This window comes from Alligator mississippiensis, chromosome 2 (genome assembly GCF_030867095.1).
Source record: "Alligator mississippiensis isolate rAllMis1 chromosome 2, rAllMis1, whole genome shotgun sequence".
In the NCBI taxonomy this organism is placed as follows: Eukaryota; Metazoa; Chordata; order Crocodylia; family Alligatoridae; genus Alligator; species Alligator mississippiensis.
This window is the reverse complement of record NC_081825.1, coordinates 74,940,879-75,012,967: the sequence shown is the minus strand read 5'-3', so window position 1 is coordinate 75,012,967 and position 72,089 is coordinate 74,940,879.

The following is a 72,089-nucleotide window of genomic DNA, read 5'->3' as shown; positions in this document are numbered from 1 at the left end:
GAAATCTACAGTCCATATTCAATGCACTTGTATAATTCATTTAGACCCTAAAGCACCTCCGAAGGACCATACAGAAAACTAGTCTGAGTAGGAACCTGCCAAATAGGAAATAATAGGAACAGCTTTGTTTCTGGATTCCATCCCCTCCACTGAAGCCTATATTATTGAAAAAGGGTAACAGAGAGACACCTCCACCCGAGGAGGATCCACAGCCCAGAATCATCTCCTGAGAGTAGGTGACAATAACTATTCTTTCAAAAAACACTGTTTTCCTTCTAAAATAACAACAGTGTCTCTTACATAATAGCAATTGATTAGACTGTTCATAAGGAAGTGAAAGACTTCCTTATGACTTCAACCAAACCCACATCTTCCACTTCCTACTTCCCCTGATCACTAAAGAAAAGATAAAGTAGAGAGGAGTTGAGTACTCTCTGGGCTTCCCTGCTTTTGGTAAGTGGTCTTGCCCTATAGTCGATTCCTGTTCTCACAAGTTTGTGGAACACTCCTTGCTCATGGTAGTTCAAAGCCCAAAGATCTGTATTTGTACTCAAACACAGACTCCTTGCAAAAATATATATTATTTGTGCGCTAAACTGCAAGACCATTATGTAATTTTAATAGACCAAACCACCACATAAAATGTTTGAAATGCAATATGATAAATCATCCTCCACCCACATATCATTGAATTGCATCAATAAAACTATCTCACTTAATTCAAACAAAAAAGATAGGCTTTGAAGTCTCTAAAGGACAGAAAAAAGGAGGATAAAAATGTTTCTTTTTTTATTTGGATCATAAGTTTTAGCAATAAATTCTATAAGGAAACATCTTTAAAACAGCAAACTATTTTCATACCCAGTCTGTATGTACTGTGTAGGATGCTCTGATCTTAAATGACTGTATAGATTTTTTTCTTCCCCATGATCCACATTTTTGAAGCAAGGTCTTCATTTAAGGTCAAGCAAAATCTTGAACATGTTAATCAAAGCGAATACTTATTGTCATATCCCAATTCTGACATTTAAGAGAAACTCTTCATGCAAATTAGATATGTGACTAAATTACTAGAAAGGAATATCAAATACTGAACACAGAAACATAATGAACCCCACTATATTGACGGAAGTCCTTCATGTGCCTCCTCTCAAGTGCAAATTAGACTTAGATTTGTATACTTTGAAGTTTAGCAACCCTTGGATGTATGCTGCTTAGTGCATACTGATGCCTATACTAAATCAAAATTATAAAAGTATCACATTTAAATACACTTCCTGCTGTTGTGTTCCCTGTGCTTATAGACTCACCATTGAAGTGCTGATAAGTTAAACAAAGTAGTCTGATAACCATTATGATTGTCTTTCAAAACCATAAAGATCATTTCATGATGATTTCCTTTTTAATATTTGACTTTATTACTTTCCTCTGATCCATTTTATGCAGCCCAACTTCTTCTTTACTTCACAGACCACCTTTATTTGTATTATCTAAAGTTAATCCATCAAAAAAGAAGTGCTTGCCTTCTGCAAAATAGAATAATTACTGAAAATGTAAAGATATATTTATATTGACTAAAAAAAATGGCATATTGGAGAGACAAAATATATATTACCATATATTAAAAGGCTTGCTCATTTTAAGTAGTCCAGAAACTAAGAAGGCACTTCAAAATATATAAGCTCTAATTTGGTTCCTACAGCCATAATATGTCTGTGTAAATCCAAGCAGTTCCCTGGAGTGGCTCCTGATTTACAGTGATATAACTAGAGTCAAAAACAGATCCACAGCTGATTTGTACATACTACATTATGAGTTATAGATAAAGCATATTATCAGTTGAGATTTACCCTTTGAAGCAAGTTTCACAGACATTCATTCTTCAAGATATTTAATTGTTTTGTACAAAGTGGAATGTTTTATTTATTTATTTGTTAGATTTTTTTTTCAAAAGGAGTGATTGTGAGAACTTTACCCCTATAAACTAATATGTAGGTCACTCACTTTTGAAGTTACAGGCCAGCTCAAAAAAGTGGGGCGATTTGAACTTGGATCTCTTTCCTTCCAAAGAGTACTCTAACTATTAGGAATCAAGTATTTATAGCATTGGAAGGAAACTCAAGGACTTTCTCTCCAGCCCCTTCACAGATGTAAGCTTTTCTGTTTTCTAAGAAAAAGAGTTAAGGTATGTACCAACATAGAATTACAACATATATGGGGGTTGGGGTTGGAAGCCCAAGGATAGAGGGGAGTGACTTAGACATGGGAAGAGTCCATTAGGTGAATCTGGTGTAACTATTTTGGCTAGGATTCAGCTGCATCAAAGTAAAGCTCTTCCACCCCTTCTAGATCAGAATGCATATTTTGTCTTAATACTTTATATTCCTGTTTGCTGCTAAAGTTGTTCTCTAGTTCAATTGTTGCATAGACATTTACAAATTCTGCTAATACATTTTTGGGATTTCATATTGAATACCTCTGAGTGGTGCTGAGGAGATTGAAATAAGATTTCTTTATCTGAACTTTTAGATAAACTTTATCACGGATCCTAAATTTTTCTTATCTTTCTAATCCTTAGAAGAATTGTTCGTCATTGCCTATCTGAACCAGCTTCTTTTCTGAAGTCTGATATGGTGTCATGCTGAAAGCCCTTTACTGAATGCTCTCTCATATCACTCTTGCCAGTGGTAGCTGACTTTAAAAAAGTGGTTAATCCATCTCAGACCCATAGATAGGCACACAAAAGTGGGGAATTATGAGGAGATTAAAAAAACAGGATATGTTGGGAAATTCCCCTCAAAAAATTCTGAAATGACAGATGTAAATTCCCACTTGTTAAGGACACTAAAATATTTCAGGGAACACACATATATAGATAGAGAGATATACAGTAAAAGATCTGTTATCCAGCATCCCTGGGAATGGGGGATGACGGATAACAAAATATGCTGGTTAATTGAGTGGCCCTGGCCACTGCTTCTCCCTCCACATCTGGGGCATCCCTCCACCCCTCCCATGGCATCGCCGCCACTCCTGCTGCATTGCTGCCTGTCCTGCGGGCCCTGTGGGCCCCACACAGCCCTACACAGCCTGTTATGCTCCCGGGCCATGGGGGCTCGGCAGCACAGGCTGCTTTGCCCCAGGCTGTGGGGGCTCAGAGAAACTGGAATTGCCATGGTGGGCACTTCTGGTTTCACTTTATCTTACAAGCTGGAGTGCTTGTTAGGGGAGCATGCTGGCTTGTAAGATGCCGGATAGCGCAGCTTTTACTGTTAGATAGATATAGATGTGCATGTGTATACATACAAACATCCATATGTGTATGTGTAATCACTTGATATGTGTATTATTATATACATACATACACACACAAACACCCAAACACATCAATATCTATACAAGCACACATGCATATACAAACCAATTTCATGTTTTGATACACACACACAGACACACACACACACACACACACATCTATCTATCTATTGATCTAGATCTAGATCAATAAAGCAATCCCACAGTATTTTCCATGGTGTCTTCCATGGTCCAGGAGCAGGTTCTGGAAGGGGAATGTGGGGATATCCAGTAACACCACTCATCCCAGCCCTGCCCAGTACTCCACACAGCTGCTTCTTGTCGGGAGTGCAGGGAAGGGCAAGGGAGCATGGACGTAGTATCCTATGCAGCTCCTCCCTGCAGACCCCAGCTGGAGCAGGGAAGGAGCAGTCCCAGGGCTTCCCCCACCCTGGGTTAGCTAGGGACAGCAGTAGCAGCAGGAGGGTCACCCTGCCTTATCTAATTCCCATTGTATACCCTGGTGTTACACTCTAGCCTGGGGCTACAACTATGCTTCAGGTACTGCAAAGTCACCAGAATGTGACCTGCATTGTGGAGCCCCACCTGGAACAGCCCCTGGTAGCAGGGATCTTAACACCTCTCCTGTAGAACCTGGTCTACTGTGAAGCCAGAGATGCAAGGGTCATGGATCCAGAATACAAATAAGAGGGAGAGGCAAAAGAAGACTATATGCCTCTAATTATTCAATATAAAAAAGTGTTTTGAACTTTACTTTTAAAATGCTAAAAAAAAAATTACTTTTAAAAGAACTTTATGGAAAGACACTTAATGATAATGCGAGTGTTTAAGTCTACTACTATAAGTTAGTTCAGCAAAGGAATCTTTCCCTTAGACAAAGCATAACAATGAGAATTTAGTTATTCATCCACATCAATGAGCATTTCAAAGTGAGATGTAGAGCAAGATGACACTCAGTTTGTATTTTGTAGAAAACTGGCATTTCAAACTGTTTTATTTCCATTTGTAATGGAAGTGAGAACTTTTGAAATGCAAAAATAATGGCTCTTCAAAATTTTCATTTTAGAACATTGAAATGTTATTTCACTATTCTTAATTCTTATATTTTTTCCTTATTTTGTGTCATATATTGATGCATTCATAATCTATACTACTACTATTGAGATGTCATTCTATGGCATAAAATCATAGTTGAAATATTACATTATTTTAATTTTGTTTAATAAGGGAATCATTTAAAACTATATGAGAATATTTTATTCTGTACTAAGTAGCAGGTGTTGTTAATGTTAGTAAAATATTTTTATTATAATTTCAACAATTCTGACCTGGTATTAATTAATATATATTAACATCTAGGTATAATTCCTACATTTAGTATGAAAATAAGAAACACAGAATACAATGCAATTTGAAATGCATAGTCAGAATTCAACAATTATATTCTGAAATTTTAAAAGTTTTTTTCTGAAATGACTTTTTCCTTTTGAAAAATAAATTTCTACAAGAATATTTTCTTGTGTTTTCACTTAAATGAAAACAGCACTTATTCATGAAACAGAGTCTTTAAACAATAATTTCCACCTACCTCCAGAGAGAACTATTTAGTCATTGATTCTGCAATCACAAGAGAACGTTGTTTTACACACAAGGTACTATACATTAGTTAGCTGATACAATATTATGACTAACAGATGGGCCACATGAAACAGTGCCAACAACATTTCAGCAGTTTTTAATCAATACATTCACCTTTCCAAAGTCATGAGTATCCAAGGATAATGTTACTACCTTTTGTACCTTTATGTCTTCAAATCCCTCATAGTTACCAAATTATATCTAAAGTTTTAGGTGATGCTATTCAAGAGATTGGTTTTCACTTATTCTCTGTATTGGTCAGTGACCTCACTTCATGACATTAAAATTTTGCTAGCTTATTATAACTCATTTTGAACAAGCAGAAACCCTTGTAACCATGCAATTTGCAGTTGTTAAGAACAGAGCTTTCCTCTTTCATCTAAATCAAAGATTTTGGTATAGATTTCAAGGTACAGCAATAGCTAATTAGCGTGGATGTGAGCCTGAATTGATTGGAAAGCTTTGATAGATGTCTGTGCTCACTTTATTGGCAACTGAAGAAATCCCCAACCCTTTTGGAAACATAAACATACTTTTACTGAGTCTCATGATGAAATCCAGAGGGTCAAGGACAACTATGATCATGTGAGAATAAGATGCACTAATAGCAAAGATTATTACTCACTAATCTTAAAAGGGCTTTCCTCACTAATTTAAGATTAGTGAGGAATTAAAGGCCACCTCACTAATCTTAAAAAGGCTCACTCAAGAAGGACACTCCTCCAGAGAGATAGATCACACGTTTGAAAGAGCCATGCAGATACCACGTGAAGAATCACTGCAGTACAGAAGAAACGCCCCCACGAATCATACATATCACCCCCTGCCCCCTTCAAATCCATGTGGAAAATCCTCAAACAATTGCAACCCATACTAGAAGGAGACCCCGTTCTTAAAGATATCTTCCTGGAACCACCCATCCTAGCCTTCAAACAAGCACCAAACCTTGCTAACCTCATCACCAGAAGCAAACTACCTACAACCCAGAACACAAAGAATGGTTCCAGACCATGCCATGACAAGAAATATAAAACCTGCCAACACATCTCCACCGCCCCCACGATTACTACACCCCACAACAGAGCCATCAGCATTCCTGGATCTTACAGCTGCACATCCAGAAATGTAATCAATCTCATCCAATGCACCAAATGCCCTGATGGACAATACATAGAAGAGACCAAACAACAATTGCGCACCAGAATAAATGCACACTGGAAATCTATTAAACATAAGAATATTAAATTACCTGTGGGAGCACATTTCTCACAAGAAAACCACTCTCTCTCCAATCTCTCAGTTCTAATCCTCAAAGGGAATTTACAAAACATTTTTCACAGATGAGCCTATGAACTTCATTTTATCAACCTGGATACAAAAAATCATGGACTAAATATAGACATTAGATTTATGACACATTATAACCTGCCTGACATCTGACTCCCCAGGTACCTCTCCACTATTTACCTGCTACATTTATCCCCCTTCCTGTGTGCAAATTGTCTTCTTTCAAGTCAATGGAATCATTCATGAAGCAAGGGTTAAATCCAATAAGGAACTTAGGCACTTACAAGTTAGGTGTTGCTTATGCATTTTACCCATGACCATTACATGTAGGAATGATGCTTCAAAAACAGAGACAAGGCCTCCCCTGTCCCAAGGAGCACTTGACTACAGAATCATGTTACTTTTTTTATTTCTGTTTCTCTGTCATCATGAATCTTGCATTCTTTGCTGCAACATTTTAGCAAGAAGGATGGATATAGATTCCCTTACCACAGTCTTGCCATTATCCTGGTGGTTAGGAAAGTCATCTAGTAAGTTTAAGAAACCTCAGGTGGAGGAGGACATTGAACATAGAATTTCCACTTCCTGGTTGAGTTGTCTATCCACTAAGCTGTTGTATAATCAGCTATCACCATTATCTTCTCATTTGGCTATGGTTTAGAACAAAGTACACACTAGCATTTTCTAGGGAGGTTGTTCCTGTTGGTATATGTTAAGTGTGTTCTGACAATACCTAGCAATTCAGGCTCTTCACAAGCTAAATGGAGAAACACCTAGATCTTGATCTTGCTTAGACATGATTGAAGACTCAAACTACCCATGACAAGACAATTATTGGAATATACAAAGACCCAAGTCAAACAAAGAGGTACCTGGTGAATTTAAGATACCTCCGGGGTTAGATCTTAAATTCTAAATATAGGTGTATTTGAGGCTCCTAAGACCTGTCTGAAAAAGGATTCTTGAGCAAATCCTAAATCCTTTTTCAACTATTAAAGAAGTGTTATTCAATTTGGTTGAATAATCATACAAATCAGAAAAAAATAGTTAGTAATTAAAGTATTAGACAATTACTGAGAATTCAAAAACTTCTTTACTTATGGATGTCGTTTTATTCCTGTAACATTAATAAGAATTTCAGACCCATTAATAAGAATATAGAAGAGAATATCGTAGTCTGTCCTTTTTTCATAGATTGCAGCTATATGTGTCTCTTAAAGATGAAGAATGTGAGTATACTGAAGACTTATAGACTGTGCAATACAAAAGGTAATTTTAATTAATGATTCAGATATTCATGATAAAAAGAATATAGTAAGACAGATGAGGAAGATGTATCAATTATTTTATGACTATTTTCCTTAATTGGAAATAATACATTGAGGTTTAGAAAAGATGTACCTCATTAGCTGTTGTACATTAAATAATGGTTCCTAGTAGAATTGTCTAAGAGAACTTACAACATAATGCTTATTTTTAAAGTTTGAAGACAGATAGTACTAAAAAATATAAGGTACAAAATTTGCAAATGAAGTCCACAACAGCTTTTCAGAAATACGTCATCCTGAAATTAGCCCTTGCTTGAGGCAGAATTTGATTGTGTAGGGAATTATACTAACATTTATGTGGAAATGTGCATATGCATTTTGTGTATGTATTTATAACAGGGTGACTGACATTGGTCCCTGTTACGAAGAGAATATGAAGTACTTACCTATTAGGAGCTCCTGGAGCATGGCACAAAGAGATGACATCATCAGATGATGTCTGCCTTGTTGGTAAGGACCAGAAGAGGACAGGAGCCAGAAAAACCTAAAAACAACCAGCAGCAAGTTTAGCTCCCCAGGAAGGGGACAGAGAGAGAGCAACCAGCTATGTGGAGGTGCAGATGCTGACACTGAATTACCTTACTGGGCTTGGAACAGACCCAAAGAGAGTACGATCACTTGTGGAATACCGTTGAGCCTTAGAAAAAGGCTGACCATCAGGAAAAGATAGAGGGGACTGGGAGACTGTGATGCTTTACCTAAAAGGCACACTATACAACAAAACTGAAAGAGAGAAAGAAAGAAAGAAGGAATTTACCTGGAAGTTCAGGGGACTAGGTAACAGTCCTTGAACTCACATGGTGGTAAAACAAATATTAATTAGTGGCTGAACAAACCCACTGAAGATAAATGCTGGGTGAAGGATCCAGACCATTGCCAGAAAATCAGAAATAAAGATCCAGACCAATTGGGCATGGCCAGGATATAAGGGAAGGTACAGCCCTGCAACAATAGTCCAGCAAGATACCTGTCATTGTATCCATGTCGGTGACCTTTTGTTTGTGATCTATTTATTTTTCTCCCATAAAGGTGTGGCAGAAAAGTAGGGCTGTGAAAAATTGCACTGGGTATTTCATTTGACACCATTTTGACTTGTTTCAAGTTCAAAACAGTGAAAATGAAACTAAGCAAAAGGCTTTGAAACAGCCCTGAAACAAAACAAGGGTAGTCAAAATGAGTTTTGAAGCTAGGCTTGCTTGCAGGAAAACAGAAAGAAAGGAGAGGGAGGGGGAAGAGAATGGAAGGATTGCTCTGATATTAACATGTGTAGCTGGCCAGTGACTGTGATACTTCTCTGAGGTCCCTTCCAATCCCAGTGCTCTGGGGAGGGATGGAAAAACAGCATAAAAAGCATCATTGTTTGAACTGAGCTTTTTGCCTTGGGGTCAGTTACTGAGCTGTGTCTTCCAGCAGCTCAGCAGTGTCAGAGAAAGGCTATTTCCTAGCAAGTAGGATTCAATACCTTTTGCTTTCTAAACCCTATTTTATTATTATATTAATTCATTCCTTTCAATTTATTCCTCCCCCAAAGTCCTCTTTTTTGTTTTTGTTAGTCTATTTTGATTCTTTTTCCCCCAGAAAAGAAAGCTGTACTTTCTTTCATAGTGTGCATTCTATTCACAGTGCAGGGAAGCATATATTGAATATATATATTGAATATATACAATATAGAATTTATTTAGGAACACATACTACCTACATTAATATATTTTATTTATTACATAAATACACATACATACAATTATCTACCTATATAATATGAATCAGATTACATTGCAGAAGAACACACAGATTTTCCAGCACACCAAGGCAAACACACTATGAAATACACCATGAAGCATGCTGGAAAGGCATCTGGCAAGCCTTCAGGGAACGGCAGAAGAGAGGTTAAAGAGAGAGCAGTAAGTTCCCCCTCCCCCACCCCACAAACCGAGATGCAGCCTCTTTCCTATAATTAACAGGCATGAGGTTCCTGTTCTACTGGCAGCAAGGAGAAGGGAGGGGGGAGCTATTGCCTGAGTCTGCATCCCCTCCAAGAGCACCAGCCATAACCCCCTCCCTCCAGCACCATGGCAACAAGCAGCACCAGCATGACAGTCTCCTCCACCCCCATTTCACTTCCCATGGTGAGCCTTCCAGTGTCAGAGGAAGAGCTGGATCTGGATCTGGATCTGAGTGCCATAACAAGGGAAATTCTGGGGAAGGAGGGGGAATCATATGAGTTTCTGCTCCAAACATCTCAAGTTTCTCCTACAGCCAGGTCTCCTTCCCCAGAAAGCACTTCAGAGGAGGCTGAGGTAGAGGTTGTGGAGGCAAGTGACTCAGCTGAGTCTATGTTGCTGTGCCTCTACTGGCTGAGGAGGAGGGAAAGGCAGCATCCGCACATGTACCCACGCACCAGAAGCTTAGTGGGTAGTGTGGTCTGGGATCATTTTGAGCTGGCAGATGAACCTACAGCAAGCATCTCCCCAATGGTCTGGATGATCTCGCTCACCTTTGCAATGTGTTCCCCTTTCTGTCCGCCTTTCCCCCACTGTTCCAGGGTGGCCTGCCTCTGCTTCAACCTACAACCCTAGCACTTGTCTCCAGTTAGCTGACTGGAAGAAGGCAGTTCCCTGGGTGCATCTAAGTCCCAGGAATGGCTGAGGCTGGCTGAAAGAGTTCTCTGGCACCTGCTGGAGAAGAAGCTCCTTCAGGAAAGGAAAGAAAGGCTCTGTGACAGTTTGGCTGCCTGACATGCTAGTGCTGCTGTGCTGCTTACTTACCTATGGTTATTTAAAGTGGTAGATTGGGATGAGGCTGTAGGGAAGGAGGAGACCTCACTGGGAAACACTACCATGTCATGTAGAGGGCCCAGCACCAGTGAGGGTGCACCTTAACACACACACACACACACACACACACACAGTCACATGTGATGAGTTTCGCTTGTCAGCAGCTCGAGGTGAAGTTTCCCAGAAACCCCTGCATATATCTCCTTGAAACTTGATAGGTTTTGTGTCCTTACTAGGGGCTACCAATTCTGCTGCTTTCATTTGAGTCAGGCAAGAAATGACAAAGTTATAAGCATTTTCATGACTCCCCATTATAGCCTATGGGCAAAACGTTGAAACTGGTTGTAACAGCAAAACAGTTTTGATGAAACAAAATGGAACAGTGCTTTAAAACAAAATTAAGCATCAAAATGAAACTCTGTCCCTTTGAAATGGTGAAATGGAAGTTGAAACCAAACAGTGTTGCTTTGCACAGCCCTACAAAAGAAACTCTGAAGGAGAGGCAGCAACCCTCATACAAAGTCAGAGGGGAGGAGAACCCTAGAGAGAAAAGATCTACAAGCACCCTGTAACAGTATTACAGAAGGGGGTTTCATATGGTATCGAGCATAAGCAAACCAGAAAACTTTTCTGTTGAAGCAGAAACTAAAATACCCTGAGCAAATATTTTTTTATTGCTTTGTCTGCTGGTATATACAATCCAATCTAAAAAGGTTAAATTCTTTAATCATCATCTCTCAAAATCTATTTTCAATATGATTTTATTGATGGTGTGTGTGTGTGTGTGTGTGTGTGTGTGTATTTTTTCCAGAATATCCATAGATATTCTAGACCAGGGGCAAGAAATTATTTTGGCTGGAGGGCCACTTAATGAGTTTTGGTGAGCTGTCAAGAGCTGCAAGTGTAGCCCTGCCACTTGATGGGTGCCCCACCTCCTGGTTTCTATCTTGGGACCAGAAGTCCCACCTCTAATCCCTGACCTTTGCTACAGGAAGTCTCTCCCCTTTCTCCGCAAGTACTCATTTTGGATGGGAAGGGTGCTGCTATCTTGAAACCAGAAAAAAACAAATCATATACTAAAAAAATCTAACATCTACTATAACTTATTTTAATTTTATTTTAAAAAAAAAATTTTCTCCTGATTAATGTGTGGTTGCACAGTGTATCTAGAGGTGATTACATAATAGCTCAAAATACAATCTTATTCCTGTATATTGTGTGTGGACAGGGGATAAAGGGGCATATGTGGGAGATGTAGTTGGGGAGTGTGTGTATCTGGTGGGGTGCGGTATGGTGGGTGGAGTGTGTGGGGAAGTGTGGGGGTGTAGTGGAGGTGTGGGTGTGGGACGTGTGGGGTTATGGTGGGGGGGTTGGACTTGGGGGGTGAGAGTGTGGGGGGCTGTGGTATGGTGTATGTAGGATTATGGTAGGGGAGTGGGGGTGAGTGTATGTGGGGGGCTGTGGGACATTGTGGGTGTGTTTGGGGTATGGTGGAGGGTGGGGGGTGAGGAAAGGTGTGGGTATGTGTGTTGGGGGGGTGGTCCTCAGAGTCCCTGTAGTGTGCCAGTCCCTGAAGCTGCATGTGGTGGCAGTGTACAGGGTTCTCCCCACCCAGCCCCATAATGCACAGCTCCCCATGCTCCCTCTCCAGTCCCTCACTACAGGTGGTGGTAGCATATGAGGCCAGCCTCACCTGGCCCCAGAATATGCAGCTCCCACCCAAGTCCCTGGATACACATAGTGGTAGTGTGTTGGGCTAGCCCCACCTGGCCCAATAGTCCTCTCATCCAAGTCCCTGGCCACATGTCATGGCAGTGAGCAGGGCCAGCCCCACTGAGCCCCATAGCTACAGTTCCTGCACTCCCATTTGAGTCCCCAGCTATATGTGGTGGCAGTGTGCAGGGCCACCTGAAAATGGCCACTGATGCATGGCTCCCCATGCTCCCAGCCCCTTTTCTCTCAGCCAGAAACCCTGGCCTTGGCCCATTGGGCCCTTACCTGAATTCCCACTCTCACAATCAGGGAGGCTGGAAACTGCCATGGGGTGGCCAGGAAAAGCCTCTTCCAGGAATAGTTTTCTTGTCTCTTGCTCCCCCTGGCTCAGAGCGGATCAGACCAGGTTGGGGCAGGGAGGCTGCTTAGTAACCAGAGCTGCACCTCCTACAGGGATGCATTGGTTTGCAGGGGGAAGCAGGGGCCAGGGTTTACAGAAGGCTTATGGAGAGGCCCTGCAGGCTGGATGGAATTGCCTGGCAGACCACATTCAGCCTGCAAGCTGTATTTTGTCTGTCCCTTTTCTAGCTGTTAATATTTGACTTGTCTACAGATGTATATGGTCCTTCTTGTCATGACTACAAAGTTCTTATGAGCGCATCTTTGTAACCTCAATAAGAGGTGAAGAAATATCATCTGTATTTTATAACTGAGGAAATAAGACAGAAAGAATATAGACACACGTACAATTGGAGCCATTTTAGAAGTGGAGTGTTTCCACTTTTAAAAAGGGAGTGTGCTTTAACCCTGGATGAAGTAGTGTTAACGTTGGCAATTTTACATTTGATTTGTTCCTGGCTTCTCCACACAAAACAATAAGAATGTAACAGCCATTTCCCTTTTGAAACACTCCGCTTTTGAAATTTGAAAATCAATTCTTACCTGAAGATCTTCATTTCAGTTCATATATACCATATGTCATTAATTTACTTACATTTGGACTGCTTTTCACCTGTCTGTTTTCTGTAGACAAGACAACTCAGATCCAGAAAAGTACTTTGATGCCTAACTTGAAAGTTGGGTGAAATTTAGGTGTCCAAGCCCAAGAGTATGATCCTTAAAGTTCTACCAAATTTCTTTAGCTTTTGAAGTTTTTTAAAATTCTCAAAGAAGCCTCATGTTCTGTTTCTGAATATTAAAAGACATTCTGCCAACTTGGCAGAACTGACTAGTAACATTTCTCTCACATATGGACACGTTGGGCACTTTTACACATGCTCCAATGTGTTCTGATTAAACCGATTACTCTAGTCTGCTGGAGCATTCTAATCAGAATGTCCCAGCATGCTATAGCATAACATGTATTCATTGTCCCACATTTCAAAATGGCAGTGGGGGGACTTTAACCAAAGTTCGTTTAATGAGCTGTAGTTATAGCGCCTCTACCACGATTTTGAAATGTGGGATGCTGAATATATGAGACACTGTGGGCATTTTAAATAGAGCAACACATGAGAGCCACTCCATTTAAATGCTGCCCCCACCCCTGTCACCACCCCAAAGCTATGTGTAGGTACCCACTGAGTTAATAGGATACAGGGACTTAAGTGTCAATTGCCCAGAGGTAACTGTCTATATTCTGTTCTCTCCCTGAGGTACACTTAAGTTAGCTAGTAGTATATGTTTCTTTGGGCACATCTACACATGCCCCATTAATTCGCATTAACTTAGGTTATGGGGCAGTAACTGAAAATTATTGCACAGTATGGGCGTGCATCTGCACATTTGTTATACAAATTGCCAATTGCTCAAATCACAAGCGAGACCATATAAGGGGGGGGGGGGGGGGATAAGGCAAGATGCCACATTTATTGATTACAAAAAACAAAACCATAAAAAGACTTCACAGAGACAAACACAAAGACAAACACACTCATCATTCACATTCACACAGTCAAACGCACACAGACAAACACACTCTATGGACATGTAGTTACCAGCTTGCTTGCTCAATGTTGACACTGGGTGGCCAGCCCAGGCTCATTGAGGATGATGGGAGCAGGGGTGAACAGATGCACCTGTGCTCCCTGATGTTGCAGAGTGTGAATCACTATCTCAGCATTATTGGATCCTACTTTTATAGAGATTTCAAGTCTCTGCCCAAACTCCAGGTACTTTTCCATCCACACATCTCTATCCAGATGTTATTGTTCATCATTCTTTTCATTATCTCAGTTTGAGGTTGCTCCTGTCATAAAAATCAGTCTTCCAGCCTTGAAAGTTGTTTAGTAGGGCTGTGCAAAGCTTCGGGTGGTGATTCAATTTGGAGGAGATTCGGCCCAATTTGGTGGCCGAATCTCCAAATCTGAATAGAATCAAGGGACCCATTTAAAGGTCCAAATCGATTCAAAGCTCTCCAAACGTTCAGAAAAGATTCAGAAAGCGTTGATTATTTGGCCAGTCCCTGGTGACTGCAGCAGGGAGCTGCAGCTGAACTCAGAGCTGGTAAGTACTAGGGGTGGGGGAGGGGAGGCTGAGGGAGCGGGGGAAGGGACTATAGGGCTTTGGTCCCAAATCAGTCCACAAACAGTGTTACTGAGCTGTAATGCCTGCACATGTAGACACCAGTGTAAAAGCCACTTACTGCACAGTATATACACATGTAGACATGCCCTTTGAGGGCTATCTTTCCCTCTTTTAGCTTTTACTTACTGAAGGGTAAGAATGAGCAATGTTCATTTACCTGGGAGCAGCTGATATATGGTATATCTCTCTCCCTTTTAACTACTTTGTTTGCCCATAACCTAACTGTTTGAGATCCAAGAACTAAGTCTTCTACCTAAGTCTCTTAGTGGGCTTGATCTAGTAGCTATCTTCAGAGGACATCTACCACATGCCAACAAATGTGAGATTTATAAAAAACATATCCAATTCATCTGAAGGAATAGGTGTTCTCTTGGGATGTGAGAAACCTGAGTTCTGGGCTCTTCTCAGTTTATGGCCATTCAAAACCCCATTTTGCAAGTCTCAGAAGTTACTTAGTTGAGTGAGGGTGCTTGTCACGCATCAAGTTGAAGTTCTGCTACTGTACAAAAAAAAAAGCTGTGGGGCCAGAAAGTTAAGCATCACTCTTATAGAATAACAGAATCAGAGATGCAGAACCCTTCAAAAGCAAGAGCTCATGTAGCTCTCATTCACTTAAACTATAAGGTGTATCTACCCTGCCTTCTGCCAGGTTAGTTTTAATTATTTTTATTAGTACCTCTTCTTTATCTTTAAAATATTAACTTTTAAACCTCAAAAATCATTTTTAATTCCTCCCAGGTGAAAATTATAGTTTGTTAAACTACAATCTCTGAAAACAATTTTCCCAGGAAAGTGTTACTTTTAGTCAGATGAAACTCTTTGCTGTCTCTGTTTTACCAAAGAATATAACAAAAACATATTAAATCATTGGGATTGAGATAGGCAGATTTGGCATCCGCTTTGCATTTATTTGATCTCTGCGATATAATATGAATTTGAACTTTTCTAAGAATGCATTATTTTTATCTGAATATGTATTTATTAGTAGGTCAGTCATAGATAAGGTGTGTTTATAATAGTTACTGTATGCATATTGGGCATAAGGTCAGGAAGGAATATACAGCACAGAAACAACATATTTACTACTATGTGACATTCTAAGGTTTTTCAGTGACATAAAAATACCAGTTATTCAGATATAAGACTAAATAATTTGACTAAGAAGTAAAGGTAGCAGGGTAAATAAGTGGTATTTAACAGAGAACATTTCAATCCCCTGTTGTGTTTTTTTCCTCAGACAGTCAGTCTCTCTTCAATAGCAAAGTTTTTTCTACCCTGTGATCTGTTTTGTGGTTTCCTCAGCACCCTTTTCTGTTCTATGTGTACTTCACATATTTTAAACCTTTCCTTCTCTAATATATGCCATGTGCTAGCATTCATTTTTAGCAATGTCAACTTTTTACCCCTAGAATTGATTCCAGGAAAGGGAGTAGTACACACATTCAGTCTGTAATTGCCCCCTCTCCTGTTCCTTGCACCTTCCTGAGGCTGGAGTGATCATGGTCTGGAGAAAGCACAAGCTGTTTGTGTGGGACTGGAGTATTGGGGTAAAGCCCTACCCTCTGTCCACTTTTTATACCAGGCACTGGGAGCTGAGTGGACAGAACAACACAAAAAAGCCTCCTGTCCCCTTCTCATACCAGCGTGGAAGGAGCTGGCAGGGAGTGGCTGTGGGAGTGGTCTCTTACAGAGACCCTGGTCTCTGTAAGGCATGGGAGCTGCTCCTTGCAGCTCCACTCCTGGTCCCCAGGAGAAGGTATGATACAGGGAAGTGTGCAGTCTTCATTCTGGGAGATACTCCCAGGAGTGCCTTCTAACTAGTTGGACTCAGGGTTATTTTTCTCCCAGAATGGAAGGTTCTCAGCTATTACGGCAATGAGGGCCACATACTACTTATTTTTTTCTACAAATTTCCCACCTCATTTAATGCATAGAACAAAACTCAAAAACTTGTCAGCTTTTTTTTTTTTCTTTTGGTTCTGAGCATTCTTGCACACCCTAAATGTTATCCACCAATTTGTGCTAGAAAAAAGTGGCACTGCTTTTCATCAGAATGGCTTGGATAACAGCTTCCATTTCATTAGGAATGAATATTTTTTAAATTTTCCATGAAACAATGTTTTAAATTAATTGGGAATAATGAAATCGAAAACATCATCTTGTCTTTAGACTCCTATTTAAAATGAATAGTGACTGGTTGTGGGTTTTTTTTTTCCAACCAAGGCAATCTCTTAAATATATTTATCACAGGATATGTATAATGAGCACATAGTGTAAGTCAGCCTAATTACAAACATATTATTGGTGGTTATTCAAATTTGTGGGTTCTTAATTGCCACTGTTGCGCTTTACTTTCAACCATTTACGTCAATAAGCCAGATTTACTAGTTTCCTTTTGTCACTTTGCTATGCCCAGTTGTCTATTTGCTCAGTTCTGTTAGGTAGTGGTTGCTATAGACCCAGTGCTAGGCAATGCTTCCTCCTTGTCAAAGAGCCAGAGCTGTGTAGGCTGGCCATGCTCTGTTCTTGGACTGCTATTCACACTGCCACCCACCCACCTGTAGAAAATGAGTAGCTACCAGTAATTTTTGCAGGGAATTTAAAGGCTTAAACCTGTACCCCTCACTGACAGATCTAAAAATGTCAAGTCAAAGATCCTTGCAAAGCAGAAGTCAGACAAGGAGGGGGGGCAAAAAAAAAGTAATGGGAAGCTATGTGAATCCCAGTAACCATGTATAAAAGTATTTTTGTAATTGGCCATTCTGCATAGAAGCTGATATGCTACCCCAATATTAACGAATGCTGATTTCTTATCTGTTACACCATGCCTAAGTAAGGGTAGCGACAAGCTTCTGTACCTATTGTTAGAAATACAATAGGTTATTAAAATGAAGGCATTATAACTTTAAAAATCCATAATAGGACTAACTGTCACTTGCATGCATAATAATTTTATCTTGATTGTACTGTAGCATATAAACACAGACTTCCTTCTGGGAATAGTACAGGTATTCATAATCAGAGATAAGTATAACATTGTATTATACTCTCACTTTGACAACCCTATAGCTAAGTGTCTTTCAATGTCTTTTATTTTAAACATTGATTTTTCAAAAAATAATTATAATTCTCACCAGGCTAAAACATGACATTAAAGTTCTCAATACATTTGGGGGTGGGCGGTGTAAGAATAATATAATTTTTTTAAACTTTCAGTAAGATAGATATTTAAGCACTTTAAGATGATTTTACTTATATTCTTGGGGATTTTTTTTTAACAGTGTGGCAGACTCTTGGATATGGTGCAATATGGATTGCTTTGACTTTTAAAAAATAATAATGTTAAGAATAATGCTCCATAGTAATATAATTACTGGAGAAGTTATTCCATATTTTATTCACCAACATTTTAAGAATAATTCACAAATATTTAGCAATTTTTAATTCAAATTTAGTGAAACTTGCTTGCATCATAAATCATGTCCAAATGAATATAGCCCATATAAATAATATAGGAACTAGTATGGTACATACAAAATTCATAGTTTTCTTTCTGGTGAAGTTATAATCCAGATTTGTCAGTGGTTGTATGTAATTTCTCTCCTTGAACAATTAGTCCCAATGCTGTGAAAGATTTCACACAAATAACTTCAGGCATTTAAGTGAACCAAATAATTTCAAAAGGATTACTCATATAAGTACAGTTTCCCAGTGTCAAAAAAGATAAATACAAACAAAAACTGATGAAGATAAGAATGAGTAAGTTGAGCAGAAGAATTGCAGAACCTATCATACAAAAGGAGACCAAAAGAACTTGGCTTGTTTAACCTAGCAAAACAAAGTCTAAGAGAGGATGTGATTACTCTCCATACATCTATCAGTAGAGAAGGAGAAGAGCTACTTAAAATAAAGGACAGGGTTAACACAAAAACAAATGCATAAAAAGTGACCATGAATAAATTCAGATTGAAAAATTGAAAAGAGTATCTACCCATAAGAGAAGTAGGACTCTGGAACAACCTTACTATAGGAGCAGTGGGGAAAAGAAACACACACACTAAATCCCAAACAGCTATTTGGAGACTGATGAATTTGTAAACAGGTTTATGTGCCTTGGTTGCTTTGGGATAAAACTTCAATGACCCAAGAAGTCCCTTTACTTCCTGTCTTACAGTCTTAATATGCTTAAACCTTTGCAAAGCCTCTCAAACAGATTTAGGTTAATAAAACATTAAGCTAAATATCACTCGAAAATACAAATGAATAGGAAAGAAAAATCAAGTACTATAATGGGAAAATATATATTTAAAAATAACACAAGCATCATAAACTTAGTTCTTATGGTTTCAAACTACAACTTTCTAAATTTTTAAAATATTTTCATTTTTTTATCAAAAGTAATGGTATCCTTAAGGATTTGTCCTGAAGTTTTAGAGCTATTAGCTTTTTCTTATTTACAAATACAAGTCATCTGATAGTAGCATGCATTAATATGAAGCAGTGATTGTATTTAGTTGTCTCTAATAAGAATGGCAGATAGGAAATATGTGTTCTGAGGGCCAAGAAAATGTAAATGAATTCTATTATGCAGAGGATAGAAAACCTGAGCTATCAAATAAATTCTCATAATTTCACCAATAAGGATTGTCGATTAACAATAAGATTCATTAATTTGATATGCTAACATGGAAATCTTTGATGGTCAATTAAGCAGTATCTTTGCTTAATATTTTCTGGACATTTTGAACTGTTGCATCTCATTTGATAGAAGTATAAATACTGTTTATTCTACTATATTTTAATCACTGACTGGATCTTATTAGTTGGTTCTGGAAAGGGTTAAATGGCACAGTGGTAAATATCTCCATACACCTCCATAGTTGCCAGTGTTGAAAGTATAAAAGGCCTCTCTGTACCATGTTTTATAAATGTGATCTTTTCATAGAATCATAGAGAAGTAGGGCTAGAAGGGACCTCCACAGGTCATCCAGTCCAGCCCTCTGCCTAAGGCAGGGTCATACCAATTTAAACCATTATACACAAATCCATAATCTAAACTCCTTGTAAAACATTTGTCAACCCTGACATAACACAAGACAAAACACCCTAACCTGACACACATAAAGCAGGGAGACCATGGGAGCCAACACCCTGCTTCTATAAAATGTTGTTAATATATGCTCAAGAGATCTAAGGAAGAGGGCCATGTTCCCTGCTACAGAGGAAAGCAAAAACCTCCACGGTCTGTACCAATATGACCATGGGTAAAATTATTTTCTGCCTCCAAATATGGTGATCGGTCTCACCCTGAGTGGAGGGGCAAGACACTCTAACCAGGAACCTCTGCTTTTAAGTCCTGGCAGGAGCATTGGTATACCCAAGTCAAAATCCCCAACCTTGTTCCAGAAAATTCATAAAAAGATGCTTTTTATAATGGGCAACTTCTTTCAGTGTGTTGAGATGAAAGTTGAAAATGTGTTGTTATTAATGCTTAGAACTTTTTATCATGTATCTTGTATATTAATGGCAGCATAATTTGGAAATGCTAATTTTCACTGATAATACCATACCACCCACCAAAGATATAGAAAAGCAGTGGGAAGGAGCAAGGTTGAGAAACAGAGAGTGATGCATAGAGTTGAGGATTAAACAATGAAAACATGTGAAATCATAAAATTACAAGATATTTTTATTACCTGCATTGACTGTAGGCATAGCTGAAAAAAAGTGATATTTCAGGAAGGATGTAAATACATGGGTGATTTGCTTGTTATTAATAAACATTCAGGGAAATATGTCATTTGCAACTCAGACATCATGACCTATACCCATCATCTAAATGTTTTATCTATACAAATAAAATAGAATTATATATTTATGCAAGAATAGTCATTCAAGTACAGTACATTAAAGCTCCTTCCATATTTCAAATAATTACATGCACCAGGCAAAGATAATGTCATTCTTTATCACTTTCCCTCTCAATATTAAAGTAACATTCAACTTATCTGGCAACATTGGTTGAGATGCTATACTGGAAATATACTGATACATTAAGTAACATACACTTAATATACATATTTTTTTCACTGTAATCACTTCAGTTTCTTTTTTTTGTTGTTGTTGCAAAGTTTTACTTTTTGGCCACATACTTCTAAACTGAAGGATTTTGTGTCACCAGTAATGTCTATATGAGTTCTATGATCTCTCACTATCACTACTGTGCATGCCACCTCAGTGGGCATTTGAAGGCCACAAAGCTAGAAGGGTCTTCTTAACTAAGGAATGAATCCTTAAATAAAGGACTTCCTTGGTGTTACAAGGGTAGCAGATTGTTCAGACACCTGACCCCATACAGAGGTTGAGAAGAAATAGAGCTACTAGACATTTCCACTAAAATGATGCAGCATCAAGTAGCATAAACTAAAATACCCCCAGCCTTTAACCGTTTTCAGGAATCAAAAGGAACAAATACAAGTTCAACCCATAAAAACTTGTAGTAATGGATCTAAAAGTGAGTGACATGCGCTGAGTCCCACGGGTCATTGTTTTAAACAACAATTCTCTCCATCTCTCTACTATTTTAAGATCTACAAATGTGCAATAAGCAATATAGTAGCAATTGTTAACTTACTTGGCAGTCTTTCAAGTGCAATTATACCTAAAAGCTGGCCTTTAATCTTACTAAGATGCTGCTTAAAATACCTGAATTATTTCCTCCTCCTCTTTTTTCATGCACTATCTTCACCCATTTTAAACAGTGTGAATCCGACAGTGCTATACATAAAAAATTGCTTGCTGCAATGTTCATTTCATCAATACTTCCAACATTCAGAATGTTACAAGATGGATGTTCTGTATGTAAAAGTGAAAGTGCCAGCTTTGTTTGGGACAAGAATAATAAAATCACAGAAATTAAGACCAGAAAATATGCAGTAGGTCATCACATCTAGCTACCACTTTGGTATACTGATGGTGTCTACATTGCCATCTATTATTCGTTCTTGTAGGTGAGTTAAATGAATCTAGTGATGACTCTACTTAAAGGTCCATTTGGAAGACTTTCCTGTTTTTGCTTCCACTAGAGGGCAGGGAAGACAATTAATATGAAGCCTGGAAAAGCTTGGAAACATACTTGTAATTGTTTTTGGAGAGATGGACAGGGGCATGTTATCCCAGGCCTGCAGCAATTGTGTGGATATAATTTTTTAAAGCATATTTCAGGGCTCACCTGTCCGAATGTGGTTCATCTGTGGTTACCCTGACTCCTTCAATGAGACAGAGGTGGATAATTCATTCGAATGCTTCAGAGAGCTGAACGTGAACTTTTGGACAACACGGTTAAAACACAAATTCTGGAAGGCACAGAAACCATATAAAGTTAATCCAGAGCATGAATATATGATTTTATTGTTTATCTTACAAAACTGTTTTTAGCTGTCCACAAACCACTTGATGCCAACTTGTTCACATTCTCACTCTTTTCAAAGTAGGGATCCTAACCACCTTTATTACAATTACATTAAAGCTAAAGTGAGTTCAGCATGGGGGATGTGTGATGATTTTGAGTTTGGGAAATAATAACAGTTGACATAGGACAACATGAAACAGTTGTAAGGATTGATTCTGAACAGATTATTTCAAATGGCCCTCCAAGAGCTCTAGGTATAGACCAAATAAACAAATACAAGCTTATGATGAAGTGGAGTAGCCCAGACTAAAAGAAGGAGCTCAGAGCCTAGGGTATTAAGCAAGTTTTAAACTTATAAACAAGTGCTTCTTTGGCTCACGTAGAATAAATAGGGGGAAAAAACCTCTGGATTAAATAATGTTGCCAATAAAAAGCAAACCTGGTCCTTGTGAAATATTAATTTTACTCCCAAAGTCTATTTTCAACATACCTATACCTAAATCATAGCAAAGGGGCTCAGAATGACTAGTCCCAAAGCACACAACACTAATTCAATTTTTTTTTTTCATTCCTAAACCTTAAATAATAGTTTGTAGCACTGATGCAATGAGGTGGTGGAGGTTTACAATACAACATTAGAGCATAACTTTATGATCATTTTTTGGTCTTCAGTAACTCAATTTGAAACAATATCTCCCTTCTGAGGGCTCTGGAATTATGCATGGGTTTTCTGCTGTTTGCTATGCTTTTTATTTGCCATTTGGAGAAAATATTCTGATTATGCTAATGTTGATTTTGATATTGCCTTCTTGGGCACAAGACTGGGATTAGAGCAGGAATGTGTACATATTTAGAGGGTAAAGGGGGAAACATCTAAATAGAGAATAAACAAATGTTTCATAGTTTCATACTTGGTAGGGTCGGAAGGGACCTGAGCAGATAATCAAGTCCGACCCCCTGCCATGGCAAGAAAAAGTACTGGGGTCAAAGTACATTCAATTGTACTTGAATGTTGATAATATGAGATGATCTCTGATCAAGTCTGTCTATGAATTTGTCATGAAGGGTTAGAAGACACTATCTTAAAGAATGTTATTTGTTCATACTTATTATTTTATCCTTTGTTTCAAATTCTACTACCAGTCATATCCAACCATCTAAGAATCTAGCAACAGTATTTCTTGAAGACCTCCAGTGGAATTAATTGCCATATATCAGTGGAGCTCAACCTTTTAGAATACGAGGCCGGGTGTTCGTGACATAGCTGTACCACAGGCCACCACTCCCTTCCAGTACAGGGTGGTGGGATTTGGGAAGGCTACTAATGGCTGAGGGAGGAGAAGGGAGAGAGGAGACCAGGGAGGGTTGTGGACGGTAGGGAAGGCACCAAGACTAGCTGTCCCCTGTGCCATGGGCCAGATGCAGTCACTTTGGGGAATAGATCCAGCTTATGGGTCATAGCACTACTGCCATAAATTATTTATATGTCACATATAAAAACATTTCCTAATGTTGATTTTAAGTGTAGCTCCCTTTAATTTCATTGCATATAACCCTACTCTCTAAATATGGGAGAGCACAGAAAATAAGGGTCATTTTTTTTTTTGTAAATATTATTTGATTACTCTTAATATGTAATGTGAAATGAGCTGCTATACAGAGTAGCAGAACAGCCTTGCTTTAAGAAGTTAACTAATCTAATACATAACTAACTTTCTTATTCTACTCCTTTTTAATTGACTTTAATTACCCGTTCATGTCAACAAGGACAAACAGACCTTGCATTTCAAATGGAATGATGCAAGTAATATGAAATGATGCCTTAAAGGCTTTGAATGCTTTTATACTGCATAAGCACAGAAACAATAGCTTAAATTCATCAATGGTGAATGCTTTCAGAGAAAACTGAAAGCATTTTTTTGTGTGCTGTAGGAAAAACAATGAGATGGGAAATGTAATGTCTTCTTATTTCATGTAACTTAGAAATTCAAAATACTACAATTGGCTTATGCTGGAGAATATATAAAGTAATATGTGATACTGGAGGTTACATTATTGCAGACTTGCCAACCAAAGTCCTCTCTATCATGGTAAATTATTATGAAGGAAGTCAGACAATAATCAAAAAACCTTTACAGTGTGGCAATTTTGCAGTTGCACTGCAAGTCTTGCAATGTGTGATTTCTTGATAAAAACTCAGGTCTTGGAGTTGTAAATGGTTACATGCAAATCTCATTTGCTTCTGGTCCTCATGGTAGCAGAAAGATACTTGAAATGTGACCACAGTGTAAGATGTGCCACAAGGACTTCAAAAAAAGACACAATCAAGTTTAGAAAAAGTCCCCAGGTTTTATTAATTTATGAATATTTGCTTTGTAAAACTGACTTACTGGAGGAGCACATGGATCTGATACTGCTAACCAGTCCCTCAAGTGGTACTCTTGAGGTGTGATCTCATAGGCATGGAGATCCTGGGGACATTCCCCATCTCATCTCTGCTGTTTTCAGGCAAGGATAATTCTTATTGGATAGCTTCTCTCTGATCTGTCCACCAGTAGCTGTGCTGTAAGCAGCAATCAGACAGGAAATGATGCAACTCCTGGCTGGATTTTTGCATGGATTTCCACTTCTAGAAGCCCTATTTCTGCAGTGAACAATGAAGTAAGAGCAATGAACAGTGAAATTTTAGTCATACTAATGTCAGTAGCAAAACTACTTCAAGAGGGGCAGAAATCTTTAGGTTTTCCGTAAAATGTTTTAAGATTATTTGTTTAGTTGACTTTTAGGGATTTTCTTTTTGATGTTGTTGTTTAAATGAGAAAACTCAATTTCAAATAAAGCAAAAGAAACAAGAAACTCTGGATGTTGCATATACTATACTGTTTTCTTGGCTATTGATGACAGTGTGGGACTAAAAAGCAGAACTGATCGAGTATTTTTAGAGGAATAAATTACTTACTTGAACATTTACACAAGTCTAAGACTACTTTAAATTTAAGATGACCCCCCCAATAATTAGATTCTATACATGGAATATTTGTAAATTTGTTATAATTTTCCATGTATAGAACTTAATTATCAGAGGGTCTTCTTTAATTTATCTACCCCCTGCCACTGGAAGGGGCAGGTAGTACAGAGGGGGAGGAAATCAAGAACATTGCCCCGGTTTATGCCTGCCCCCTGACACCTCTTCTCCCTGCATGCCTCCTTACCCCTGCAGCCTCAGGGCCCTCCTTCCCAGTCTGCCTCTGTTCCCCTTCTGGCTCTTCCTCCTTACCCCAAGCCTCTGCTTCCACCCTCCCCCATCTTCTCATATGCCTCTCCCTTCCCCCAACCTCTGCTTCCTCCTCCCCCTCCTCCCACAGCTTCTGGTCTTCCCTCCCCCAGGCTCTGGTCCCCTCTTCCTTCCCTTACTCTGTACCAGCAGTCTCTATCCCCATACTAATCTGGGGCATGGAGCATAGCCCTAGCCCAGCTGCTACACAGCCACATCCCCAGGCCCATGGCCCTGTTGGGCCCCAGCTCAAGTCTGGGTTCGTGCCCGGTATGCAAAGGCCAATAAAGATACCAGGGGTGAAAGTATAAAAATGATTTATTGCTAGCAATAAAAGGTGCAAGCGGAATAATCTCCCAAGACAAGCACAAGCACATTCAATACTGAGCCCCTTATATACCAGAGGTTGAATCTTCATAAGCATCCTTGTTTGCTAATTGGTTATAAAGGAGTGACGCAAGGAGTTCTTTACTGAGCATGTCTCTATACCTGTGTTTTAGCTATGTATCTCATTAGCGTACATATATGTTCCATTAGCATATATCTTCCCCGCCTCGGGGCGTGATTTTTAGTATTTTAATGAGCTCTTTGCTCCAGTACCTCTGATTCTGTTTTTTGTTTTCAAGCTTCCTCTATCTAAGACTGTCTGCCCCTTATCATTGCAGATGGGCATTCGACACACAACATTCACTTTTGCTTAGGCTTTGCATAGTAGTTTCTAGGTCAAACCTTACATTTCCCTCATCTGGAGCATTTATAATTATTATTAATTATGATTGCTCCATTCAATTTGACTTAACACAAATCTAGTATTCTCAGCTTTCTTTTTTTGCAAAATCATTTGATTTACCTTAGGCCTGAAGATAGATGCGATACAAACCGGTATACAATGGATACAGAAACAGATCATAATCCCTATAAAGCAAAACAGAATAACCATACAAAACAACTGCTTCAACCATCCAAAATTGGGAAGCCAGGAAGTTAACCAGGAAAAGTCTAAGCCAGATGTTTCTTTCAATGTCTGTGTCAATCGTTGTAAGGCACCAATCTTGTCTTCAATTAGCACAGAATTATCAGTGTGGTTGAAGCAGCACATTCCTTTTAAGGTTTCACACCCCAGATTGTGTCGTAACAAGAGATAATCAATAGCGGCTCTATTCTCTAAGACAGTGTCCCTTAGTTGTTTTTGTTCAGCATTCAAGGCTGAGAGCGCTCGAGATGTAGCATTTAGTCCTTTTGCTAAAACACAGGCTACTGCATTAAGATTTGTGCTATTACTTACAGCAAGACCCAGAACCCCCACCATAGATGCAGCTAATGCTATGTATTCTGCCTTAGATAATAGTCCAGGGGAATCATTCTCGTCACAATCAGCAGTGAGAGTAGTGTATGCTCGTTTAAACCTCCCACCAAGAGGGGTTTGTTCAGTGTGCATTAGGTCAGACTTCCTTGGAAGAGCTGCAGTTACCCGGGCAATGGTGCATGGTCCCCCGGTAGCATTTGCTGGAAGGTATGAATATATCATTCTCCCGCAGGCCAGAAACCATCCTCGAGGAAGGATGGTATGTGTATATACATAGGATATTTGACTGGTCTTATTACAGAAGATTTTTCTACCTTGGTTCAATTTAAAGCAATTACTGGTACAATTCACTATTAAGAAACATTCAGAAGCATTAGCTGTTGCCTGAACCCGTACAGAAAACATGTCTCTGCTTTTCTCTTTTACAATAGTCCCCCACTTATATATATCCTGATATGTATTTTCCTTCTCTACATCTTTCAGCATAGTATAATTCTGTAAAATTTTCAAAGGGGTAGGTACTGAGGTAAAAACCAGATGAGCATTGATCCCTCCTGCCAAGCAGAAGTCTGTTCTATTTAATATTTCCCGGGCCAGATAAATCCAGACATTTTCCTGAGGGTCAAATTCTTGTGGTAAAAGATTTTCCCCTCCTATAAGTAGGAGTGGACAAATTAGGGTGCCCCACACTAAAACCTTGAACAATTTCATAATAAGGCTTGTAAAACTTGATCAAAGATTGACAAATTATTCAAAGTTCCTTTCTTTTGAATAGGAATTTTAAGTCCCTTATTGGCTCCACCTTCCACTGTTCTCTGCCTCCGGTCCCGGAGTTTGCAGGAGTTTCTTCTTGTTCTGGTTCAGCCACCGGCTTTAGGCGACTGGAATGTATCCAAGTCTTGATTCCTTCGAGCTTTGCTGCCGTTGGGGTCGTTAAAAGTACTCTATATGGGCCCTTCCATCTGGCTCAAAGTGGTTCCTCGTTCCAATCTTTCACAAGAGCGTAACTTCCAGGTAATAATCAATTTTCCGGGGTAGGAGACTGGTTCTGTGTCTGCAGCACGTCCCGTACCTGCTGATGAATGGAAGACAAAACAGAAACCAAAGACCATACATATTCTCTAATCATTCCCTCTCCTAAAACATGTAACTGTTGTTCAGTACCCATGGGCAGACTCAGAGGGTAAGGCTTACCATACATTATCTCAAATGGGCTTAATCCCAATTTAGAATGTGGTGCGACCCTTATTCGCAACAGGGCCAAGGGTAGGGCCTCTGGCCATTTGAGTCGAGCTTCTTGGCAAATCTTTGCAAGGTGTCTTTTTAAGGTCTGATTCATACGTTCCACTTTTCCACTGGACTGGGGTCTCCAAGGGGTGTGTAAATGCCAGCTGATTCCCAGGAACTCAGAAACCTTTTGAGTAATTTGTGCAATGAAATGTGGGCCATTGTCTGACCCTATTCCTTTTGGAAGTCCGAAGCGAGGTATGATTTCTCGTAGGAGTGCCTTGACCACCTCTCGGGCTTGGGCAGTCCGACATGGGAAGCACTCAACCCAATTAGAGAAAGTGTCCACAAAGACAAGGAGATATCTCATCCCCTGTTGCCAGGGTAACTCAGTAAAATCCACCTGCCATTCTTCTCCTGGCCCATTGCCTATTCTCTGATGTCCTGAAGTTTCTTTTCTCCCTCCTTTTGGGTTATTTCTCTGGCAGACCTCACATGTCTCTGATACCTTCTTGGCAGCCTCTCTTAATCCCACTCCAGTTACATAGTGACTGATCCACCTTATCAGGGCCCTGGGTCCATAGTGGGTGCCATGATGAGCTCTCTTCACTACCACATGAACCCAGGCAGCTGGGATGATAATGCGGCCATCCTTTGCTACTAGCCACCCGTGCTCCCCCTTCTTTGCTTGAAACTCTCCTATCAATTGTTTGTCTCTTTCCCCGTACTGTGGTGTCACAGGCTGGTATAAGTCTGGGAGGAGAGGTAACAGATTACTTACTTCGGGCAGCAAGTCTGTCTGAGGTTTTTTAGCTGCTTTCTTTGCTGTAGCGTCAGCAAATGGATTACCTTTTGTGGATGAATCATCATTTTTCTTTTGATGAGCTTTGCAGTGCATTATCGCTACTTCTTTTGGTTCCCAGACTGCCTTAAGGAGGGCTTTTAATTGCTTGCTATGTTTAATGCCTGTTCCTTTTGAATCAAGTAGACCTCGCTCTTTCCATAGCGCTCCGTGAGCATGTAAAACAAGGAAAACATATTTAGAGTCAGAATAAATATTGACAGTTTTGTTGGCCGCCAATTGCAAAGCCCGAGTCATAGCAATGAGTTCAGCTTTTTGAGCTGAAACAGATGGGTTTAAAGGTCCTGCTTCTATCACATTCTGTGCAGTCACGATAGCGTATCCGGATTTTCGAATTCCATTCTCTATACTCGAGCTGCCATCAGTGTAGAACTCCAGGTCAGCTTTTTCAAGAGGTCTGTCTCTCAAATTTGGTCTTGAAGAATAAACAGTTTCCAATGTTTGCAAACAGTCATGCACAAGATCTGGTGTGTCACCCATAGATGGCAACAGTGTTGCTGGATTTACATTGCGAGAAATGGTCAATTTTATTTCAGGCTTATCTAGGAGGATGGCCTGATATCGAGCCATTCGTCCCGGAGTTAACCAGTTCCCTCCTTTCTGTTCCAAGACTGTAAGTACTGCATGAGGAACATATACAATCATTTCATGGCCTAGGGTTAATTTTTCAGCTTCTTGTATTAGCAGACAGGTAGCAGCAACAGCCCGGAGACAAGCAGGCCATCCACATGACACAAAGTCTAATTTTTTTGAAAAATATGCCACTGGTCATTGCCAGCTACCCAATTTCTGTGTTAAGACTCCCACGGCTACCCCACCTCGGTCATGCACAAAAAGGGAAAAAGGCTTACTCATGTCCGGTAGTCCTAAGGCGGGTGCTTCAATGAGAGCCTGCTTTAACTGGCAGAATGCTTGCTCACACTCTTCAGTCCATTCGAGTACCTTTTCATCTCCGTGTGTTGCCTCATATAGAGGTTTTGCAATAACCCCAAAATTTGGAATCCAAATCCTGCAAAAACCTACTGTACCTAAAAATCCTTGTAGTTGTTTTTTTGTTATTGGGGGTGCCAGCCGGCATATAGCTTCTTTTCTTTCAGGCAACAGGGCTCTCTGACCAGGCTGTAATTCAAATCGCAAATATGTGACCTTCTGGGATATGGGCTGCATCTTTTTCCTGGAAACGCGATACCATTGTTGACCCAGAAAATTAAGGAGGCAAATTGTTCCTTCCAGGCAGCTTGCTTCAGTGGGGGCTGTTAAAAGCAAGTCATCTACATATTGCAAAAGAACACAGGACAGTGGCAATTCTAGCCTGCGTAAATCCTTGCTTAATGCATTGCCAAATAAGGTTGGGCTGTTTTTAAATCCTTGGGGTAAAACAGTCCAGCACAACTGAGTCTTAATGCTAGTATCTGGGTCTTCCCATTCAAATGCAAATATTTCCTGAGATCCCCTCTCTACCGGTATACAGAAGAAAGCATCTTTTAAATCAATAACCGTAAACCAGTTATGATCTGGGTTCAAAGCAGATAGCAAGGTGTACAGATTAGGCACGGCCCGGTATATACTCACAACCACTTTATTTACAGCTCTCAAGTCTTGGACGAAATGATATTCATTACTCTTAGGCTTCTTCACAGGCAAGATGGGTGTGTTAAAAGCTGATGTACATTCATGGAGAAGGCCATACTCCAGGAACCGTTCAACTAACGGCTTCAGTCCTTTCCTGGCTTCCACCCGCATTGGATATTGTTTCACACATGGAGGCTGGGCCCCTGGCAAAAGTTGAATCTTCACAGGGTCAGCATTTTTAGCCTTCCCGGGTCGGTGACCTGCCCATACCCATGGAACAACAGCATCGAGCAGGGGTTGAGGAATATCCGGTGTACTCTCCTCTTGGAGAAGGCCGAGAAGGCAAGCCTGTAAATACCACCCCTTTTCAGGAGGCACCGTTAAAAACATTTGCCCATCCTGGAACGACAACGTAGCTTGCAGTTTACAGAGGAGGTCTCTCCCTAAAAGGGGAACGGGGCAGTTTGGCATGTACAAGAATTGATGGGTAACTTCGGCCTGCCCAGTATTACAGGTCATTGGCTGTAGGAAGGATCGTGTTACTGCCTTCCCTGTAACCCCTACCACCGGCACAGTCTTTTTACTTAAAGGTTTCAGTTTTTGAGTTAAAACAGAATGGGCAGCACCTGTATCTACGAGAAAATCTACCAATTCATCTCTGTCCCCTAGTTGCATTTTAACCAGAGGCTCGTCAGGGGACACTGGGATCTGGGTTATCTTTCCCTCCCGGGCCTCCGGTCCCCTTCAATCTGAATCCCTTCCAAAAGCGAACAATCCACTGCTCTCCTCTTTCTTCTTTTCACCTTCCCCAACTTTTTGATAAGGGCATTCCCGCTTCCAATGTCCTTTTCGTTTGCAAAAGGCACATTGATCTTTCTCTAATGGACCCCGTCTCTGCGGCTGTCTCCAGGATCCCTCATCTCTAGGGTTTCTCGTGATTGCAGCTGCCACTAGGGCTGCCTGCATTTTTATCTTTCTCTCCTCTTTCTTGTCCTGTTTCTTTTCCTGGACACTTTCTCGGTTAGTAAATACTTGGTAAGCAATGTCTACTAGTTGGGAAATAGGCATACCTGTTGCTCTGTCTGCCTTCTGCAACTTCTTTCTAATGTCTGGTGCACTCTGAGCCATAAAGATCATATTTACCATGCGAGCGTTCGATGCATCCTCCGGATCCTCACAAGTGTATTGTCTGAAAGTATTGTAAATTCTTTCCAAAAAAGCACTCGGGGTCTCATTAGCCTCCTGTCGAATCTCATACACCTTACTGAGATTTTGAGGTTTTTTCACAGCATCTCGCAATCCTCAGAGGATATATTCTCGATAGGCACGGATGGAGGTCATATCTTGGTCTGGTTTCCAATCTGGCTCCTGGATGGGGACATGATCGTCTCTATTTCCTTGCAGGTTCCCTGCAATAATTTCCTTTTCCACGTACTCACGAGCTTTGTTCATTACCATTCTCCTTTCCTCTGGTGTCAACAAGATATCTAGAAGAGACTGAACATCTGCCCAAGTTGGGTTATGGGTTTTGAAAATCGTTTTAAACTGGTTCTGTACCTTTTCAGGATTCTCTCTCAAGCTGGGGTTATTGTTCTTCCAATTATACAAATCTGAGGTATTAAAAGGAATGTGCACAAAGGTTCAACGGTAGGTTGGCTCACTGTCATCTTCGAGAGGCCCGGGTACCACTTGTTCTCTTAGGGGAAATACCCCATTTCCCTTCCCACGGCCAGAATCAGATTCCCTGTGATATTTTCCCTTAACCCCGGAGTCTGCTTCTAACCGTACTCTCCATCCTCCTCCCAGGCTTATATCAGGAGAAGTCGGGGAGTTTGGAGATTGCCAAACACCTGACGGCCATGGTTGGCGCTGTTCCAGATCCCTATGTCAGGGGGTATTTACAAGTTCTGCCTCAGGGGGGGAAGAAGCAGGAAGAGCAGATGCCAACGAGGAATCAGATGAATCAGGAGGAGGAGGAGGAGGAAGAGGATAAGGTAAAGGCAACACAGGGGGAAGAGCCTCCGGCTCTGGACAGTCCAGGACAGGATTTGCAGCTGGTCGAGCCACAGCCATCTCACAGATCCCAACCCCCTCCCCCAATCCACATTCCTCCAAAACTTTTTTATCTCTACAAAGAGACATAAACGCTTGCGCATACATCAATTCCTCCCATTTACCATTCTGCCGGCAGAACAAAATCAATTGTAAGATGGTATTATAATTAACACTTCCCTCCTGAGGCCAATATTCTTTATCATCTAGCTGATAGCATGGCCACGCAGTTTCACAGAAGAATTTAGCTTTCTTCTTAGTCATAGCATCCTCACCAAACTCTGCCCAATGTCTCAATACACAAGAGAGGGGGTACATTTGCTAACCTTACTGTTAATAGTACCCATTTCAGGACTGCCTTCCCGGTTCTGACCGTCCGACTTACCTGGGATCCAGGGATCTGTTTTTAGTCCTTGTCCTCACAGGGGAAAAATCACTGGTCTTGGACTCGGGCCAGACAGAATACTTACAGAGATAATCCCAGGCAGATGTACTGACGGTAGGCCTTATGCCCTTTCTACCCTCTCACCCAGGTGCCTGTTACTGATACTTTCACTCTATGGCGTTGCACCATTAGGCTACTGCCGCCTCAGCGATCCAGCTCCTCCTGAAACAAAAGTCTCACCGGGAAAAGAAATCCCGGGGCGCGCTCGACTTTTGATAAGAAAAAGCAGATTAGCTGGTCATCAGTTAGTCTGGGCAAAGCTATCTACGGCAGTCCCATCTGGGTCGCCAAAAACTGTTAGGCCCCAGCTCAAGTCTGGGTTCGTGCCCGGTATGCAAAGGCCAATAAAGATACCAGGGGTGAAAGTATAAAAAAAGATTTATTGCTAGCAATAAAAGGTGCAAGCAGAATAATCTCACAGAACAAACACACCAGATATTCAATACTAAGCCCCTTATATACAGGGGTTTGAACCTTCATAAGCATCCTTGTTTGCTAATTGGCTATAAAGGAGTGACGTAAGGAGTTCTTTACTGAGCATGTCTCTATACCTGTGTTTTAGCTATGTATCTCATTAGCATACATATATGTTCCATTAGCATATATCTTCCCCGCCTCGGGGCGTGATTTTTAGTATTTTAATGAGCTCTTTGCTCCAGTACCTCTGATTCTGTTTTTTGTTTTCAAGCTTCCTCTATCTAAGACTGTCTGCCCCTTATCATTGCAGATGGGCATTCGACACACAACATTCACTTTTGCTTAGGCTTTGCATAGTAGTTTCTAGGTCAAACCTTACAGCCCCAGTTGCACACCACAGTTATGGGGCTGGGCTGGGGCTGTGCTCAGTGCCAAGGCTGTGGTGTGTATGGAGCCTACCAGCATGGAGCAAGGATAAGGCAGAAGGGAGAGAGGGAGGCAGGGGAGAAGAGGTTATGTTGTAGGGGAGATGAGGGGAAGATGCTGCAGGTGGGAGATGATGGGATTCAGAGGCAATGGGGGCTTGGGGGCAGGTAGCAGCTGTGACTACAGCTCTGACCCTGGGTAGAGGCTGGGACCTGAGAAACAGTAGATGCTTACTCACCAAACACTTCTTCTTAGAATCAAGTAAATATAATACTTTTGTCAGTTTTCATATAATATATTCGGACACTTTATCAGGATTCAGTCAGGTCAGTAGGTGTTTGAACACTATTCATCAAATAACTTATTTGATGAATAAGAGCAAATATCATTGATTATTCTTTTCTTAATCAACCATCCCTATTTAAAAAGCTTTCAGAACCCAGAAACCCATTTTATACATACAGCAGCTGCAGCCATTATTGCTATTATTATTCCTTCAAACTTTATCAGTAATCTTACATTAATACTTATCTAACACACCAGTCACAAGGTTGTCCATAAAGAAATACAAGAAGCTTTGCATATTAATTATTCATTGATTCAAACAGAAGTGAAGTAACAGTGAGTCTTTTAAAACCTGAAAACTGCAATCCTCTTATAAATCAAAATCTATTAAGAATTTATATAATGTATTTTCTTTCCAGTCTCACTATGTAAATTTTGTCCTAAAATAATAGAAAAATCACAATAGTGAATATAATAAAATATGCATATCTCAAATAAAATGCAATTAATTCTAGTCATGTATCAAGTAGATTATTTTTATTATTAATAATACTAATAATTTGCACTTCTGTCTTACCTTCCATTTGTGGCTAATAAAGTGCTTCACAGACAGTAATAAATTATGTCACCCAGTGCCCTAGAAGGTAGGTAAATATTATTTGATTAGTTTCAAGTTGCAGAGGAGTTAATTGAGGCACTGTGAGATTTGGTGATTTGTCCAATCCAGTATTGCCAACCACAGACATTAAAATATAATAAGGCAACCTCCCTCTTCCAAAAACGAGAGAGAGAGAGAGAGAGAGAGAGAGAGAGAGAGAAGAGAATCAATAAAGCCATGTATTTGTTTGAGACATAAGATAAGAAAGAGATGGATCTTTAAACCTGCCTTTTGGTTTTTGCTTCTTTGGGCTATATTCAGTCCAATTTTTCAGGTTTTTCTCTGCAACTATGAGGAAAAAAAACATGTTTTTTCTCAAATTTCTCTGACATCTAGAAAAATTTTTTTATAAAAAAATTAAAACTGGAATTTTCACTTAAGATCTTATCTACAGAAGCTCATGTTTGAAGGCACCAAAAAAGTGAGATGTGATAAAATCACAGCAGTTGACAACTTTCAGCAGGATCTTGGAAGAGCTCAAATTAAAGACCAGATTCAAAGTGTTTTAAAAATATGGGTCTAAAATAATCTTCTACATCTATAGTTGGATATATAGAAAAATAATCTCATTTTAAAATTCATGTTTTACTTGTGGCTAGTGATAGAGGCAGAGATTTAGAAGCCCAACTTTAGACTGTGTACATATGTTTGAATGATCTGAAAGAATTCTCCCAGGTTTGTTCTGATAGAAAAACTTACCTGGAGACACTTCCACAGACTTTTGCATACTGAGTTAAGAAGCAGAGATATAGTCAAACTGATGCTACACAGCCAGGGCACAATTCTCAATGTGCTTTTTGGGCTCTTTCAGTCTGCCTGGCAACAGATGACAGCAGTTCACAGGGCAGCTCTAATTGGCTGACCCAGACTGCCTCAGAGGTTGTGTCTCTATGCAGCACAATGTGGAAATTATGAAGTGGCATTCTTGGTTGGGGCACAAGAGTTCAGCCTAAGTGACATTGTCTTGGGGAAATAGGAGAAAAGAACCCTGGGATGATGGAAGTTTGGGCTGTGGCCTGTCTCAGAAAAGAATGTGTACAGATATTAACTTTACCAAGAGAAATTCACCTTCAGCTTAAGTTAAAAAAAAATAATCCAGATCTCTCAACTTTGTCTTTTACTTTAATCACACATCTTTCTTTCTTCACAATTCTGTTTAAATGTATATTGCACTTCTCACCATAGCAGATTAGGACAAACTAAATTTTGCAGTAATTCACCAGAGGCTGTGAATGCTTCTCGATGATTAAGAGTATAATGCTTATTATAATAAAATATTTCTCTGTTAACCATACAACACACAAATATGGTAACATTATTTTAATACTATTAATACCTTTTGACATATGCAACACAACAAATATAAGCAAGAAAGAACATGTGCCAAAATTATGATAACTCTTCCTAATGCTGGGGATGCTTTATGAAACAGTTTATTAAATGTAGTCTTTCTTTTGGAATTGTTGAGGGATTTTTTTCAGAAAGTAATACAATGCTTTCTCCCAAACTAAATTAACATAGGTCTTGTGTAATGAAAAGAAAACTAATGCAAGTATAACGAAGTCCACGGTGCCTCCTTCTGCTCAGTGGTTCTCTGAGGGATGAATGCTTGATGATGCTTCTTTGGCTCTGGTATTCAATGTAGTTTCTGCAAATTCTGGTGAAATGAGAACCAGTTAATGTAATATTGCTTCATTTCAGTAAAAGTGTGTGGAAGCTGCATGGGAGCCCAAGCACATTTCAATACTAGCTATCATTTTCTGTACAAAGCAGAAATAAGTGTCACTGTAGGCCAGATCTCCTATATTTGAGTGTAGGTTTAAAAAGAGGACAGGTGTCAAGTGGATTATAGTCAAAGGGAATATATAGAATAATAAGCTAATAGCTGAACACAAAAGCCACATCCAGATGAGTGCTGCTGTGCGGTATGTGGCACCGCACATCCATCTGCAGTACCACACACTACACTGTCGGGCATTTCCCACACTGCTCCCTTGCAATGCAGGCGGGGTTTGACCCTGGGAGATTCTGGAGTGAAAAAAACCTGCACAGAAAAAAAGCAGGGTGGGCAGCACACATGGCTGCAGTGCGCACTGCCTAAAACTGAAGCCTAGCCTGACACAGCCATGCTCTAGCTGTCAGACAGGCTCCAAGGACAGGAGCACCATGGCTGCAGCTTCCCTGGCCTCCCCTACCCTGGTCCCAGCCTCCCCTAACCCACCTAGGGTAATGTGCCATGCTCCAGACAGTGTGTGGCATGGGCCTTCCATGGGGAAAAGTAGCAGCAGCACAAGGTGTGCCACTGCCTCCTATCCCTCAGAAGCCAAACATCCAGACTTGTTGGACATGGCTAAGTAGTGTTTCCTTTTGCTTAGGCCCTCTAAATAATCTGGCTGCCTTTTGACAGGCAAGAATGCAAGATTAACTGGTTCACAGAGAATGCCAACAAGAGGGAGCCAAACTTCTACACTAGAGCATAAGGCACTCAGCTGGACATAGTGGTGAGTTGGGTTCAGTCTTTGTTCTCTGGGCTGTGTTCCCCAACCAGTCATTGAATAATGACCAGATATAGTATAGGAACCTGTATAGACTGATTGCCAAGACATTCTCCCTGGAAGTGGAAGACATGTGTTCAAATTCAATCAGACTGAAAAAGAACCCAGGTCCACCACTTCTTTGGTGACTGCTTTAAATACTATTTCACTATATAAGAGGCATATTATCACCCATTGCCAGTCATGCCTCAGCAAAATTAAATTCTAAGTTTTAGTTATTTTCTGCCCAAAGAAGACTTTGGATTACAAGCAGATATTGGTGCTTACTATGCAGTACTGAGTTAGATGCTTTAGCTCCAGAAAGGGCAGGATTAACCCTAGTGTTTAATGTTTCTTTTTGGCTATTTCTAGGCAGCTCCCTGCTTAATACTTGGACTCTTGGAGGCATCCAACTTGCCTCACTTACTGCATAGGGAGTCTAGGGACCTAACTCTAGTTTCTTTGAATCACTCACTTGGATCAAGGCACATCATTTTTAATCTTGCCAACCCCTAAATTTGATGCATCTCTGGGAGCAATCTGATTTTGCTGTAGGCTTCATATTTCTCTGTTTCCCACTTCATTGATGTGTTATTACTTTCATAACAAGAACCATCCACAAAAATGTCCCTCACGCCTACCTAGATAAACTCCAAACACCAGGTGGGCCTGCATTTACAGAGATGAAAATTGAGGGATTTGTGGTTTTGTTTGTTTTTTTTTTTTCCCATTTAAATTCAAAGATATTTTTTCCAGAGGAAATAGTACTATCAGAAGCAAAAGAAAAAAAAATCTCCTTCTAGGCTATTTACCTACTTGAAAATATATTTTCCTTGCTTGAAAACTAAGGTTAATAAAATTACCTCATTTTCTCACATACAACACATAGCTTTCCCCAAAAGTCAGCCCTTCCTTCCTTCTCCAGTCAGGGTGCGTTTCTTAATCAGTGTTGTCTTCCAATGTTTTCTTCAGTGGAATAAAAGCAAGCTTGGGGACACTGTGCATGACCCAGAACTGCCAAGATGGTTGCCAGGATGGCAAAGTCCTGAGTTAACCCTCTTAGAGCCATAGGTATTGGCTTAACAGTGCAAAGGTCTGGGGTTTAGTCTTGTATGACAGAGTAAGCCCGCCTGGAAACAAAGCAAGCACAATGAAAATCCTGATACCTGTTGCCTTATCCAAACTTTCCTGAGATGCCATACTTCCTGGATATCCTGTGTTCTCTGGAAGACTTACTCTATATTGGGATAGTCTAACTTCTAGGTGGCTGGGGTCTGAACACCCTACAGGCTGGACCAGAAGGGGCTGCATGCCTGTCAGCCACACCAGGGAGGGCAATGGGCCTCCTCGCTGCACCATGTACTGCCCGAATGATGTACATCTGTGCAGCCCAAGGCTCACCCCCAACTCCCCAAACTGTACTGCACCACATCCCTGGGAGGGAAAGGGAGGCTGGAGTAAAGGAAGAAGCAGCAGCTGGGCAGCAGACTAGGAGCCACAGCCTAACCTCTCACAGGCCACATGCAGCCCAGGAGCCATAGGTTGTCTGCAATGCAGTCACTCTATAAATATATTTTTTTCAATGTTCTACCTTCCAAAAAACAAGGTGAGTGCTTTTTTGGACACGTTATATGCAAGAAAATATGGTACATTTTAAACAGAGTATTTGACTTGTATACCTAGACATCAGCTCTGTAGGTAGATTTCCATGTGTGTCCCACTGTGGCTGACTGCATGCTTTATTGATAATCCTGTGGTACCTGTGCTTACAATGTTCATAGATTTCATAGACATTAGGACTGGAAGGGACCTTGGAAGATCATCGAGTCCAGTCCCCTGCCCCAGGGGCAGGATGTCAGCTGGGGTCAAAAGATCCCAGCAAGATAAGCAAAGATAAGCATATCGTTGTTCTAATATTCTGCAATTCAATTTACCTCGGCCTGTGCACAGAAAAGGTGGGGCCAGAAAAGGCTGGCTACATGCTGGATGAGGCCAAATGAACCATCGTCAGTCTTTAATAGCTATGTTGACATATCAACAAAGGTGGTATGGCCAAAGCCCAGATGGCATAGAGAGAGGATAAACATGGCAAAAGGGGAAGCAGCTGGAAAAATACAGCCTGCCAGGTGTGGGGTTAAAAGAGTCTTGGGACTGACAAAATTACAGGATTTCTAGGGAGCTAGAAAAGGAATTGCATACCTTTGGGGGTGCTGCGGGCTGTGTGGATTAGCTTAGGGACAGAGGGATGGAAGGCACTGTCTTCTGTGATGCTTGGAACTGTGGGTTGCACTGGGTTGCCCCAAGAAGATGTGAACTCCCTCTCTTAGGAATGGACTTAGATGTTAGCTCCTTGGTCAGGTCCACAGAGAAGCAGGGGCGGTGATGGACCACAAAATGAAACCACCTTTGAAAAAATTATCAAGGGTCACATTTGTGAGAGCCCGGCAGGACACATTATGCTGAGGGGAAATCAGCACGGGTTCGTGGCAGGCAGATCGTGCCTGACCAATCTAGTTTCTTTTTATGACCAGGTTACGAAACGCCTGGACACAGGAGGAGGGGTGGATGTCGTATACTTTGACTTCAGGAAGGCCTTCGATACGGTATCCCACCCTATACTGGTGAACAAGTTAAGAGGCTGTGACTTGGATGACTACACAGTCTGGTGGGTGGCGAATTGGCTGGACGGTCGCACCCAGAGAGTCGTGGTGGATGGGTCGGTTTCAACCTGGAAGGGTGTGGGCAGTGGGGTCCCGCAGGGCTCGGTCCTTGGACCGATACTCTTTAATGTCTTCATCAGTGACTTGGACGAGGGAGTCAAATGTACTCTGTCCAAGTTTGCAGATGACACAAAGCTATGGGGAGATGTAGACACGCCGGAGGGCAGGGAACAGCTGCAAACAGATCTGGACAGGTTGGACAAGTAGGCAGAAAACAACAGAATGCAGTTCAACAAGGAGAAATGCAAAGTGCTGCACCTAGGGAGGAAAAATGTCCAGCACACCTACAGCCTAGGGAATGACCTGCTGGGTGGCACGGAAGTGGAAAGGGATCTTGGAGTCCTAGTGGACTCCAAGATGAACATGAGTCGGCAGTGTGACAAAGCCATCAAAAAAGCCAATGGCACTTTACCGTGCATCAGCAGATGCATGACAAATAGGTCCAAGGAGGTGATACTTCCCCTCTATCGGGCGTTGGTCAGACCGCAGTTGGAGTACTGCATGCAATTCTGGGCACCGCAATTCAAGAGGGATGCGGATAACCTGGAGAGGATCCAGAGAAGGGCCACTCGTATGGTTAAGGGCCTGCAGACCAAGCCCTATGAGGAGAGACTAGAGAAACTGGACCTTTTCAGCCTCCGCAAGAGAAGGTTGAGAGGCGACCTTTTGGCCGCCTATAAGTTCATCACAGGGGCACAGAAGGGAATTGGTGAGTATTTATTCACCAAGGCGCCCCCGGGGGTTACAAGAAATAATGGCCACAAGCTAGCAGAGAGCAGATTTAGATTAGACATTAGGAAGAACTTCTTCACAGTTCGAGTGGCCAAGGTCTGGAACGGGCTCCCAAGGGAGGTGGTGCTCTCCCCTACCCTGGGGGTCTTCAAGAGGAGGTTAGATGAGCATCTAGCTGGGGTCATCTAGACCCAGCACTCTTTCCTGCTTATGCAGGGGGTCGGACTCGATGATCTATTGAGGTCCCTTCCAATCCTAACATCTATGAATCTATGAATCTATGAAACAAGGCTGATTTCTCAGAGTGAGAAGGAGCTCGGGTTTCCCCCTTGCTCTAGAAGCCAAGACTGGGCTGGTTCCAGGGGATTCTCTCAGAGACCAAGCAAGGCTGCAGTGGGTCCAGCAACCCCTGGAAGGCACTCTCTGACACCCCACTATGAAGTTTTTACATCCCTGTAATTTGGTGTAATTAAGGGCTTTCACAGGCCAATATTTAGTCTCTAGACAAAGCCAATATTGGTAAGGAGGGAGGGCTAGCGGGGAGGAGCAGCATGGGAGAGGAAGTGAAATGAGGTGAGGTAGGGGAAGTGTGGGAGATAAACTCAATCTAAGGTACAGAAATCCTTGCCAATCCTCCATTTAATTTGAAACAAGAATGACAAGGGACTAGACAGTCTATATTTCATCCTACCCTCTTGTCTCACAACCAGCTTTTTAAAATTCTGTTCTTTTCCCTTCCTTCCCTCCCTAGCTTTCCTTTCCATCTCTTTTATCAGTCTTCTTTACAAATTTTCTCAACTTGATTTCTTTTTTGTTGCGTTGTTTCTTCAATCATCCCTTCCTTTCACCTCTTGATCTCCCCTACCTGTTGTAACTGATGCAAGCTAATTTTGCTTATTGAGAAAGGAAATGGTGACATATTGCTGTAACTTCATCTTGCAAGTTATCTTTATTATCACTACATAGGTCTCAATCCTGCTGTCTGATGTGTAGTAATATCACTATACATCTTGCAAAATCAGCAACTATGCTGGTATGCATGTGTAAGCACAAAAACTGACTTTCCAAGGTATGTAGTGATGCATACTGCATAATGATATATGAGAGTAGGATTAAGCATTATAACTTGAGCATTCACAAGTGTGATGCTATAACAAAATTTTAGAACTGAAATGTTTTAAGTCTCTTAAAACCTCCCTAAACCATGTTTCTACCATCCCAATGATAAGGATTCTAAAAGGATTTAGCTTTCTGTAACATATATTTGGCTTTCTTTTAAGTTCAAGGTTCTGCAATGAAATTCAGTCTATGAAGGAGTAAAACATGAACAACATCAATAACAATAATTCATATATCCTGCTAAAGGCCAAAACACTAGTGAGAAGGGGATTTCATACTCTATTTTCTTCTTTTTCTCAGATAAAAACTATCCATTTTATTTTTGTAGAACATTTAATGTAATTTGTTATAGCTCTGCTGCAACTGCTACTGATGCTGTTTAAGCATTATCTGTTACAAGATTAACCTACTCAGCTAGAACTGGATATTTGTGCATATGCTGATAAACTCATTTAATATGATCCAGCTATAATTTATTTTGTCCAGCACAAAAAATAAAAAGAGAGGCAGGGTCAGGAAGAGGAATATAGAGCAAATATACATATGGAACAAAAGTTTCAACTCAACTTTCCAAAGCTTTATATATTTTTGGCTTCTTTTTCCTTAAATCCAGAAAAAAAAAACCCCATAAATACCTTGCCTCTAATCATTATTTATCATGGAGCTGTACTCTAATGCCACAGTGGGGACCACCTGGCTAGATGTTATACAGATAAGCAGACAAACATATTCTCCATATTTACAACAGAAAAAATGTAAAAGAAATGAAGCAGGAAATGGATGGAAGGACAGTAAAGCAATTAAGGATGCTAATGAATAGTAATCTGTTAAGTTGCATTTTTCTTTTATTGATTAATGTATCTATCTATTTTTTTTGGTATGGGATGGGGGAAGGTAAAAGAAAAAATAGGAGGATGTAAGTAGAAGCAAGGATGTAAGAAAAATGTGACAAAGTAAAATGAAAGAAAGGAATAAGGGTGTGTTCCAGGGATAGAGATAGAGAAGAAAGGGTAGAGGAAGAAGGAAAGTATGGAGGGCAGCGATAATGAGAGGTGAAAGAAGTTTCCAGCAAAGAGCTAGTGAGCAGGCAGGGGTGAATGCCTAGAGCTCAGCTTGTTAAAATTGGTCTGCTGGTATCATTCATGCCCAACAGTTATTTAGATGTACAGAGGAGCCTAGCTATTGATAGGACAGAAGTGATCTGCAGCTACCTAGAAGCAGATTCTCAGAAGATCCACAATTGGGAGTACCGGGCAGACATCCTGGATGTGCTGTTCTGCTGCTCCTGACATGGAAGACATTAAGTAAGGAGAGAGCGGGGCTTTGGGGTTGGGAGGTTTACTCATTACACTCTGACCTCCCAAATTTCACACTGACATCCCAAATTTCCTGTAAAATTTCTAGGAACTAAAATCTGAATGATCGTTCGAGGTAATTTGAAACACAGAAGTAATTTGAAATACTCTGAGCAAAATCCTGAAGCCAATCATTGGGTACATGTAGATGTGCAGGAAGTCTGCTCTGACACACTGTAATTACAGCATGTCAGAATAGACTTGATTAATCAAGTCTGCTGGAGCATGCTCATCAGCTCCAGCAGCCTCGATGTCTCATGTATTCAGCATCCCCACACTTCAAAATGGTGGCAGAGATGTTTTAACTAAAGCTCATTAAACACACTTTAGTTAAAGAGTCCCCACAGCCATTGTGAAGTGCAGGGCACTGAATACACAAGATGCTGTGGGAGCTTTAATTAGAGCAGCTCCCAACAGCCACTGTACTTAAAAAGAACCCTGCCTACCTCTGGAGCATGTATAAAGACATCCATTCTTTGAGGAGGTTAGATGAGTATCTAGCTGGGGTCATCTAGACCCAGCACTCTTTCCTGCTTATGCAGGGGGTCGGACTCGATGATCTATTGAGGTCCCTTCCGATCCTAACATCTATGAATCTATGAATCTATGAATTCTGGTCAAGTACAAATATTCAAAAAGCCTGCAGTAGAATCAATCTAAGTTACATGGTTTTCTGTAAACAGATAGTTTACATCAGTAGCAAACAGAATACACGTTGACCTTTTGGTGGCGGGGGGAGAGGGGACAACTCTTAGACCAGAGTCCACCATTTTTATACCAGTTTATGTGTGCCAAACTTCTGTTCTGTTCTGGGTATAAACCAATTTTGTGTGCCAAGTTTCTGTTCTGTTATGGCTATAGACCAGTTTCCAATCACTTATACCAATAAAATTGTAATGTCTATACCTAGCCTGTAACTTCAAGGGAAAGATTTAGGGCACAGACAGAAGTGACAATTTTTACTTAATCTGGCCACAGAAAGCAGCCTATAGCCATAACCAAACACAAGTGCATGGCTGCAGACAGCTTAAAAAATGGCTGATTGGGTGAAAATCTGACCCTTCATGCAATGAGGGCTCAGATGAAGACACTTCAAAACAGAGTGTCTCCTGTAACTTCTGTCTGCACTGTCTGCCAGCTTTTTACTGTTTTCAAAATGGATGGGAGCAAAGAGAGTGGAGGGAGTTCAGTATGGGGATTTTCCAGCCCCTGCTGGAGAGTGGAAGGTTGTATCATAGCCCAACCCCACCCTCCAATACCAGCTGGAGAACCCCTAGAATGAGCTCCCACTCGTCCCTTTCCCCCCTCATATTCTGAGAATATTGCAACCTCCCAGGTAAGAGGGGCTGTTCCTAAGGGAAACTGTCTGCAGGTTGCAGCCAGCAGCTAGATTCCCCTCCCTCCTGGAAAGCAACAGTGAACTTCTGTTTGTTCCAGGGGATAGTTGTAACTCAGAACGTGTTCTGCAAAACATTTGGAATTGCAGTGGGGACCTGCAAGTCTGTCTGCACCCTTATGGCTCCTTTGTGTACCCATTCTTACTATAGCTCCTGTCCCTGAAATTACCTTATAGTTTTTCATTCAACAAAATGTTAGCATTAAATTGGTCAGTTTAGAAGTCCATATATAAACACCTTAAATACCCTAATTATTAGAAATGCTAAATCAATCAGTGACAAATGCACCTATTCTGATGTGTAAGTTTTCAAGGTATGATCCTGACCATGGCTTAAGAATGTGTTTTTGAATTACATACCCTCAATATTTTCTCTACTATATAGTGATCTATTTTCAGATACTACTTCCCCAGGTGATCCACAGTTTGGAAATAAACTCCACAGAGTTGCTGTGGTTTTTGATGTCGTTGCTATGGACAATGGAATTACTTCTTATCAGTTAAACATTTTCAGTTATTGTTGAGCATTAAGAGAAAACATTGCCTATTCTTCTAGTAAAATTATTATGAATATGCTACCAGAATCCTGTTTTCATGAAAAACTGTCTTTGGTGAAGTTTCTTTGATGATTTTGAACTCTAAATTCCATTATGATAGATATAAACAGAGTTTTTTGAAGGCCCTACATAAGCCATTGTGTAGTGATTTCTGTATAGCTTCAGTATCTGACTGAGTAGTATGAAGATATTATTACCCACTATCATGACAGTGAATAACACTTCACCTGACTGCTAATACTTTCTCATTCTATAGGACAGAGCTAAGTAATGATGGCTAGACTAACCAGTGCTCATAGTTTGTCATAATAATTAGAACAGAAGAAGAATATAATTCAAATGATGGACAACTATTCAAATAGGAATTTGACTAATCTGTATCAGGATGGAACATCATTATCACTACTCTCAAGTTCTTGTCCCAGATCCATAACCCAGTCAAGTTAGTCAACTCACAGTCAACTCACAGTCCCTCAGAATACCAAAATGCTTTGCAGCCCTGGCTATTCTGTCTGGTCCAACAGAGTAAGGATGGCCCTACCCACAGTTGTCACAGAGCTGAGGCACTAAAGCCTCAGCTCCCCAACCTGCTTCCTACCTGGACCTGTCATCCCAGTGGGACAGGAGGACATGGGAACAGATACCCAGGCCCCCTAGCCCCAGGCTGTACAGCAAGGGAAGGAAAGAACCCTGTGGTGGGGGTATTATGTTCTCCCCTTGCAGCAGGGCAAGCCAGGCAGGGAGTGGCTCATTCCTGCCTTCTCCCCAGCCTCCTGTTTCTGGAGAGGGGGAGATGTATACCTTCCCCACTCCCACCTGGCACTTGCTTCCCCAGCTAAGGTCTGGTGAGCAGAAGGAGAAGCCACCACCCAGGAGCTTCTTGCCTGCCCCCCACTCCCCCTTGCAGCTTTGACCCAGGCTGTAATTGGATCAGACCCACCTCCTCCAGCATCCATTTCCAAAAGGGGGGAGGCAAGGTGGGAACACAAGGCCCAACTGAGGTCTGCCCAGCATGGAGGGAGGAAGCTCCCACATGAGGGGGAGAGGCTTTTCAACCCTCCTATAGCTCAAGCCAGGCTGGGATAACCCCAGACCCACCCTTTCCCCAGCTGTCTTCCTTTAAGAGCTGTAGGGAGGGAAGGGAGTGAGAACCCCCCTGTCAGCGGTCCCCCCATCCAACAACTGCCAGTGAGACTGATAGGATCCCAGTGCATTTGCGAGCTGTAGGGAGACAAAAAGCCCCCAGGTGGGTTATTTCCCTCTGTGCCAGGCAGATCCTAGCTTGGGGGGTGGGCAGTAGCATATTGGAGTGGTACATTCCCACCCTCTGCCCCCTTGGAGGTGATGGCTGGGGGCAGGAGGGCTTCGTCAATCCCAGGCCAGTTCAAGCTACAGGGGCAGAGAGCCCCCTGGCTCACCCCAGGCTTCTCCATGCTCAGCAGACCTTGGATGGAGGGTTGATGTAGGGCTGGGGGGAAGTGCGTTCCTACCCCTTGCCCTCCCAACCCTCTCAAAGACAAAGGCTGGTGAAGGGATGAGGCTAGGTGATCCCAGCCATGCTTGAGCTGCAGGGGGCTATAAAGGCCCCCTGGTTGGGTGCTTTCACCTCCATGCCAGGCAGGCATCAGCTGGGGGCCTTCTGGAGGGGGTTCTCACCCCCTACCCCCCGCCCAGAGGCAGAGGGCTGGGGAAGGGGTGGGGTTGTGCTTATCCTAGCCCAACTTGAACTAAAGGGGGTGTGGCACAGACCCCAGCTGGGGTGGACAGTGTGGACAGGAAGTAGGTGTGTTCCCCACTTGCCCCCTCCTCAGATGCTGACTTGGGAAGGAAAGGGCTGGAATGAATACAGCCCAGCTAGGAACTGTGTAAGGGAGACCCCTGATGGATGCTGTCCTCCCCCACTACACAGACCCAAGCTGCCAATCAGGCCTGGGCTGCAGGTTCAGCAGCCTGGCCATGAGGGATGGTGCATAGGAGTCCCCCGAGGCTTCTGACCTTGGCCGGTCCAGACTTCTTCCTGTCTTGGCCACCCAAACACTGAATGTTGGTTCAATTTGTTACTGATTCAATCTAGGCCTTTGCGTTTTTTGAACCTCTGTGCATAGCCTCAATGAAATGTCAGCATCAATATGTTCATTCAGTATCTATTATTTGTATAGCAAGGCACAGTCCATAAAGCTATATATAGTCTACTAATTAAGCAAATTGTGTTTTATGCCCATTTAAATATTAAGGGTCCTAGGTACAGAATCTTTTGAAACATGAGGAAAAGCTGAAAAAAGCAAAATTGTTTAGTCTGGAGAAGAGGAAACAGAAGCAGTATTTGATAACAGCCTTCAAATACCTAAAGAGTGGTTACAGAAAGGATGGAGATTGCCTTTTCTCTGTGGATGTAGGGAAAAGGACTAGGAGCAGTGACCTTACAATGCAACAGAGGAATTTCAGGTTGGAGATTAGAAAGAATTCTCTGACAATGATGGTGATGAAGCATTAGAACAGGCAACCTAGAAAAATTTTGTCATCTCCATCCTTGGAAAATTTGAAGAGTAGGTTAGACAGGTACATGGGATGCTTTAGTCAGGGATAGATCCTGCCTTGAACATGTGGTCCTTTCCAGCCCTTCTTTCCTATATTCCTATAATTCTACATTAGCCCATCAGCCATTTATTATACCAGAATACATCAATTAAATTTCCAGGTACACTTATAATTACACTAAAGCAAATAAACCAAACCAAAAAAGTACTAGCAACATCTGGAAGTTATTTACATAAGATTACATCTTTTTAAAAAAATAACTTATATAAGATTACATCTTTTTAAAAAATAACTTAAGGTGACTTTGCCATTGAGTCTTTTATTAAATATACAGACCTAATCTAAGGTCAGTCATTATCAATGGAGAGACTCCAACTGATTTCAGTAGGCTTGAATCAGGCAGTGGGCCTGATTTTTTTTCAGTTTGTTTGACTTCTGCTATTCATTAAGGCATGTCCCTGACATCTACATTCAAAATAAATTGGAATCATTTTTGTAGTAATAGATTTCCTGGATATTTGGCATTTACAAATGGGCCTTAAAAGACTATACATTTTTAAACACTTTGTTTAAATCCCCTGTCATTCTTTAAGGGAATGTTTTATACTGTAGAATGTATTGTCTTTCCAAAATCATTTCTCTCAATGTAGGATTTGTGTAAAAAAAAAAAAAATACTTTTTTTATTTGTTCTGGAAATTGCCCTTATTTGTACTTTAAGTTTAGTTTTAGTTTAGAATTAAAAACAAACAAACAGTTTCTAAAAGACCCTTAATTTACAGCAATTCTTTTATTTTCAACATCTCCTTAATTTGAATTATAATTTTGCAAATATGAACTAAGTTCATGCATTTCACAGTATCATTCTATTTGATTAAACCATTTTTAGACAAGGATAAGCACATGCCTAATTGTTTCTTGGGCTGGGTCCTAGACTAGATAGACTAGTGTAAGGAGCATACCCCCTCCTTTACAAAACAACATGATTATCTCCTCCTCCACTATCTGGGTTGGGGACCAGTGATACAGGCAGTCAACAAACCCTTTTGAGTAAAAGATCTCATATTTCAAAATACTTTTACCACTGGTCTAACCAAAAAAGTAAATAAACTATATATTTTTTTCATTTTTTATAATATTATCATGCTTTTATAACATGCCAATGACATTAAGATCTACAACTGTTACTCAGTGTACAATGACACAGCTAGAAATGTATATTTCAATTTTTAGGTGAATACCAGTAACTTTTTTCCATATCATATTTTTTTCCATATTCTATAAAGACAGGAAACTTTTAAAGTTTACTATTGCTCAGTGTAGAAAGGCAGTTCAGCAGTCTCTTGACACAGTCATATGAATTCAAAGATGTTGGGGTTCTTTCTTTTGGTTTTTCTTTAGTGGCATTTCAGGTATCTAGTAGGGCTGTGCGAAACAGCACTGTTTCGTTTCAACTTCCGTTTTGCTGTTTCAAAGGGACAGTGTTTCATTTTACTGTTTTGAAGCACTGTTCCCTTTCATTTAATCAAAGCAGTTTAGCTATTTTGATGCTGTTTCAACGTGTTTCGATGTTTCGACCATAGGCTGTAATGGGGGATCACAAAAATGCCTATAACTTTGTCATTTCTTTCCTGATTCAAATGAAACTAGCAAGGATAGTAGCCCCTGCTAAGGCCACATAGTCTGTCAAGTTTTAAGGAGGTAGGTGCAGGGATTTCTGGGAAACTGCACCTCATGTTGCTAGCAAGCAAAACTTGTGACACGTGTGTGTTAAGATGGAGTAGGGTGAAAACAGCAGGCATGGTAGCCCCTGCTGAGGCCATGAAGCCTGCCAGGTTTCAAGGAGACAGGTACAGGGGTTTCAAGGAGAAAGGTCCATAGGTGCTGATGTGCTGAGCTGCTGGAAGACATTGCTTAGTAAGCTGACCCCAAGGCACAGAGAAAGCTCAGTTCAAACAACACTTTTTATGCTGCTTTTCCATCTCTCTCCCAGAGCACTGGGATTGGAAAGGACCTCAGGGAAGGATGACAGTCACTGGCCAGATACCCAGTCAATGTTAGAGCAGTCCTTCTACCCTCTTCCCCCTCCCTTCTTAGTTTCTGTTTAGCTGCAAGCAAGCCCAGCTTCGAAACTTGAAACACTTCAAAATGTTCAAAAAGTTTTGAGTGCCATCATTTAGATTCAAAGCTGTTTCAAAGCCTTTCATTTTGTTTCAATTTCACGGTTTCGAGCTCGAAACATGTCAAAACAGCTTCAAAACAAAACACCCATTGAAATTTTGCACAGTATAGTATCTAGTACCCTTCTCTCCCATAACAAATCAAAACTTGACATTAACACCAAAAGGGCAGGTTTTTTCCTGAACACTGATGAAGATTTCTATATTTTCAAAGTTGAATGCAAATTAAGCTACCTTTATTTTAGCTTTCATGTGTTTCAATTTGATGTCACTGTTACAATTCAGATATGTCCGCTTCCTCAATACCTGGTCCAATCTGACACTAACAGATGAATATTTCACCTCAATACCTTCATTATACTTATACTACTTTTAGTCTATTTTTCATATTAGTTTTTGCTTTGTGCATTATGGATCCAGTCCCATCAACACCTTTAGAAAGATATCATCTGGTAATTTAATGTCCACTGGGCAAAGTTATCACAATCCTTGCTTTACTAATGTCATGAACCCAATTAACCCTCATCCAAAAAAAAAGGAAAGAAAAAATACCCAGATGAGCACCAAATGTTAGATAGATTCAATCTGACAGTCCTCTCTAACTGGACTCATTGTTATGTTTTTCTTTGGATTTCATTATATAAATGGAGTTCATTAAATATTATATTTTTTTTTAAATGACTAAAATAAAAACTCGGTATTTTAGTTTTGCACTGTCTTGCCCCTTATGCTAGCTAACTCCTTAAATGAGAAAATAATTCTCCTTTCTATAAAATTGGCTTGTTTTTCTTTCAAGTTCCTTCCCACACATTTTGTTAACCTACAGAGTAGGATATTATATAACCCACTGCCACATTCAGATAAAAGAATAGAATGGGCCATGTTTGATCTCAGTTACATGGGCATATGACTGGAGTAACTTCATCGACAATAATAGAGTTAATCTAGTTTCACACTGGGGTAACAGAGATTAGAATCTGATTTGTGGTCATTCTGATAATTTTACTATCACAACTTGAAATTAACTGCTTAGCAAAACTTGTGCAGAAAATTGGTGAAAATGAGAAAGAGACTAAACTAGAAATAACTGTTACCACCCAGTTCCAAAATGCTAAGTGGCAATTGACAAATCCTGAACACAAAAGGTTCTGAATGCAAGAGTTATCTGATGACCAGATACCTATGCACTTCCATTCCTCTATGCCCCTATCTGGTATCTGTAGACCTGCCTTGCATGAATTTGGGGATCTTATACTGTATAAAGTCATTTACTAAGGTTTTCATTGCGCTTGGTGCCCAGTTATAGCAGCTACAACGTATACACTAAAATAAAAGCATTTTAGGAACTCAAGAGTCACAGACAGAAAATAGGTATGGGGAGAGAGGTACATAAATAAAGATGGATACAAAAAGAGGGATACACAGATTAATGAGAAAAAGAGAAACTGTGATCTGGTGCATAGCTCTTTTGGCATGTTTTGAAGGAAACCATAGGCCCAGCTATAACCAACCCAGAACAATCCCTAAATCGAAGCAGCCTGAAACCAGGAGTTGGACCACAGTTTCATTTCCTCGTTAGGGTGGAAAGACTGCCCAGGAAATTGATGCAATCATTGAGCTAAGTGAGTATAGTGAGACTCAGCACCTAATGAGGCCTTGGCACCTTGAAATTGGGAGAGGAAAAATGGAATCAGTCCAGATGGGTTATTTGCATGTGCATATAGGCAGAATTTTATTTTTACTTTTTGTCATTTTCCAGCCCTTTGGGTAAAAGGTAGGTAGGCTATCTTTGGGTAAGTGCTCTAAACATTAAGATGTTTGGTTAAATATAGGCAGTGCTTCTTTTCCTCTTTTCTTTGGGACTTACATTCAAAAATGTGTGTATGTATCTATGATCAGATTGTTAAATGTGTAGCCTAGTATGTATATGCAGTAGCCATGAATGCTTATGCATCCTTATGGGTTATAAAATAACAAGCTGTGTTGAAGTGCCAATAATGCCACTTACACACTTGGAAAACTGCCATTCGGGCATACAAATTAAAATGAAATTCTGGCTTACGTCTTCTTAGGTCCCCAAGAACTTTGCAGTACAATAGGGACTCACCAGCTGAATTTAGCAATTTCATGAGCTTTGTGACTCATGGAACAGGACTATTCAGATTGTTCTTTGGAATGTATACACCTAAATTCTCAATTCTGTTTCAGTTCCATATAGGAACCTACAGGGTCAAACTTCATCTAGCCTCAAATCACTTTTATCCCAATCTTAGACCCCTTCTCCACATTACAGGTATTGCACAATTAACTGGTTGCACAATCTGCAAACAAATAATTGTGCAATCTGGGACAGACATTATACATAAACCAGTTTAAGTGATCAGAAACTTGTTTAAACCTGTAACAGAACAGATGTCCTGTGCACTTAAACCAGTTTGAAAATGGCTGAAACTAGTCTGAGACAAACCAGGTTGAATGTAGTAGCAGACTTAACTGATTTGGCTCAAACTGGCTTATGCAATGTCTGTCCCAGATGCCTTGCTGGTTTAAAATAAAACCAGACTACCCCAGCATTCTGACATGCTCTTTGTGCCGGGCAGGGTTCTCTGCTCCAAAACAGGGCTAGTCCCTCCCTTCTGCTCCCTGGTTGCAGCTCTGGCAAGACTGCGGGCTGCTCTCCACCCCCTCCATACCATTCCCTGCTAAGCAGAAATTCCCCACTCCCCTCTACGTTGTGGAGAGGTGTCTGCGTAATAGCTAGCAGCCAACATGCTGACTACGGCCTGTGCTAAATCAACAGGTAGTAATGTCCTTCTGTTGTTTTCTTAATAGGGTGATAAACACTGTTATCTAGTCCCTGCTGGGCTAATTAGAGCATCCTGCCAGGGTCTGGCCATGCCCCCCTCCCCTTCAGCTCAGTGCTGTGGATAGGATGGGAGGGATGCTCTAGTACCCCCTGGCTTCTAGCCTGAGCCACTGCAGGCATATGCTTGCATTTCTGGGATCTCTGCCCAGTTATAAAAACATAGCCTAGCCAGGTTAAACTAATCTACAAAGATTTAATCAATTCAGGCTTTTTGAATGTCTGTCATTAGCTTTGGAGACCAGCTACATGTGCAAAGTAGCTATGATACAATAAATAGCTCCAACCTCAAAAATGTACTAACTTCATAACTGGTCGCTATCATGCTTTAATTTGCATATGTAGCAAGGTCTTTAGCCTTTCCATGCCAAGTAGAGAAACATTATTGCTTTAAGAGTCTGAATTTGTTAAATAATAAGTCCCCTTAGTCCTGAGCAGGATGCTAGATCTAAAGCAATGAACTTTTTAACATGTGCTTAAACTATAAATTCAATAGTAGTCCCTTAAACTTCAATGAAATTATAGTTGTGCATCCAACTTCGAGTCATAGAAAATTAGGGCTGGAAGGAACCTCAGGAGGTCACCTAGTGCAAACCCCTGCTCAAAAAACCCCTGCTCAAAGCAGAACCATTCTCAACTAGATCATTCCAGTCAGGGCTTTGTCAAGCCAGGCCTTAAAAACCTACAAGAATGAATAGTCTACCACCTCTTTAGGTAACCTGTTCCAGTGCTTTACTACCCTCCTACTGAGATAGTTTTTTCCTAATATCCAACCTGAACATCCCTTGCTGCAACTTGAGACCATTGCTCCCTGTTCTGTCATCTATCACCACTGAGAACAGTCTAGATCTATCTCTATGTAACCACCCTTCAGATAGTTAAAGGCTTCTATCAAATCCCACATCAGTCTTCTCTTCTGCAGACTAAATAAGCTCAGTTCCTTCAACCTCTCCTCATAAGTCATGTGCCCCAGCCGCCTAATCATTTTTGTTGCCCTAACTTAAAGGAAATCCTAAATGTTTTGCAGATAAGGTTAGAATGGTCAACATTTTAAATGTATGGAGCATTTGATAGTGAACACAAATAATATTTTAAACAGTTAGTTTTGCATTAATGTATATTTTACACCTGCAGCTAAAAATACTGGTCTAAAAATATCAGAACAAATAATATTGTAATTTTCAAAACAATTTTTACTTATTATCAATATTAAAATATTATGATAAAAATATTTAATGTGTGATATATCTATGGCTTTTGGTTTTGTGCATAATATTGTGTGCATTTGGGAGACTCTAAGTTTGACATAGTTCCTAGATACTTCATCTGTTTTGCATCAGTTAATACAGCTATCCTTTGTGAAGGCTGTTTTCAGATACTGTGCAAGTGTAACTATGATACTGTAGGTGAAGGACTCCATATTGAGCTAACGTGGAGTCTAATACAAACTCCAAGAAGCAAAATTTCAAAAGTGAGTATCACAATCAGATACCTGAATGTCACAAGTCCCTTATAGTAAGTCAGACTCTGGGGTGGGTAAGTCAGCCCTTAGTGTCTGCTTGGATCCTGTCTTACTCTCCTCCTCTGGCCTCTCAGGCCCCCACCCTGTCGGCTTGACTGCCACACCTTGATGTTTTAATTGACCTGAGAGACTGCCCCTAGAGGTCAGGAAGTATTGCTGCAGATCCTAGATCCATGTCTGGGATGTATGTAGATACCTTTAAGAGTGTTACATATAAGTTGTTACATTTGCCTGGGGATTGTAGAAGGTAACAGCAGAATTGTAGGCAAGGTACTGCTTTTTGAATAAAAAAGCTTTATCATTCTATAAGCTTAACTCCTTGATCTTTTGAGAGCAACACATGGTACCAGGGGTGGGGTGAGAAGATAAAAAAAAGGGCAGGGGGGTTATCTCAGAATTCCAGAGGAATTAAAGCTGTCCAGCAATGCAGCAGAAAACTGGAAAACATTTAAGAAGAGCTTTACCATATATATGATGGCCAGTTATAAAGAAGCTTATTGATCGATACAGAAGGAAGATTCACTCAAGGAAGCTTTAAAAAAAAAAAAAAAAAAAATATATATATATATATATATATATATAGCAGGCCCAGAAGCTGTGTCTCTTTATAATAGCCTACAACTATCAGAAGCAAAACAGAAAAGCTATGGCACAGTAATAAAAAAGTTTGAGGAATATTGTATACCCCAAACAAAATGAAACCTTTGAATGGTGTAATTTCTACATGAGACAGCAGAAAGAATGTGAGACAATAAAGGAGTTTGTCAAAGACCTCAGACTGCTGAGCCAGACATGAAAATTTGGAGACCTAAAAGAGTCCATGATCAGAGACCAAATAGTATTGGGTATAAGGGATACAAGCCTCAGGAAGACTGCTAGAGGATCCTAAGCTTAATTTAGAAAGGACAGTTAAAATGTGCAAAGAGGCAGAGATAACAAATGCCAGGCTGCAGAACCAGGAGGAAAAAGCAGAACAAGCTGAACTAAGCAGGATTACAAGACTGCAAAAACCTAAGGCAACACACAAACAATACAGAAAGGAGTACCTCACTATGAAGCAGGCAAGCGGAGGTCAAAAAGAATTGCTTGAAAAACAATGGCCAGGTGCCAATACTATGGGGGTTACCACAAGCTCATACAATGTCCTGCATTTTATAAGCCCTACAACAAATGCAAAAGATTCATTAACTTTACAAGAGTTTGCAGTAAGGAGCAGGATGCAATATATGAGAAACAGCAGGTGCAAGAAGGAAGAGGAAGAAATCCTCAAAGGCACAATGCAAGATGTTCATTCTTCTGAGGACTGGACAATCACCCTGGAAACCCATGAACTAATGGTAACTTTTAAATTGGAGACAGGGGCACAGGTCAATGTAATACCAGAATACATTATTCAAAAAATGAAAATTAAACATGTGCACTATAAGAATAAGAAAGTGAAACTTAGAGCATATAATGGGAACATGATTGCAACCAAGGGTTTTAGTGCACTTTATTTTAGACACCAGGGTAGTATAGTAAAAATTCAGTTTGTAACAGTCCCAAGAAAGTTAGTGCCAATTATTGGGTTGCGAACATGTAAAACTCTAGGTTTAGATACAAGAATGGATCCCATTGAGGAACTAGAAAGCAAGAACATAGATGAGGAGTTTTATGATGAGTTTCAAGGCATAGAGAAATTATCAACCAAGTACAAGATAGCATTAAGAGAACCAAATACTCCCACCATACATGCTTCAAGAAATGTCTCCTTTGTACTAAGGAAAAATCGAAAAAGGAATTAGATAGATTAGTTAACATGGACATAACTGAAAAGGTAGAACAACCAACTGCTTGGGTTCATTCACTAGTCATAACAGAAAAAAAAGATTGTGTCTGGATCCTAAGCAAATGAACAGTTACATCAAAAGGGAACATTTTCCCATTTCCACCAGGGAAGAGGGTTTTGGTAATGTGGCAGAAGCTAAATATTTCTCCAGTTTGGATGACTCCTCTGAGTTTTGGCAAGGGCCCCTAGAAAAGAAATGCGCTAGATTATGTACTTTCAATATTACCCTTCAGAAGGACTTGCTTTCAGAGGCTTCCTTTTGGACTGTGTTCTGCATCTGAAGTTTTTCACAAAAAGGTGGAAGAAATTTTTGAAGGTCTTGATGGAACTATGGTTTATATTGATGATGTATTAGTTTGGGGAAATACTATGGAAGAACATGACCTGAGGCTAAGAAAGGCACTAGAGAGAGTTCACAGAGCATATTTGAAACTGAATAAACAAAAATACAAATTCAGGTTAAAAAAAATAACATATCTGGGAGAAAAGTTCTCTGAGGATGAGATGCAAATTGATCCTGTAAGGGTTAAAGCCATTACAAACATCCCACAGGTAAGGAAGAAGTGCAAAGATTATTGGGCATGATCAATTTTGTAGGGAAATATTTACCTAACTTAGCAGAGCAGACCAAACACCTTAGATCCCTCCTACAGAAGAATGCTCAGTGGATATGGGAACATGAAGATGAAGCTGAATTTAACAACTTAAAGGAAAAAAATAATGAAAGCTCCAGTACTAAGATACTATTACTTTAAAAGGCCCATTACATTGTCAACAGATGCATCTAAAGAAGGCATTGGAGCAGCTTTGTTTAAAAAACATGGGGATAGTGGAAGACCAGTAGCATATGCATCTAGGGCACTCTCTATGTTAGTGTGTCTATATGCACAAATTGAGAAAGTTTAGCTCTGGTATATGGCTGTAAGAAATTTCATATATTCATCTATGGGAAACCTGTGATAGCTGAAATGGATCATAAATCTTTGGTAACTATAGGAAAGAAAGGGTTATCAGACATGCCACCCAGATTATGGATACTTTTAACAGCAAATGTATGATCTAGACATACAGTACATGTCAAGAAAACATGTTTAATACAGATACACTGACCTGTCCAGAGCATATGACACAACAGAAAATGACAGAATTCCAGACTCAGACATAGTAGATGTTAATATAATTAAAAGACTCATTCCTATCACAGATAAAATGCGGGCACTAACTGCAGAAGCTACTGCTCAGGGCAACACATTGCAATAAGTGATAACAGCTATTTGTGCCGGTTGGCTTGGAAAATGCATACCTAGCCCATACTCTCAGTTCAAGGAAGAGCTGTCAGTACTGGATGGCAGTTCAAAGGCTCATGACATGTTGATCCAGCAGTACTAAAGAAAGACATGTTAAACAGAATACATGAGGACAATTTAGTAGGGATGTGCGAAACAGTCCATATTCAATTCAGATTTGGATTCGGCCTGAATTGGGGACAGTGATTTGATTTGTTGATTTGAATCACTGTCTCTGATTTGATTTGACCGAATCTGAATCTGAAGATTTGATGCACATTCGGAGAATCATCGATTTGGCCATAGACACAGAGTTAAATATTTTTTCTACATACTTTGAGGTACCAGGAGTGCCTCGTGAACACTGCGATGTTGGGGTGGATGGAGTGTTCCAGCCCTTCCAGTCCACTTCTGGGTCTGCCACTGAGCGAGCTGCCCCCGCCCCCCCACCTCCCTCGCACCTCTCTGGCTTGGCAATAGGCCATGGGGGGACCCCAGGTGCACCCCCAGACCCAGGAGGCACCAGTTGGTGAGCTGGAGGGCAGGAGGGGTACCCTGTGTACTCCCTGGTGGACTCGGAAGTGGACCAGAAGTGCTTCTGGTCCACTTCCAGGTGTGCTGCCAAGTGCACTTGGGAGTCCCCTACACTCCTGTGGGATGCTCCATCCACCCCACCGTCTCAGCATTCACGAGCTGCCTGGTACCTTGAGACATGTAGAAAAAACATTTAAATCTGTGTCTATATCTGAATTGTTGAATCTTTCTGAATCTCTCCAAATTGTTTCAGAGGGTTCCGATTCAATTCAGAGAGATTAAAGGGTCTCTTAATTCAATTGGGATTCAGAGATTTGGCCACCAAATCGGGCTAAATCTTCGCTGAATCAAATCAGGGACTGAAGCTTTGCATAGCCCTAGCATCTAGGCATTGAAAAATGCAAAAGGAGACCAAAGGGTGCCATATATTGGCCCAACAGATCAGTGCAAATAAAAGAGCCCATGATGGTCATGGAGGAGCCTGTAGCTCTGTGGTATCAAGTGGGCATTAACTTATTCATACATGCAGGAAAAAATATGTATTAGTGCTGGATTATTACTACCAGCACTAATCTCACTATCCTGAAATTGCATTGCTCAAAAGCACAACAGCAAACCATGTCATAACTCATGTCAAATCAATTTTGGCTAGACACGGGATTCCACAAATTGTGAGAACAGACAACAGACCTCAGTTCAACTGTCTTGATTTTAAAGAGTTTGTAAGCAAATATTGAATCCATCACAACACTTCAAGTCCTAAATACCCATAATCCAATGGCCTGGTGAAAAATGGAGTACAAATAGAGAATAAATTGTTGAAAAAAGTCACAGATTCACACATCGATGTTTACCTGCCACTCTTAAATTACAAAGCAACACCCACGAAACATGGATTGCCCCCAGCAGAAATGCTGCTTAACAGGAAAAGCAAAACCCGGCTGCCAAATCTTGTGGATGATGCTCATAAGAATGAAAAGCAATAACTGAAAACGTTTTAAAAATTTGACAAACTCAAACAAAACTGGTACTATGACAGGGATTCCAGGGAGTTACCACAACTGTACAACAAAGATATGGTGCTTAGTTCAGATGGACAAACATGGAAACAAAAAGCACTAGTTTCCCATCAAGTAGCTCCCAGATCCCATAAAGTCATCACACCGGAAGGACAGGTATTAAGAAGGAACAGGCAACACTTACAGCTTGTAAAGGGAAGAAAAGAAACAACATCATGAGATTCACCAAAAAAAGCAGAGCTAAGATCAAAGAAACAAAAAATTACAGAGGAAATTGAAAATGACACAGAAATAGAGACAGCTGACAAGGAAATCAAAACAGAACTGAATCAATAAGGATTGAGAATGCAAAGAAACTGAGATCACTTAGAGCTAAAAAGTCAACACAAAGACTATGTGCTATATGTGCTAATAAAATGTGCTAATAAAATGTGCTTTAACTATGGGTTGAACTAAACTGCCAATGTTAGTATTATATGGAGATATGTTACATGTAAATGGGGAAGTATGTAGATACCTTTAAGAGTGCTATGTATAAGTTATTACATTTGTCTGGGGATTGCAGGAGGGAACAGCAGAACTATAAGCAAGGTACTGCTCTCTGAAAAAAACAAGCTTTATCATTCTATAAGCTTAACTCCTTGGTCTTTTGAGAACAACACAGGCTGCAGCTCCCTAGCTTTGGCCCACTTTACTCTGGCTGGGCCCCTCCATCAGAGGTCCACTGAACAAGGACCCTAGGCTCCTAGGTCCCAGCCCCTGCCTTGCCCTTTGCAATTTCTTGGCCCCTCAGTCCCTGCCTTGCCATTTGTGGGCTCTGGGCTTGTGCCTCCAGTCTTTTCTGCAGCATCCTACAGTTTCTCAGCTGATACCAGTGCTCTCTCCAGGTGCTGCCTGTGGCCTCCAAGCTTCCTGGGCCTCTCAGCTGAGCCTTGGCCCACTTGGCCTTAACCCACTTATACTGCCTTCCTTCTATTGAAGGATTTAGGACCTGGGGTACCCCTGGCACCCTTCTCAGTAGCTTCCTACTTCCTTACAGTCACAATCTAGTCATCTGGTTCAAACTTCTGTCACAACCAAATTAAGTACTGCCCATGCCACAAGCAAGAAATATATTAATCAAAACAGTTTTAGTCTATACGAGGTAACTAAGGGTTAACTAACAAGATGATAATAACAGGTTTTTTTTCTGTGCATGTCAAAAAGAAATGTATTACTGCGCCACTAACAAAGATAAAAACTTTTGCCTTCTTTGCTTTATATAAATCATTATAATTGGTCGGAATGACAGGGGAGTGTCCCTATGACAAACACCCTAATAAAAACCACTATACAATTTGCGATTCTCATTAAATTTATGACGTGGCAAAAAATAATTGGCTAATATACAAATAAAACCCATCTTCACTTCCATGAAGAAGGGGGACCTCCGTACGAACCTTGGAGACCTCTGATCACACGTATCAGAGTAACTGACAACTTGATCACTTGCCAGTGCCCCCCTCGCGTCTCGACCCAATCTTAAGACGTAAATCACCGACCTGCCGGCCCAATTTTTCTCTGTTTATCTGCCCGACGAAAGACTTTCATGCAGACCGACCTTCGAACCTTAAGCTGTAACTAACCAAATATCTCTGACCTCCGTCTTTCACCACCTTGACAGCGTGAGTAAATAATCTTGCTTTGCAACCGATAAGCGTCTGTGCCTAATTCCACTCCAAGCATCATAAGTACCCGCCTGATGGCCTTCAAAGGTCTCATACCCTTCACTGCAGTGCACGGCAGTGACATGGCATCACGAACAGGATCTGGGGAAGACGCAGTGGAGTTGGAACTAGTAAAGAACTGCCCATGGCGCAGTGGGGACTGCCTGACATGCGATTCAGATGAATTATGGGCACACATTGCCTACCATCAGGCAAGGGGAATAGGACTGAATGCGGTTACTGGACACTTCTCCCTAAGAGGTGAAGCGGGAGAAGGGAAAGAGTGGAGCACTCAGCTCGATGTGAGGGCCCTAGGGTGTGTTATGAGCACTAAAGGGGTTATGTACAGACCCAGGGATGAAGCGGGAATCATATCCCTACATCGGGTGAAGGTGGTGGCAGCGGCAAAAGTGCCAGCGGGGGTGGACCCAACCCCTGCCCAAGACATTGCCCGTTGCATCTGCCACGTATGAGAGGGCGGGGAAAGAACACCCCCTCAACAAGTTAAACTGTCCGACCATGGTGCCCCAGTCCCCCAGTCACAAACTCTTCACTCAGCTCCGTGAAAACTTGGAGACTGAGGGTCGCACCGCGACCAAATGGGCAGGCCCCAAGTGGAAAAAAGGAAAAATGATTAATGTTCTGTTCCGCGCATTTGTTAACGCAACGCACGATATTGAAAATTTGAATAGCCAACTTCTGACCCTGGGAAAAGTCACAGCTGAAAATGCTGCCGAGCAGCAATCGCCTACACCATCGCCCCAATATGGCGCCGGCGAAAAACTCAGCTTCTTCAAAGAATCGGAGAAGAAGGGCGGAGCTTCAGAAAAGGACGTGGAGGACAGAGTTGTGGGAGGTCCACAAGTACCTCATTCTCTATGGGAGTGCAACGGGGTGGACCCAACGGCTCCAACCCCGGAACATCAGCTACCACCTCCCTATGATGAAGAAAAAAGAACCTCCAAGTTAATATATCCCTCCCTACCAACGGAGAATCCGCCCCCACCGATGAAGTCTTCTCCGACTTCCATGAAAACGGCCTTCCCTATCATTGTTACAAAATACACAACGGATTCACAAGGCATAACTCACGCTACTTCCACCTACCGCACCCGTAACCGAACAGAGATGCAAGATATTTTTCAGCTATCAAAATTTAAACCGGGAGAAACCCTGGTGATTTGGCTTGGCCGACTGGTAGTCGAATTTGGCTCAGAATTACTGGACATGGAAGAGGCCAGCTTCCTCATCCGTCAAGCTGCACGGAGTGGAGGACACGCCACCGACCGCGGCCCAATCATGGAAAACCAACACTGGGCCATACCACTCCCTGCACTTCTAGCCCACCAAATTGTGAACAAGTCCCACCTGTGGCACAACGACCGCCCGGAAATAGCGTCGGCAGAACAACTTTTATTAGCAATAATAGGAAGCTCGTACTGCACATGGGACGGGGGCCCACAGCCGATGGGTATTCAACACAACAAGTTCGGCTTGACGGAGCAACAGGCCACTGGGCCATGGCCACATCGATTCCTAACGCAACCCAGAAAGGTTCCAATCACCCCTGAAGCCTTGGAAGCTTGCATAGACATCTATGGGGTCTCTCATGCCATCACTCTTCGCCTCCTCCTTACCCCGCAAATAGACGAACAGGCCAGGAAAATCCTCAGTCAATTGGGCCGTATCCAAACCCTCATGAAGCCAACAGCAATAACTCAAGGTATCAATTGTGCTACAGAACCGGACCCATCATCAGTGTACCCTGTAAAACAACCTGAAGTGAACAGACCACCCTACAAAGGCTCACCACCAGTCCCAGGACAGACCCCTAAAGAAAAGACCATGTTTTGGTTCCTGATAAAAGAGTCCGGCCTTACCAAACAACAATTACGCGCCCTGAGGGACGATGGGCAAAAGGCCCTAGCAGAAAAGTTGGGATTCAATTACACCCAGAAGCCAAAAAACGGGTAGTGGCCGCCGGCCGAGCCGGCGGCCCTACAGAAAAGCCTGACCCTTCGGATCCTCGCCCATATACCAGCCTTATTATCGTTCACCCCGATAATCCCTCGATGCAACGGAAGATTTCTTTTCTCCTTGACACAGGAGCACAAATTAACGTCGTAGCACCTGCGACACCTCATAGAAAGACTTCGAAAACCATGATGGTACAAGGGCTAAATGCTATATCAACTGCTGTAAAAGTCAAATTTTGGATACACAATCACAAAAAACCCCTTGAAGCAGTTCTAGGGGGCATGAACATCTTTGGCGTACCAGGCGACACTCCAGTTAAAAAACTTAATATTTCAAGCTCTTCCATTCTTTATTGCTGAGCCCGACCGACACCAACCTACGCTTCGTAACATGTCTACATGGCGTTATAAACCAATCCCGACCAAACGACATCTTTGGGAAGCCCTTATCACCCTGTTACAGAGGCTCAAACAACAGGGATGTATAACACCAATAGCGGCCAGTACCCACCTGTCACCAGGGTGGGGAATCGCGAAGCCCGGAAAACCCAACGAAGTCCGACTTGTAGTGGATTTCCGCGAGGCGAATAAACGGTGTCTCCCAATGCTTTTACGCTACCCCAGTGTTTATATGAAATGGCGAGGTTTCAAGGGGGCAAGTGGTACGGGATGACCCTTGACCTCAAGGACATGTTATTCTCCATCCCAATTATTGACAACAGCGGAATCTTGAACATGTGTGTTGAAGGTATGATGTACCGATGGACGGTATGCCCGCAAGGATATCGCAACTCTCCTGCATTGGCCACAGGCGCAATGAACGACACACTTAAAGACTTTCGCGCTTCCTATCCTTTGCCAGCAGAAAAACAACTCAAAATTTGGAGTTATGTTGACGACCTTGCCATTATGGGTCGTGATCAGCAAGTTGTTGCTGAGGTCACCCGCCGTCTAGTCGACCATCTCCATGCTAAGGGCTGGACGGTTAATTTGAAAAAATCAAACTTGCAACTGACAATGAATATTACATTCCTAGGTACCAGATTTACTGGCGCAACTAGATCCGGTGTCACACATGACGAAACCCAGGAGCTCGGTACACTTGAAGAGCCATTACCAATGCACAAAAAGCAATTTCAACGGCTCTTGGGACATCTCAATTGGTATCGACATTACATCACTCCGCATTACCTTCCGCTATTGGCGAGACTCCAGCGTCAGACCCGCGACAAATTGTGGAAAGCCACACCTTGGACAGACAAAGACAGAAAGGATCTTCATAATCTTCTCCACGCTGTGAAACACACGCCACTTCAAGCACTTAACCTCACCGAGGCATTGGTAATTACTTTGGGATATACTGCCAGTCATGTATGGGCCACTGCCCATAACCCCCAAAATGAACTGGTGTATGCCTCACACAAAGCTCTCCAGGTGGCACAACATCGCTATGGAGCCTTTGGAAAAATTCTGTTGGCAGAAAGACTCGTCACATTACTATCCCAGGGACATGGAACGCTTCGAGCACCAGCTGCTACTCTCTTACCTTTGCTGGACGCCACAAAGGTTGACTCACAGTTCCAAGGAGAACCGGCTACTTGGAACGAAATGGTATTGCATTACCACTATCACTGGTGTTGTTGGAAGTGCGAAGACTTGCCGCCCGGTCACGACGCACAAGATAACTCAATGCTCACTCTTTATAGGACTATAGCCCCAGCCTGGATGGCCTCTGATGGCACCACTTGAAATGGAGGGGGCTACGGGTTCTACTGCAAACCATGCCATGATGTGGGATTACACAGAGCCCCGGAAGGGGCCACAGCCCAAAGAAATGAACTCTTAGGTTTTGAAGTTGTCATCCGCCACTGTCTTCAACATCACGACGGAACACTTCTGACTCCCATCATAGCTATTGATTCCCAATATGTCTACAAAATTGTTACTGGCACAGCGACTGCGGCGGAAAACCTAGAGGATTGAGAAAGAATCTGGGACCTGTTATCCCAATTTATTGTTCTACCACTCATAAAACACACCAAGTCGCATAAACTTGAAACTGATCCAGTACATGAAATCATCGACAAGCTTCTAGAAGACCCTCTCCGGAGTGATGTTGTCTTAGTTGCTAAAGCAGACGACCCCAAACCACAGTTCGATCCGTTCCTTACGTGGCTGCATGAACACTGGGGACACCCAGGACCAAGGGCTAGTCACCTACGATGGCGATCCACCACAGAAACTCCCGCACCCTATGGCACAAGGTCTGATTGGGAACAAATATCTCAAGCCTGTGAAGCATGCGCCAAAGAAAAGTGTTGTGAGACAAACCATCAGGCTGGAGCGCTAGACACGCAGCAATTTGCACCCGGAAAGGTCTGGCAAGTAGACCTATTGGGACCTCTACCAGGCACAAAGCCTCCAAACAAGGGACTCGTTATCGTAGATCTTGGTACCCGGCAACTAAAAGTCATCCCCCTGTGAAAGAGCAACGCCGTCGCTATTATATCGGCTCTCACTACAGCAATTGCCAGTTGGAAGACCCCCGACACAATTCAATCAGATGGAGGTCCACCGTTTAATTCCTCAGCGCTCGACAAATACGCTCACCTCCATAACATTACCTGGCATCTGCACTTACCATATCATCCCCAATCCAATGGAGTAGTAGAAAGACACATTGGCCTCTACAAAGAGCGATTGCGCTTAAAAGGTGGCGGAACCTTCAAAAACTGGACGAAATTAAACAACGAAGTCATCATATCACTGAATGCAGATAAGACATTGTGGGATGAATCCACTTCTTGGGCCCCGAAACCATGGGTCCCAAAATTTACACCCAACGAGTTAGTCTGGATTACCATTCCACATCCCCGTCAGCCACATCCGCGTATCCACAAAGGAACCGTCGTCCGTCCAGAACAGTATCCAAACACCTATACCGTTACCTTCATCCATGAGGACCGACCAACTACGCTTCTCGCCCATCACAATTGGTTGTCCCGACGTGCAAACCCACACGCAACGACCCTTTAGGTTGTAAATCAGTTACTGTCTTGTCTCTTTTTCTTTTCTTTCAGCTCCAGCTTTCGAGTCGTTCTGCGTCTGATGACAAGTTCCTTTTGTGTTTATTGTTCCTCCTGTGTCGAGCAAGCCCTCTACAGGAGCGAGGTGTCAACCCACTACCAGACGATGACAGTCCACCGCCGTCCACCAACACCGTCCTATTGATGTTGTCAGCTTGGGCCAAAACCATCGGCACCGCCACCAACCACCCTAGCCTTACCGCTTGTCTTCATCTCCCCCTCTCTGTTTCTGATCCGGTGTTGACCCCCTATCTTGAACCATTTGACATTTTGGCCTGGTTTCAAGATAGATCCAAAGATAATCCCCCGTCCATTACTGTTCACTTTGACCGAGGGTCCAACAAGTGGATTTCCAAAAACACAACCTATACTTGGCCACAGGGTATTACCTTTGCCCACCTAAACACAACCACATGTAATTGTACGTCCACGTCCACTGATCACCTGGTGAGTGGTACCGTGACAGGCGATACCATCTCAATTTTCTGTTCTCGAATCCCGTGGGGAATTAACCCTCAGGGTATGCAACGGTCCAGGTCTGATAATTCTCTGGCGTGGAACCCACAGACCTTAACTCCCCCTTGGTACCTCAAACTCCCACCTTGTATCCATCCGTGTGTCAACTGTTCAGGTACTCGCGCTATTTGTCCACGCAGGCCTGGGCCTTTCCCTCAGGTTACTCTTTCATCTCTTAACAGGCCCCCACCCCTAGTCACCTGGAACACATCTCTAGCTGTCAATGTGTCCGATAATGAAACCTGGCATTCTTTTTTTTACCCCATTTTACGCGCAGCATTAATAAGTTCGGCTTGTCATGGCGTAAAGCTCATCACTGATAAACCTCCACGAGCTTGGGAAGCGTATTCCTTTTTGGGCGACTGTGTACAGTTGTCCACTCCTGCTCCACTAGGCCTACTGTGGGCCTGCTCTGACGGCCAGCTGTATACCGCTTTGCCGGCCACCCTTACCGGTGTCCAATGGTTTTTAACCCACGTGGCGTTGTGTCCCCCCTTATACGCTAATATGTATTTACCCCACAGTCCTTTTATCCGTCGTCATCGAATAACCCATGAACCTTACCAACACCAAGATACTTGGAGCCAACTACCCTGGCACAAACGTTTATGGGAAACCCTAAAATGGGGGGCGGAATCCCTCATTCCCAGATACGGAGGAATCAAGGTCCACCTAGCCCTCGTTCAACTCATTGAACAAGTAGAAGAACTCACCAACACAACCCGCACAGCAATACAGCTCCTTAACCTCCAGTTACAAGCCACCTCCCAGATGACTCTACAAAACCGCTTAGCATTAGACGCCATTCTTCTTCAACAAGGTGGACTTTGTCAATACCTTAATCTTTCTCGTGACCATTGTTGTATTGCCATTCCCAATGTATCTCTCCCCCTATCTCTACAAGTTGACAAAATGAAGAAAATTGCGGAAAACTTCAACCGACTTTCGGGTATAGGTAAAGGTTGGCTATCAGACCTCTTCCATTGGTTTGGATGGGACACGTCATCATGGTTTCTGAACTTGTTAATGCCCCTCATTACGCTGTTTTTACCGATTGCTGTGTTTATATGTTTTGGTTGTTGGATTTTACAGTATCTCAAAACAAAGCTAACCACACTTTCTGCTTTTGTATACACCCACTTGCCAAACAGTAACAATGATGAACAAAATGGTCTGTACATAAATATGATGTAACTTGCTGTGCCATGGGCAAGGGGGCATGTCACAACCAAATTAAGTACTGCCCATGCCACAAGCAAGAAATATATTAATCAAAACAGTTTTAGTCTATACAAGGTAACTAAGGGTTAACTAACAAGATGATAATAACAGGGTTTTTTTCTGTGCATGTCAAAAAGAAATTTATTACTGCGCCACTAACAGAGATAAATACTTTTGCCTTCTTTGCTTTATATAAATCATTATAATTGGTCGGAATGACAGGGGAGTGTCCCTATGACAAACACCCTAATAAAAACCACTATACAATTGGTGATTCTCATTAAATTTATGACGTGGCAAAAAATAATTGGCTAATATACAAATAAAACCCATCTTCACTTCCATGAAGAAGGGGGACCTCCGTACGAACCTTGGAGACCTCTGATCACACGTATCAGAGTAACTGACAACTTGATCACTTGCCAGTGCCCCCCTCGCTTCTCGGCCCAATCTTAAGACGTAAATCACCGACCTGCCGGCCCAATTTTTCTCCGTTTATCTGCCCGACGAAAGACTTTCATGCAGACCGACCTTCGAACCTTAAGCTGTAACTAACCAAATATTTCTGACCTCCGTCTTTCACCACCTTGACGGCGTGAGTAAATAATCTTGCTTTGCAACCGATAAGAGTCTGTGCCTAATTCTACTCCAAGCATCATAAGTACCCGCCTGATGGCCTTCAAAGGTCTCGTACCCTTCACTTCAGTGCACGGCAGTGACAACTTCAACACAACTGAAAATACGAACATCCACTTCCAAACAAAAGGTTTCCCCCCACTCTGTGTCAATGTCACACTGTGAGACTGAGCTAAAACATGGGTGACTGGTGCCACCTTAGTCGGGGGGGCACGTGTCCCCCCCCCCCAATGACCAGTCAGCAAGCAGGGGGATCCCCCACAGCCAATCTCACTAAGTGGCGAATACAGCGGGTCAGGGGGTGCACCAACACTCTCAGGGGGTGCAAGTGCATGAACCCTGGTGCACCTCCTATGCATCACATCGCCACTGAGCTAAAACATAAGGCCAAAATACTTAGCTCTGCTGCCCAGTAATGCAGGAGCATTTTTGCAGCTCCCTGCAATCTGAAGTACTTCCTCCTTAGCCAGTCAGACCCCCTCCTCTTCTGAGGCTTCAGCCATTGTCCAGGTTTTATCCTCTAATCCCCTTTCTGGGTCACCTGACCCACTTCTGCTCACTGGCCACACCTAGGGCAGGCCCCATTACATCCCCATATAATGCAAGGTGTTTGTAGGGTGTCAATTTTTTTTTTGTTATGCTTGTTTTATTGATATGGCATGTGTGGTCTAATTGAAAAACCAGTGGATGGATCTCTGTATAGATTGTGTTACATCTTTGGGTGCCTCTACACAGTGGGGAGGCTGCTTTACTGTGCTGTAATTACAGTGTGTCGAAGCAGACCCAGTTGACTGAGTCTGCTGAAGTGTGGTAATTACCGCACTCCAGCAGCCTTCTGCATCTCATGTATCAGCATCCCCACACTTAAGCATGGCAGCAAGGGCACTTGAACTAAAGCTTATTCAACAAGCTTGTCCAACAGACTTTAGTTCAAGCACCCCTGCTGCCATTTTTGAGTGTGGGCACACTGATACCTGAGGTGCTAAGGCACTCAGGCACCCTCCCCACCCCCAGGTCATGTGTAAAAGTGCTCTTTATGATTTTAGACATGGTTTAGGGAAAGCAAATGAGGAGTGCATACTTAAGGGAAAGGGTGTAGGCAAAGCTGCTAATTATCTCTTCCCATTGTGTTACTAGGGCAAGGACAATTGCCACTCCCAATCACAGATGGAAGGGGCTACTTTTGATATGGACACCTGGAGTATTTGTTGCCTGTACTGGGAAAAAAACAACCCCACAATAGCTAAGGTATCTCAGAATAATAGGCCATTAGCTAGAGGAATCCTAGGTACACCCAGCAGGAAATAAATTTCTAGACGATTTGGGGGCTCATGAGGAATTGGGACCTTGTTTATGGGGGTTGATAGCTTAGAGGTATTTAAGGTGCTATCGTGAAGATGGAAAGGATCTTTAGATTTTCCAAGGATGAAGATGGGTCAAGGTCCCCAGCAGTCAGGGCTGGAAGGATAAGAAGGAAAGTTAATCGCTGAAAATACTGGCAGGAATCTCTGAAAGGACAAGGTCATAGTCAGATGAGAGGGTAAAGAACTTTACTTTGGTTGTTTTGTCTCCTTACAGATTGTCTGTGGTGAAAACTGATCTCAGGGCAAGTGGCATTCCAGACTAAGCCATTCTATCAAAAGGGGTATCTAAAATATTTTCACATCCCAAGGGAAAACCACTTGGAGGTGACAGAAATTCTGCTTCACCTGTGGGCTTTGTTATAGGGGTAGTGAACCTGAAGATTGAAGAGATAAGGCTTTATCCTGGGGCAAACCTTGATCTGTTCCTTCAGGCTTAGAGCAGGACAAAGGGGAAAAACTCAGAGCTCTAGGGAGGCTCATGGACAAGTTTATGATACTACGTCAATATTCCAATCATTTCCTAAACTACTTGTAGTGCATGAATGTAAGTACATTTCATATTCAAAAGCAAAATGTAATATTTTATTGTAAGAATCCAGGTTTCAGAATTAGACCAATTTCTGAATAATGAAAGTTGATGTTTACTAAATGTTTGTATAAGGTAATTTTTAGTGGATCTTGTAAACTCAAAATGTATTTGCTAGTGTATATATAATAATTTTGCAGAATAGAGTACACAATACCTCTGGATTCACTATATAGATCACTATATAAGCACCTATTATATAGCACTTGTCATTAAAGTTGCCTAAGTAATTAATAATGAAGCAAGAAAGTATCTAAAAGTATTATTCCTTTTACTATAACAATAAATGGATAACAGGTGATAACTGAAAATTATACAAAGAAAATACGAGAATGACAAGATATGTTATATTGTTTGTCAGTGGAGGATACACCTTAAGCCAGTGATGTGCAGTCCTTGAGAACTCTTAGTATTCTGAGTCCATGAAAGGGAAACAGGAAATGAGGCTGCTCCTGGATACCTCCACTCTGGTCTTGATGCTCTATAAACAACAAAAAGATAAAGTAAAAAGATAAGCTTCCTACTGTGGTCTCATCCTGGCAGAAACCTGCTACCATATTCACAACAGCTTCCAGTAGGAACTGGTATATCACAGACTCCTTTGTACTATAGAAGCTGCTTCCTAGGATCGTACATCCAATGTGGCTGCCAACTATCACCGATTCCCTACTGTGCATGTTCAAGAGGGTCTCACAGACTTTCCTAAGATGGATACAGAATCTGCCCAGGACTCCAGTGGGCATGTTTAGGTTTCATTTTGAAAAGATTCCCTCAGCATGGGCAGGGTTACATAACATTGCCCTACAGTGAGGTTGTTACTAAAGCATGGTGCAGTAACAGTCCATACTGCACCATATTCACCATACAGTTATTTTTAGCAGTTACTTCACTGTAGTGGCATGCTGTAATGGGGGAGTTCACTGCTACAGCAAAGTAGCTGCTGGTCATGTGTAGACACCCATGGATGTTATGTCACCATAGTGCCTCACTACAGTGACATAGCATCACTTGTAGATGCACCCATATACATATACATATACATCTCCTGCTTTAATTCCAGGGAAAGCTGATCATCTTTATCTTAATTTAACCTTTTTTTTCAGTATATTTGTGCATGCTGTGCATAGTGTCTACCTAGGGTTCCTGTTATCTTTTGCTGAAAAATATATACTTTAAGATTGATAAAAATGGAAAACTTGTCAAGGGGCTTTGATATAATACCAAGTGAGACTTCATTCACTGCTTTCACCCAAAATATTGTAACTTCCAGAATCCTCAGACTAATGCATATTAATCAATGCCACTGACATACTGTTGTATTTAAACTATAACAATGGAATTAACCTAGGTTTGCATATGAAAATAAGTGACTGATGTGTGTCAAATGAGATAAAAATGTCAAAATGTGAGAAAGGTGTTGCTTGGCAACAGAAAACCTGCATAAGAGGCTAATGCTTATATGTTTGTGAAATTCATGCAGTTGCTACAAGAGGATCACTAAAATGAGGGAAGAAAGGATAGTAGCAATGACAATGAATGCAGTAAGTAACAATTATTATTTAATCAGAAAAGTACCACATCTTCCAGTGGATGCAGGGAATACAATACCTTTCTGTGGAACTTGAAGAGCATTAACGGGCAGTATTTTTTTAACACACTGGCAGCTGCAATTCTGACAATTACAAAAGGAGATATCTGAAGGTTTTTGTTTTCTTCTAGTTTTCAGTAGTATTCAATAAATCTCTTTATGAAAAAAATATAAGTATCTATGTTTTCATTCAAGTGGAATCCCTTCCTAGAGATCAATAGATCCCTTCAGAGAATATTGGATTCCATATTCCATATGGAAAGGAACAAAATAACACAGCTACATCAAAGTATCGCTAAATGTCCTCACATTCAGCATGATGTAAAACAAACAAACAAACAAAAACATATTTTCTTCCCAGTCCTTATACATTTGGATTCAGGTATCTTTTTAGGCTGTGACTCTTAAATTTATTCAGACAGTATTACTAGATTGCCAGTACCTGAGAACACCAGACACATTTATTCTAGGCTTGATCCAGTATACAATTAAATTAATTAATGCAGGAGGGATTTTGTTAGCCATTCAGCTTGAGTTTTATGAAGGATAACAAAAAATTGTTTTTTAGATATATAGGGAGTAAAAGGAAGGCCCAGGGTGGAATAGGACCTCTACTAAATGGGCATAAGCAATTGGTGACAGACAGGGGGGAC